The 72089-nt window shown below is 39.4% G+C and overlaps 5 protein-coding genes across 5 annotated transcripts in view; 4 read left to right on the top strand and 1 right to left on the bottom strand.

Annotated features, from left to right (window-relative positions):
- LOC127350463 (disks large homolog 1-like) overlaps nucleotides 1-33734 on the top strand; it is a 105363-nt gene extending 71629 nt beyond the window's left edge. Inside the window, 13 exon segments of the mRNA XM_051377143.1 lie at nucleotides 1-74; nucleotides 814-916; nucleotides 11988-12102; nucleotides 19652-19834; nucleotides 22034-22097; nucleotides 24130-24145; nucleotides 24934-24975; nucleotides 25449-25499; nucleotides 26192-26293; nucleotides 26905-27077; nucleotides 27161-27270; nucleotides 28368-28459; nucleotides 29499-33734. The exon segment at nucleotides 1-74 is cut by the window's left edge and continues 83 nt beyond it. Coding sequence (XP_051233103.1) covers nucleotides 1-74; nucleotides 814-916; nucleotides 11988-12102; nucleotides 19652-19834; nucleotides 22034-22097; nucleotides 24130-24145; nucleotides 24934-24975; nucleotides 25449-25499; nucleotides 26192-26293; nucleotides 26905-27077; nucleotides 27161-27270; nucleotides 28368-28459; nucleotides 29499-29605 — 1232 coding nt within the window. The 3' untranslated portion in view covers nucleotides 29606-33734.
- Nucleotides 33735-37426: 3692 nt separating this feature from the next.
- On the top strand, nucleotides 37427-50338 carry meltf (melanotransferrin). Its single transcript, XM_051377145.1, has 16 exons — nucleotides 37427-37624; nucleotides 38472-38626; nucleotides 39256-39355; nucleotides 40749-40934; nucleotides 41023-41179; nucleotides 42206-42273; nucleotides 42383-42567; nucleotides 43311-43476; nucleotides 43624-43766; nucleotides 44767-44863; nucleotides 44962-45156; nucleotides 46185-46338; nucleotides 46688-46755; nucleotides 46860-47044; nucleotides 47702-47894; nucleotides 48453-50338. The coding sequence occupies exons 1-16, from the start codon at nucleotides 37576-37578 to the stop codon at nucleotides 48512-48514; spliced, it is 2163 nt and encodes a 720-aa protein (XP_051233105.1). The 5' UTR covers nucleotides 37427-37575; the 3' UTR covers nucleotides 48515-50338.
- Nucleotides 50339-51312: 974 nt separating this feature from the next.
- Nucleotides 51313-53121, bottom strand: ncbp2as2 (NCBP2 antisense 2 (head to head)). The gene is made up of 2 exons (XM_051377160.1): nucleotides 52391-53121; nucleotides 51313-52264 (listed from the first exon to the last, which is right to left on the bottom strand). Exon 2 carries the CDS (start codon nucleotides 52201-52203, stop codon nucleotides 51898-51900), a length of 306 nt encoding a protein of 101 aa, XP_051233120.1. The 5' UTR covers nucleotides 52204-52264; nucleotides 52391-53121; the 3' UTR covers nucleotides 51313-51897.
- A 1013-nt stretch (nucleotides 53122-54134) lies between these two features.
- Nucleotides 54135-56088, top strand: fkbp2 (FKBP prolyl isomerase 2). The gene is made up of 2 exons (XM_051377159.1): nucleotides 54135-54792; nucleotides 55632-56088. Exon 1 carries the CDS (start codon nucleotides 54333-54335, stop codon nucleotides 54747-54749), a length of 417 nt encoding a protein of 138 aa, XP_051233119.1. The 5' UTR covers nucleotides 54135-54332; the 3' UTR covers nucleotides 54750-54792; nucleotides 55632-56088.
- Nucleotides 56089-57019: 931 nt separating this feature from the next.
- On the top strand, nucleotides 57020-60707 carry ncbp2 (nuclear cap binding protein subunit 2). The gene is made up of 5 exons (XM_051377158.1): nucleotides 57020-57176; nucleotides 57788-57874; nucleotides 58107-58201; nucleotides 58340-58478; nucleotides 60129-60707. Exons 1-5 carry the CDS (start codon nucleotides 57102-57104, stop codon nucleotides 60225-60227), a joined length of 495 nt encoding a protein of 164 aa, XP_051233118.1. The 5' UTR covers nucleotides 57020-57101; the 3' UTR covers nucleotides 60228-60707.
- Nucleotides 60708-72089: the final 11382 nt, after the last annotated feature.

Below are 72089 nucleotides of genomic sequence, written 5' to 3'. Positions count from 1 at the left end.
TCATCTCCTTCATTCTTGCTGGAGGTCCAGCTGATCTCTGCGGAGAGCTACGAAAGGGAGACCGCATCCTGTCGGTATGAGCTAAGACCTATTACAAACATTACACACAGATATACAGTATAACACAAGCATTGTCACCATTACTATTATTATATTATTTATAGATTATATATTATATATTATAGGTTTTATAGGCTTATCAAGGGAGTCCTGTCAGTTTATTGCCGGAACCTCGACTTTCTGCGTATTTCTCTTGACTTTGTTGATGTGAAGTCATACAAGTCAGAATAAACAAAGCAGTAATAATATTTTCTGACGCTGAATAGTTTGAACTTGATCTGATTCATACTGAATTTAAGGAGATTTCACTGGTATCGTTTTCTTTGCGTATCACCAGTGAGTCACTTGCCACTTATGGCTGATAGGGGTGTGTGTGTGTGTGTGTGTGTGTGTGTGTGTGTGTGTGTGTGTGTGTTCAAGCTGTATTTTGTGTTCCACTAAAGTGAAATATGGCTTTAATTTTCTACAGACAGAATCCAAACAGGATTTAGTCATCAGACTGTAGAGGCACTGATAATCCCTTCAGACTGGCTGTGACCATATTACGATCAAATACTGCGGGAAATGATTTTATGTATTAAACAAGCCTTCACAAAGTACACACATACTACACATGCACACATACATGTGGCTGGTCACCTGTGACTTATTGACCCACTAAGATGATGTGTTCTTCTCACTATACAGTCATTAATATTGATCCAAGGCATGAGCTCTAATTCTGTGTGTGTGTGTGTGTGTGTCTGTGTGTAGGTGAACGGGGTGGACCTGACCACTGCAACACATGAGCAGGCAGCCGCTGCTCTGAAGAATGCAGGACAGACCGTTACCATAGTAGCACAGTACAGACCTGAGGGTGAGTAAAGCAGATAAACACAGTGCATCTCATGTACAGACTAATGCATAACAATCTGGATGTAATTGGAACAGAACAGAACAGATTTGTGTAATTAAAGAGTAAATTAACACCCCCAGAAAATCTTGTTTCTGCTGCTCTCCAGTGTTTTCACTTCTTACCTTGCTGCCATGATGTACTGGTATACATCAGGACCCTGTGACATCATTGTTGGGTGTGGTTACAGGTATAAAAGAGCACACTTCTGACCAAAGCCAGCTTCACTGATGGCTGGCAAAAACCAAAACAGGCTTGAAACTTTTAACCAGAGAGAGCAGTGAAACACTGCTTTTCAACCCGGTGTTAAGCTATTGTTTAATGATGATGTTCTGGACCTGCCTCCACTTCTTCCTCTTCTTGTCTTTCTTGAAATCTGGCAGTGTATTGTAGACACAGCAATCAGTGTATTGCTGACACATACAGTTACAGGAAAGCCCAAAGACTATCCATGATACACCAGGTTATTGTTAGCTGTTGGTACTCTTATTATTGTGTTACGCTGTGGTTGACCCTACAGAATAATTGCTTAATAGTAATGAATGAAAACAAGGCATTTTGTTTCATCCTTTTGTATACTGAAGTTTGGGAAATTCACTATTTGTCTGCACACTGAGAGACAGAGTGAGGTTTCACAACCAACACCATCCTCAATGTTTGTCTACTGGGAGTGACTAAGAAGGCCGTAACCTAGGAAACCAGGTTATCACTGCTGATTGGCTCAGCTAATGGGATGCTGTCATGGTGGGGGACCAGAGTATAACACTTACACACACACACACACACACACACTCACACACAGTTACGCAGCATCAGGTCCCCTGGTCCCCTGATTCACCTCATAAATGTGTTTACTGGGAGAGGTTGTACGTGTGTGTGTGTGTGTGTGTGTGTGTGTGTGTGTGTGTGTGTGTGTCAGCCATGTATTATTCAGTCAGAGAGGTGGTCCAGGAAGGTAGGACCAGAGTGTGATACACAGGCCTTTAAAAAGGCGGAGGAGAAATTGAAGGGCAAAATACATTAAGACATGGAAGACACTGACAGAACATAATGAAGTTCTCCAGCAGCTACAGTATGCAAATGTATTGGAAGCTTATGGAAGCAGCGTAGGGATATAACCTATACATCATGCTGCAAACCATGATATAGGAATTATGAAGTCTGTGGCTCTGCAGCCTGCGGTGTGTCTGTTAGTCAGTCTGCTTACGATGGAACCAACATTACTTTATGCAAAGATTTGATTGGTTGTATGGAAACAAGTTCTTCATCTACAGAAATGGAGAACTAACAGTATTCTGACGAATTAATGCAAAAATAGGGGGTGCCACCATGAAACCAAAAAAATATATATATAATTCTCTGTTCTATAGTTCAGATTCCTTTCTCACAGGACATGTGATTTGCAGAGCAGATATGTATGTTGTAGCAGATGAAATGTTTTTTGATTATAATTTGATTTAAAAAGATTTGTAGTTTGCTCCCTCACAGAGGTTGCCCACCGTAGTTAACTTGGATTGACAGCAGTTACAACTGTATGAGAAGGAAAGACACAGCTAAAATATGTGTTAAAAGAAAGGTGATCAAAATGTGTAAACCACTCCATCCACTCTTGTAGTGTAACCAGTGTCTCAGCTATTGACCTGTATTGATAAAGAACATACTAAACAGAGTGGAGAAGTGGACTTAGCTACTGAAATGAATTGAAAATAAATGTTTCTATGGACACTTTTCTTGCCACGCCTCTGGATCCCCATTGGAAGCTGCCCTCCTCTTCAAGGGAGCAAACTTTTCAAAGCCACCTTTTAAGCCTACTTTTTACTTACTTTTTACAGATTTTTGGTGATTGTTTATTTAAAAAGTAAAAGAAAACTGTCTTAAGTGTCAAATGGTTTGATGGTGTGTTGGTTTGGCTTGGTCCAGTCCTGTTTTTGGCATTGTTTGGTGTTATATTGGGGATCAAACAGGGAGAACACACAGTAGGTATCAGAGGTGGACCAGCTGGCCTCAGTAAGAGCCGACTGCGCTGTAGCTCGGTTTTAACGTTCAAGGTTTTCCTGCTCAGCATTTAAGAAACTAGGTGTACTTCAGCATTTAGGGGTTTTGCTCACATGCTGGCCCTCAAAAAGGATCGGTTAGTCTAAGATCTTTGTGTGTGTGTGTATGCGGGTGTGTGTCTGTGTCGTGACTCTCATTAGTGACTATTGAATGAACTCTGTATCAAACCTTCTGTCCACGCTGGGCTTTGGTCAGCACTATGCGTGTGTGTGTGTGCGTGTGTGTCCATCTGAGGTCCATGTTTGTCCCGTTCCCGTGGCGATAGCATGTGGTGACCAGCAGTGCTCCCTCTGTTTCACACACACACTTCCTGCCAACAAAAGAGGAACTTATAATGACCTCCACCAGGAGAGGAAAAGTGTCTCTCTCACTGTGTGTTTGCAGGTCTCCTCCTGTTATTTATATTAAATACGGTACCCACTGTAGCCAAACACAACACAGCTCGGCACAGAACTGGACTGCTCACGGTGTGTGTGTGTGTGTGTGTGTGTGTGTGTGTGTGCATGCTTAGGCAGCGACACAGTTCTTTTAAGCTGATGCAGCAGATATGGATTTGTGTTTATTTGAAGTACAGCAGATGGAGCGTGTTTGTCTGTGAAAAGTCTTCATGCTGCGTTAGTGCTGCCGACGTCCCTCATCACGTTTCAGGCTATTTTAAGCCAATTTTGTATATCAAACCTATGGCTCCAAAATGTGTTTGTCCCCAAATTCATATGGCTTTGGCCAGACCAGGCTGTTTGACTGAATTTTCCTCCCAAAATCCCCATCTGTAGGATTTTTTGTGAGATATCATTTGGTAAAAAAATCTCACTTGTGGTGAATCAGGAGGAATTTTGAGAATTTTAGACTTTCTTACCAAATAATAATCAATAAAAATGTCAAAAATCAAAAAATTACTTTTTCTTTGAAATCATCTCCTTATCTTTACAGGTGGCCTTGCCTATTGCTAATATTCAGGGCCATTTGCGAGTTTATGTGATGAATTTACAGTCAGAAGATTTAAAATGTCATGAGGGCAAAGAGGTATGAGTGAAAAGTGAATCATTTTCTCAAACTGTAGTAAGTCGCTGTCCAAATTTCCACTCACTGATTCACATGAAAGTTTTAAGTTTTGCACACTAGCTCTGAACCCACAATTTGGAGATCACAGTATTTGTTACTTTACCCACAAATAATGTTGATGATTTTAATTTGATTTATTTAGCAAACAAAGTGCACCAAACACAGGAAATGGAAAGGAAAGGAAGCAAACTTTAAAACACAAATAGAAAATACTTAAAAGTGTTATTAAAAGTATAACCTATACATCATGCTGCAAACCATGATATATGAATTATGAAGTCTGTGGCTCTGCAGACTGCGGTCTGGCTGTTAGGCTGCTTACGATGGAACACAAACATTACTTTATGCAAACAACAAGTTCTTCATTGACATTAATGGAGAACTAACAGTTTTCTGACAAATGAATGCAAAAATATGGGACTCCACCATGAAACCAAAAAATGTATAGTTCTCAGATTTTTTGTTATGCTACTAGCAGCTAATGTAGCCATGAGCAACTAGCCTCAAGCAGAGATGAGCAGTGGGCTACACTTCTTTCTAACTCCACATGCCCATATATTTTTCATTTTGAGACACATATTGGTGGAGTTTCAATTTAAATTGAGACTATGTAGCTTTTGCTGAACAGAGGCCTCAAGGTCCAATTACAGGATAATGGTTATTTCCAGGGTCAGTTGCTTAAAAGACATCATCATCAGGTGACGTGACAAATGTGAAATGTGTTAAAAGTTGCACTAGTAGAGAAGAAGTTACACAGAAATATCTATCGTTAGGTAACTTTAGCCACCGCAGGCTACTTGTCATACCAGACACAGTGAGGCTGTAACAGTAAAACCCTCACAGTGTATTGAAATGAGATATGTGTTTTTTTGTTAATTAATTCAAATGTTCATTGTAAAAGGAAGATTGTGTCATTTCCTCTTTCAAAAGTTACACACAATCTTACACACAATCACGTATTTAAATGAACAAACTAAATGCACAGTAAATAAAAGAATAACGCATGCATACAGTGTAAGAGGGCGGTTGAGAAAAGCAAGAGAATAACCAGAAAAAAGGATATGTTAAAACCAGTATTAATTTCTCACCCAACAGGGAATCCTAAATAAATGCCATCCAGGTTGGGTTGTAGCTTAAGAGTTCCTGCTTCAATCCCCAGTTCACAAACACGGCTCTCGTCTGTGCTGAGCACAAAAAAATCTGGATATTCATGAAAACACCAAAATGTCGCAGCTTTGACCTTTAAACACAATCTCCTCCTGTGCCATAAGTTTCCTGATGTGGGACTGGTAATGCCTGCAGGTTGACAGCAGTATTAGTCACTGGGATTACACACAACCCTCACAGACACACACGCTGTCACACACGTACTGTACACACACAGAGGCGGCGTCTGTCAGCGGTAATACTGAGGTGATGCAGAGAGGATTATCTTCACTTCTCTTAGCCTGCTTATTACACTTTGTGGGTGTGTGCGTGCAAGTGTGTGTGTGTCGTGCACAGGTTGTTAAGTAGAAGATTAACAGCAACTCTTTCTCTGAGCTCAGACACAAAGTTGTAGGAATATTATCTGCTGAATACATACAGTAGGCTGCTTCCCTTTCTTTTCCTACTTCACTTTATCGCTCTGTTCTTACTCTTTAGCTCAGTTTTATCCCTTTCCTTCCTCAGCTGCTCCTCTCCTCCCTGGTGTTACTGGTGTCTGTGGTAATGGTCTGACTCACCGCCCACAAACTGTGATTTGAGGCGCCACTTGTAACAGAAAGGTGACTGATTTGAGACTTGCAGCGCGTTGCTGCGTCACTGTCACACTGAGGCTTTTATAGGCTGCCAAAGATGAAACACATTTATTGGTTCTGACTTTTAAACTTGAAATTGGTACCTTAATATGAAACATTTCTCTTTTTTTTGGTTTTCTCTTTAGTGATTTCTTTCTCTATCCACTCCTTTCCTCTGCAGTCTGATCAGTTAATCAATACCAATATAGATTACTGTACTGTGTCGTATCAATTATAGATGAGCCTGTTCCAGCACTTCTATTTTTAGATCCAGAGCCTCATATTGATTTTTATACAGTTTGCAACAGATTTATCAGGTTTTTTTTTTTTTTTTAAAACCAACTGATCAGATATAAGCAGATGTGATAACTTGCTTCTTTTAATAGTCTCTTGTAGTGTGAAATGTACATCAGCTAAGTGATTAAAAGTATAGGCCACATAATGCCTTTAAAATGTAGATAACAAACTTTATTTACCCCCTTGGAGGAACTATATTTCCAGCAGCAACAGTAAAAGGATTTTGGACAGGAAAAATCTAAAAATAGAACAAAAACTACTCGAATTAAAGGTGCCCTGCGCTGATTTCTTGTAAACAAAGTTAGTGTTACTCACCAAACCTGTGCTGTGTGTATGTCCTTCAGGCCTGACCATGACGTGTTGAAAGTATTTCCTTGCTCATAAAACATCTACAAACCTTATGTTTTGAATATTTCAAATGATGCGAGATCATCTTCTTCCCTGCCTTTGTTGAGACATGGTTTCTCTGCATGTTATCGCCACCAATTGTCCACATTGTGTGTGATACAGATGCTCATAAAAACATTGCTCCATAGCACTGTCAGTGGTCAAAAACTCAGCCTTTAAGCAATAAGTAGTAAAAATTTTAAAACGATGTTGAAATTGGACGTAGAATCCACACTCCTTCCTCCAGAAAAGCAAATACGCTGAGAAAGTATGGATTATTATTTACAGTAAATACATGTATTCACTGGCAGCAGTTATTGATTATGACTTCCACTCAGGGAAGGTGTATATAAATAGGGCTCTGATTCAATACTAGTAAGGGTGATCTGAAAGGAGAGTGTTGGTGCAATGCACACAACCCTACAGATGAGAACTGACCGTCTCCAGCGGTTTTCTGTTGGATAGCACTGAAACTGCACAATGCAGAGAAGGTCTGCCAGCTGCTGAATGGAGGAACAATGCTCCTCTAGGGAGAGGAGGGGAGAGGAGAGGAGAGGTGAGAAAAGGAGAGGAGAGGAGAGGAGAGGTAAATGAAGGAAGGAGGGAATATGAGCCCCAGAGCCATTAGTCTCTGTCATCACCCTTCCCCCCATCTCTTCCTCTCCTCCTCCTCATCCTCCTCCTCCTCTCTTCTACCCTTTTCCTGTCCCTCTCTCTATTATGTCTTGTTTTCTCCCTCCATCTCACTGTCTATGTATCTCCCTCTTGCTCCTAATCTAATTATGCTGCATTGAGGTGATGTGTGTTGACAGAGGCAGTTAGATGCTGATGTGAAACTTCATATCTGGTGATTTCGATGTGTGTGTTGCTGTATCGCTGCTGGGTTAGGTTTGTCGTCCAGATAAAGAGGCAGAGATAGAAGTGTGTGATGGGATTATAGAAGCCTATAGCACAACCTCCTGACTTTTACATGATAAAAATGTTTGAATTGTTTACATTTTTATATATATGAACAAGGTTTCTTACAAGTGAAGCCCTGGAAGAGAGAAAAACAGATATCAGACATAGAAAAGTCAGAAATCTGGAGAGAGAATGAGAGACAGATGGAGGCTCATACAAACATAAATCATGCAGAGTCGAAAGGGTTTAATTCCTTATACTTATGAAGGCAGACGCCACTGTCTCTCTTCTTATGTTTCTTCTCTCTTTCCATATAAAACTAATGGAAAATCCATTTAATTTAGTTGTTGATTAAGATTCCCAAAAATCAATATTCAAAATGCAGCAAGTGTGTGTGTGTGTGTGTGTGTGTGTGTGTGTGTGTGTGTGTGTGTGTGTGTGTGTGTGTGGCGTGTAGACCGATTCCCTGGGCCAAAGTAGGGCAGGAGAGCCTGGCATCGACTCAGCTTCCTGCATGAGTGACCTGAGGAAACAGTGTGTGTGTCTGTTGCTGAGTCTGTTGGTGAGGGTGTGTGTATGAGCGTGTGTGTGTGTGTGTGTCTCCGCCCTACAGCAGGCTGCTGTCAAAGAGGGGGAGGAGCAAACGAGCGCACCAGCGAACGAGAGATAGAGAAAGAGAGGAGTGTAGTAGAGAGAGAGAGAGTTAGCATCTGTTGTTTCTGTGGCAGCTGAGCGGCACTGGACTGATTTTGCACACACACACACACACACACACACACACACACACATACACACACAAACACACACACATTTCCTCTCTGTGCCACACACTACTGCATACCTACACACACTTCTTTTCACAGACATTTATATCTTTCTGCTCTGGCTTTCTCACACGCTGGTGTTAGATCTTTTCCATCATCTCTCTCTTTCACACACATCTGCTCTCTCTCTCTCTCTCTCTCTCTCTCTTTCTGATTTTTTTTTCCAATCCCATTCACATCCCGGGACTCTAAGCAGCACAAACCCTTCTCCCACACGCACAGACACTTCCGAAAGCCACCGTACCGGCATCCCATCGTGCGGACACTGAGACTGCCTGTCTGCCTGCAGCATGTGAGTACAGCTGAGCGGGAGTTGGGAGAGACAGACCTGAACTGATTTACTTGTTAACATCCTGCCTCAAGTAGCAGTCTGGCATCACTGTTTATGGATAACATTTCAACCCTTAACACTGCTTTAGTTCAGGGACTTTGAGTGTGTTGGGGAATGATGCTAAAGGTAATATTGGACCGAAAAAGACAGACTTTGTGTGGGGAATCCGGGGTGCTCTGACACCGTTATCCCTCTCATGACCAGTGATGCAGCATTAACATGTTTGCTCCTACGCTGTCTTTGGTTTAATGACCCTCACTGTGGTTTAGTATCAACAATCTCACTTCCATTACTGTTGCTTTTTTCTCTTACTGTGGCACTTTTGCTGTATGGCTAGATTTGTTGTTTTTTTTTTAAACTAAGATGATCAAGATTGCAGCTCTGACTTTTCAGCACTGTGCCTGGTCATAAAGCAGAAGATATCAGAGCTGCAGCCTTGGCAGTGCCGGCTTTGTCTTTCTCTTCGGGACTCAATAACAATAATATCTGAGCTGCAACACAGTTTGTTTCTATGGATCACAAAGAGGAGCAACATCTCTCTGTAGCCCTACAGTACCTCTGTCTGTGTCTCTCTCTTTTCAAGACTGTCTGCCATTGATAAACCTTTATTCCTTATCTCACTGTATCAGATGTGAGTTTACTGAAACACATTGAAGCCCACTCAGTTATTAATCTGTTTCCTCTCATTTTCTTTTCTGTCCACCTTCATTCTGTCTTGTATTCTCCCTCCCTCCCTGTCTGCCTCTCTCTCTTCCTCTTAATCCCATAATGCTGCATTGAGATGATGTTCGTTGACAGAGACAGTTAGATGCTGATGATGTGAAAGTTCATACAGTATATGGTGTTTTTCATGTGTGTGACCCCTCCGTGGTGCAGTGAGTCCAGTGAAACCAACTGAAATAGAAGTGTTAATCCACCAATTTTTAATGGATTAGAGCTGAGATTGAAAATGCTGGACCGAGGTCAGCGATGAAAAATATTCAAGGTTGAAGCAAGAAATTAAATTTTCAGCAAAAAGGAATTTTTATCCTCTCATTGGAAAGATTGGAGGGCGTTTTGCCTTGTCAAACCTAGGTCATGCTGTATGAAAATCACATTTAGCATTGAATGTTGCAAGATATATAAATCTATCAAAGTTCTTTTCCCAGAACATCAATGCTGTTTTTTTAACTGAAATAAAAGCATCAAACATTATGTTACCCTGAGTATTTCAGTGATTTCAGATGCGCGTGGCTTTGAGCCGTTTTAGTAGAGTTTAGTTGTTTGTGTCTGTGAGCTTCAGTGTGTCAGATTAATGAACGCCTGGGGAAAATCAGAGCTGAGATCTGGGGGTTGTAGGCTGGTTTTCTGACAGTGTTCAAAAGCTGAGCATTTATGAAAAAAAGGTGATGAAAGAAATAAAAACAGAAGTAGGGAAAAAAGGAGGAAATGTCAGGAGATACTGCAGGTTCCAGATCTTGTGTGTGTGTGTGTGTGTGTGTGTGGGTGGGTGGGTGCGTGACCGTGTGTACCTCGAGTATGATTGAATTACTCAGGGTTAATTAGATTCTGTAGTCCACAGTAATGGTTCACACACACACACACACACACACACACACACACACACACACACACACACACAGGGACATCCTTCAGATAGGCTTTTTCAGGCTTATTGCCAGCGGCGTTGTCATCCGAGTGTTAGTTCAGAGGTTTCTGGGAAGCTGGGTGGTGTTAAGAAGACTAGAGGACAGTCAGTAAGGATTTATTACACACATATCTGTTTGTCGAGCCACTCTGAATGAGAAATATCACACTTTACTCTCATTTTGAGACAGCAATCTGCTGGTTAAAAGTATATGTTTGTACTTTCTCTGCTGGAAGACTATTGTCCTGAAATGCAACTTAGAGATCACATTATGTCATTTGTTTTTCCACTTTGTGCATTTCCATAAATAATGTACATTTATAATTAAAGAGGCACAGTGGCATTTTTATGGCCACTAGAAAAAATGGGTCAGAAACTTAAGGGTTTTTGCAGCATGTAGCAAGAGGATACTAAAGCACAGGGCTGCTATGCTGAGTGTGTCATTGCACTTTGCATTGATTGGCCAACCGGTTGCTCTCTCGCAATTTACTACTTGTCATTCAAGTGAGATGGGGATACAGTTGTTCCTGGCAATTAAAGTGAAAGGGCTGTTTGAAAATTCATTGTTGCATTTGTGCAAACCATTAGCAAATACGTTTGTGAAATTTGGATTTGCACAGGTTTGAGAAAAAAAAATAAGCCTTCACGTTCTTTGGTTGCAGTATTAAAGTTGCTGTGCTAAGTCATTTTTACTTTTGTGTGTTTCCAGTAGGTTAGTTGTGTTCCAGCCAATTAGCAAATATGAGCTAACCAATAACTCCAGGAGAACACTGCACCAGTGATGTCCACTGCTGAACTTTGAGAACTCAGTGTGCATGTATAATGTGGCCGATTTTCCACCTAGAACACAACATGTCGGCAGCTGAAGTCAGATGTGTCTAACATTTCTAGCTGTCCATGTCGGAAACGGTTAAGACTAAAAGACATTGATCGTCCCAGACCTCTGAATCACTGCCCACATGTCAGATTCGTTCAGCAATTCAAACGTTTCTGCTGTAGAGCCCATTGAAGGCTGTTGGTGCTGGTGAGAGAAACAACTAACCAATCAGAGCTTCAGGATTAAGAAAGGGGATGTCATCTTTATAAAGAGCTAGCAAGCTATCGAGCTACCTAGCTACGTACATTTGTGCAAAATATCAGCAGAAAGATTCATGAATGGTGGTTTTGTTCATGGGCATGCACTGTGTGATAAATTCATCTTAATGAATACATTATAATGTCAGTATTTATGTATATATACACATTTTGCATGAAGAGATTTTTAGGAGCTCAAGTGATGTGTCTGAGTCAGTGTGTTAGCGTCAAACTGGCTGCATGTGTGTGGATAATTGTGTAAATGTGTGTCTTCATGATGATATTGACATGGACCGGGTCTGATGTAACAGGAGTTAATATTCAGATCAAACAGACTATTAGATTATGGCTGTAGAGAATCTGTTGACAGCTCAATGCTTGCGTCTGCATGTCCATGAGTGTTTGTGTGTGTAATAGGTCCCTTTGCGCTTGAACATGGAAAATAAACTTCCTGCAACTTTCATCACATCTCAAAATACACGTTGTACTTGTTGTACTACACCGATTTGTAGGAAATGTGGTTGTCACCGTGGAAAAACCTCCACGCCTCTGCTCTTCTCTTTGATCTACGTACTGTCATGTGGTTTCTGAGCTGCTGAGCAATGATGGAAGACATTTAATCGTTTGTATAAGCATTTTTTTTATCACCTGAGGTCTAACCATGTTTGTCTTCTTTGTGTGTCTCTGTGTGTGTGTGTAGAGTACAGTCGTTTCGAGGCGAAGATCCATGACCTGAGGGAACAGATGATGACCAGCAGTGTCAGTTCCAGCTCCACATCGCTCCGCTCCACACAGAAACGCACACTTTACGTCAGGTAACACACACACACACACACACACACACACACACACACACACACACACACACACACAGTAGACAGAGGTGACTGATTGTCTAGTGTCCTTCAGTGTGACACAACTACTATAAGGTCTTATCTCAGCTGTCGTCTAGGTTTTGTGTGTTTGAGAGATGCTGAAAGAGAGGTAATCACATGGAAAATCACAATTAGGTTGTCTGGCAAATACTGTCTAATGCACAAACACGTCCATACCCTGTCCGCTGTCTCGATTTCTGTGTGTGTGTGTGTGTGTGTGTGTGTGTGTGTGTGTGTGTGTGTGTGTGTGTGTGTGTGTGTGTGTGTGTGTGTGTGTGTGTGTGTGTGTGTTCCTGTGTCCTTGTGTCATTCTTGTCCTCGCCTGTCCTGGTTGTTCAGTCTTCTCTGAATCACCCTGTCCATCCTTAGTTTCCTCTGAAGAGCCCAGGAGCACTGTCAGTCCTAGACCACCTACACTTTTAAGATCCTTTCTTCACAAGAATCACAGCATTTGAAATATTGATTAAACGCTAGGTCGCCGGGACCAGATAAGTCACATTGGAGCTCTTGGGAGATCAATACAATGGAAAACAAAGACAGGAAAAGCAGCTCTAATGTCCACACTAATGATTAAATCCACTGGTTAGGCTAGAAGGAGACAAGGAAAGTTTTTAGGTTGTATCAGCCACAGTCTCTGCAAGGATTTGAAGATTTTAAGAAGTCTTTGGCTTTTTGTAGATGTGTGTTTCACTCGAAAACCATGAGCAGTCAAAGACCGAAAAGGCGGGTTGACTTTTTAGATAAGAAAAGGTTCAGGAGGGTTCAAGAACCGTTTTAATTTGTGTGTTCATTTTCAGTCTTCAGACAAAAAAGGAGCAAAATAGATTGTTAAGGAGCTAAAGATTCTAATGAGGTTTATGGTTTTACAATAATATACAATATCTGTCATTATATTATCAATGTAGATAGTAAACAAAATATGTTATAAAGGATTTTAATAAAGCTAAACTAGCTCTTGGTGGACATTGTGACAGACTGGTAACATCACCATAATGGGAAAACATTGTATTGTACTATTTTTTTGTGTTTTGTTTTATTTCTGGGCAAAAATCCCAGTAATACAAAGATCAGAGGAAACTACAGCTGACAAGTACTGTGCATGGAAGGAACATCTGACCTGAACTGTGTGCAAGTGGCCTGGAAGGAAGAGACGGCAGCAGCAGCAGCCGGGTCAGAGTCACCTTGAACTACTCTCTCACAGGCTGACTCACACTCAGAGCAGCTCTGAGGTCAATCTGTACAGGAAGCTAGAGGCCAAAGGTCACATTCAGCCCTGTGGGAGCTGTAGTCCAACAAGTGTCAGAGATTTATCAGACAGACTGCTCATCTGATTTATCCGTCTGACTGAGAAAAAAGCTGACTGACTGACTTAAACCTGCTGTTTTATTGAGTATGTGACTGAAATATGATTCTGCTTTTTATTTCATCTCTTAGAATGTGTTGAAGTCAATGTCAGTGAACCCAGACTGCTTTGTAAAAATGTTACATGACCTACTTGGCATACCCACCATTAAAAAAAAAAAATCCCTTTGTGAAATGTAGATTTAATAGAAAAATATGAGGAGACATGACATTGCAGCTGCTTGCCGTCACCCTTGTTAAATTTTTAAGTAGTCACCCATAGGCGTGATTATCATTAGCATAAATTTAATTTTGCACCCAGTGGTTTTGTTTGGTTTTGGCGAGGAGAAATGCCCTGTCCACTGCTCATTTGATTAAATCAGACGATGCCTGGGTCACGATGTTTATACATTGATTGTTTTTATATGGTGAAAAGCACTTTGAGCTACATTTGAGTTAAATGGTGCAATAATAATCAACTTGAAGTTTATTTAGCTATTATTTAGAAATGTAATTTTCTGCAAAAAGGGAGGATTATATTTATTATATATTTTCAAGAAAACTTACACTACAAACACACATATATATTTGTTTTGGTGCCATGAAAACTATAATCATTCAGAGGGTGATCGGGCTTAGAGGGCAGTTACGACATGGTTGCAGAAAAATATATTACAGAAAAATAAGCAAAATCCAATCAATGTCATGTAGAAAAAAGAATGGTTGTTTTTAGTCATTAGAATCAACACCAAAAACAACAGATTCACAGACCAGAACAAAATGAAAGTCAGCTCGTATTGAGTCTCCAGCATCAAATGTTAAAAGCTCAACAAGCTTTTTCTGCTTTAAAGCATTTTGCAGTGAGTTCCATAGAAAGAAAGCAGAGTACAAGTTCTTCTGCCTTAATTCACACCTGAACAAACAGATAATAATAAGAATAAAAGTCTACAGCTGTGCTAGCAGCTCAATGAGGTTATCTGTAGCACAGTTATGCTTTGAGTTCATACTGGCATGCTGAATGTATACAGTGCCAATGTTAACATGCCTAGGGATAATGCCAGACAAGGTGTCCATTAGCAGGAATTAATGGAAGACGTGGAGGCCAGAACCATCCGAGTATTAGTTTAGCATGTCAGCATGTTAACATTTCCTAATTAACCTTAAACAAAAAACAGATATTGACAGATATGATTCACGATTAGCGTGTGAATCATAATTTTTGCATCACTTAAAGAAACGATTAAAATCATGCGTGAAATGTGAAATTTTTGGGGGTCTATACCAAATAAACATGCTTTCTTAAATCTGGAGGACAAGATTTGTAGGCCAGGGTATCTCTGCAGCACTACAATACTTCATTACAGTGTTTTGTCACATATTTTACCCTCATCAAAACATACATACAGCAGCTCTCATATTGCTTCTATGATTTGCACTTAGCCATATTGCGCTTTCGATAATATTTCGATTAATTGTACAGCCCTAGTGGACACTGAACCACTGAAGTTGAAATTTTTCTGTACATGACTGTATGATGCAGATTCAATAAGGAAATATGCATGTGTCAAATAATTACCATGACACCTCCTTGTAAGTTAATCACTTTACATGCTGAATTTTAATGACCACGTTCCTCAAGTCTTGTCAAAATCAGGCCACGATCATTTCAAGGTTATATAGAATAATTTAGCAACCCCCCAACGGCCCATGTGATAAATCACTGTCATACGTGAAGTTCCTGTATCTGGTTACTGCCCATAAATGACCAATCAGCATCCAATATTGAAAATGGAGCGCTCAGACTGGCAACTGATTGGTCGAGGTGAGGCTGTTGGTGCGTGATAGATTGGGGGTGTGCTCTGGGCTGCTGTGTGTGTTCATGCATGTACATAGAGTATGTATGTGTGTGTGTGTTTGTGTGTGTGTGTGTAGTGGGATGTACTATCTGCATGTGTATAATGGATAAGACACAGACTAACCTTTCCTCAGAGGAAATGTCACTGACACAAGGTGACATATGTACGACTGTCCTTTGTGTGAAAGGTGGGTGTGTGTCCTCCCCTCTTCTTATTTTACACCATTTCCTTTTTTAAGCACACTGTACGGCTCAATAGCTTGGTTTTGTAATTGTAGATTCAATGTGTAAAGATCCACCTGGAAAGGCAGGGTAGCTACAAAATAATGATACAGTCCCATCCCCAAAGTCCCCCATTAAACGTCTTCACATTTGTTTTAGTTTTTTTTTATATACCCGTATCTAGCTGCTAATCTTACATTACAAGATTCATTAAAGAAAGGTTCAAGGGCCTAACAAACCTGATAATCACTCAGTTAGACCCTGCTGGCATCCCTATAGTGTATGAGTATTTGATCAATGGATTTATAACAAAACACTGAAACACTGATTAGGGTTTAAAAGCCGTATGAAGGCTTAGACTCGTCTCTCACTGGGCAGTGAAAACCTCGGCTGTACTGATCTCTGCTGCAGATATCAATTCCATTTTAAGTAAGCAAAATGCTCTGGAACATTTGCTTCTTGTAACTGAATACTGTGGTTTTAAATTGCTTCAGGGCTTTTTGAGAAAGTTGACTGAATGTGGTTTGACTTTTATACTGAGAATACATTATACTTTAATTTACAGTACGGTAACAACAAATGTTAAAGATCCCCTCCAGACTTGTATTAAGATACAAATAGTCTGCTAGGAGCAATAATGTGTGTCTGATATGTTATATCCTAAAAAGTCATCTACTCCTTTTACCTCATTAAAAAATGTCACAAAATTTCGGAATCTATGAATATATAATATAATGTAAGAATAATAATATAATATGTTTTCCTGCTGGACACAAGATGTCTCCTACTTCACTGTAAAGTGCATTCTCCTTGTATGTGCACTGGTGGATCACACTTGTTTAAGTTGCTTACTGGACCAGGTTTTGACTTGATTTTCAATGAGCTCAGACAGACTTTCCACTTTCAGCAAATTAATGTGAAAACAAACTCTGCTCATACATCATTCTGCACAGTGAAGCTCAAACATCCAACTGTAGGAACAAGAAAAAAACAACATATTTTGGAGTGGAGGGAGACTTTAATCAACACAGGATAGATAAAATAACAGTATAAAATTACTTAGTTTTCTATTTGACAGCACTATCATATGGTTGCATTCCAGTGAATTAACCTGCATATTCACCTCCAAATAAAGTGCTTATATGCAGTAATGTTATCTGAGTATTCAGGGAAAAGTTAGACTGCAGTGCAGTATGAGTATAGGTTGCCGGCTGTGCAGAAAACAACATTACCATCATATTTAATGTTGCAAATTTCCACAGCAGGCCAGTGTGTGAAATACGGCTGTTTTTGTTACAACCGGCAGTAATGAACCTGTGTTTCTTCACTCGAGTAATTTGATTTCAGAAGTTCCCACATAGGAATTAAAACGACTCCAACACTGAGAGCTGGTAATTGATTCAGAGTTATATTTATATGTGGCCTTAATAATAATACTATCCATCAGTGTAACCTGCTAGCTAAAAAATAAATTTGGGAAGTGTTGAACTCAAAATATTGCTGCTCTTATTTTTTTACTATTTGTGAAGAGACATTATGAAGGAAAGAAAGGTTATTTATACACCCACATCTGACAGCTGACCTTTATTGTATGTATGCGAGGACCCACTAATGTAAATGCAGCCATGCACCTGATGTTTGCAGTATTTCTTGGAACCCTTTTATTGTGCTATTTTAGAAACATTTCAAATTATTGCAAAAACACCTTTAATCAATATTGAGGGCAAAATTAAATTGCAATACAGTTTTGCTGCTGGCTGTGCAAACACAGCATCAATATAGTACTGTACCACATGTATATTTCCACAGGTTAACACACACTCTGGGATACGGCCAGTGTAAAATATTACACTGCAGTAATTACTGTGTTCTTTCACTCGAGTAATTCGATTTCAGATGTTCCCACACAGGAATTAAACTGGCTGTAATTCTGAGAACAGGTAATTGATTTAGAGTTACATTTACATAGATGCGGCCTTAATTATACGACACACACTATGAATCATTTTAACCTTGTAGCTGTAAAATCATTTGGGATGTGTGGAACTAATGAAATTGCTCCTGTTAGTTTTTTACTCTATGACTGATTTGAAGGAAGGAATGAAAGTAAAGGGCATCTGACAGCTGCTCTGTCATGTATGGACCTCCTAATGTAAATGTAACCCTGCACTTCATATATTCAGGATATCCTGTAACCTTTTACATACTGTCGCCTCCTGTCTGATGTCTATTTTGGAATATTTGAATTTCTTATAAATTCTTATATAATTTCTTAAGAGTAGTTCTTTCAAGGTGGTTTCTCTTCTAGCAAATCAAATAATAAACTCAACACAGCTAACTTAAGTCTCATAACTTTGTCTCTTTTAAAGACTGACCTCCGAGAAGAACGAGAGCGTCAGTTTTCAGCCCAAAACAACATGTGCTTAAAGCCCTCTGTCATCTGTAGTATAAGGGGAGCAAAGGAGGAAGTGCTCCTGTTGTAGAGTGGCAAAATATGTTATGTTGTAACAGTTTTGGAGAGCACCGACAGGTCTTTCAGAAGATGTAATTTGGAGGACTTTTTTTCCTGTAATTAGAACCAAAATAAATCAGTTGTTCCAGCAAACTGTTGAGAAATGATTATGAAATAAAATACCTGTAAAATAAACTGCTAACAAACATTTATGTAAACTCAATTTGATGTTTTCTGCGATTACATGCTAACACATCAGTTAGAAGTTTCATTTGATGGAATGATCACACAGTACAGTTTGATGTTTACAGTGAAGAAGTTTAACTACAGCAGTTTTGAAAGGTCGGGTACCACCTCAGTGAAATCCCAACTGAACTGTCGACCTTTTGGTCATAACATCACATTTCTATTACTGTCTAGTCTTGAGTCCAGCCTGATGGAGAGTCATATTTTAGCAGCTAAATATATAATGCCCACCTGTGTGGAAGTCGTTCCTTTCTCATTTTTAATCAAACATCAATAAAACATGAGCAGGTGGTTTTTGTTCTGACGTCGGGCTCTCTGCGTCTACCTCTGTCTGATTTTCTCTCTTGGTTTCTCCTTCTCTGTCTATGTTCTGTTTTATTGATGAAGGCAGTAGGGACTTTAGGGGATGCCAGTTATTTCAGCTCTACTTCCTTTGCACACACTCACACACACACACACACACACACACACACACACACACACACACAGACACACACACACACTCACACACACAAACACACACACATATTGCTGGCCTACTTTCCCGGGTCTTTTCCCTCTGGATGGGTTTGAAACTCTGTGAAACACAAATGCACACAAACAGACCGACATGTACGCAGACACATGTGTACAGTCGCACACACACACACACACACACACACACACACACACACACACACACACACACACACACACAGAGGCATGTACACACAGACAAGGTCATAAATTAATTGTGTAGGAAAGAGGTCCTCAGCTGTTTTCACTCGTATTTACTACAACCGATCTTTATTTTGAAGCATTTACTACACATGTAAAGCCGTTGTCAGTAGTTGTTGTGAGAAATGTAAATGGCATCCTGACAAAGGTTTTTTGTATTTTTTCTAAATTGATTGATTGCATATGAAATGTATCATGAATAGCATTAACAATAACATTTCTTACTGTAAAATCGGTATGGTGGTTTCATACTCATACAACAACCAGAATCAGAAATATTTGATATTTGCCTAGCAAGAGAAACGTTCAAAACAAGTAAATATGTTTTATAATAAAGTAAATATGTAAAATGTAAAATGTGCAATTGGGAACCGTTGGGTCTCTGTAAATAATTTTAAAAGGAGTACAGTCTAGACCTACTCTATTTGAAAAGTGTCCAGAGATAACTTCTGTTATGAATTGGCACTGTACAAATAAAACTGAATTGAATTGAATTGAATTGTTCACATCAAGAAGAAACTGTGCAATTTGCAAAAATAATAGCTCAAGATATGCAAAATGTCTGTCTCTCCCCCCTCCAGCAGACAGGACTGTCTCACCATCATTGTGTTTTTGACTAAATGTGTGTAATATGAAATTTCTCCATCTGCCTGCAGAGCGTTGTTTGACTACGACGGAAGTGCGTCAGATCTGACCACGCCCAATCAGGCCCTGCCGTTTCACTTCGGGGATATCCTCCATGTAAGCAGCGCTGGCGAAGAGGAGTGGTGGCCCGCCCGTCACCTCAGCCCCCCGCCTCCAAACTGCCCTGAAGTTGGAGTCATCCCCAGCCGCAGGAGGTCAGAGTTCAAAGGGTTTTTAGGGTGTAACAGTTAAGGCTTGTAACAGAATATTTTTACGGTGTGCTATTAGTACTTGAGTAAAGGCTCTGAATACTTCCTCCACCACCATTGATAACACTGCAGACATCATCATTATGTAGAATCTGCAGAATATAGGTGGTGATGGAAACTGAGCAATACCCCCCCCTTGTTTCCCAGTGGAGGAGGTGACAGACAGATGTTGATAGGTTTTTGAGGTGGGAGGGAGGAGACCATTTGAAACAAGTCTTGTTACCGTCCGTGACACTGAGAGGTGATGAGGACGGAGGGAGGGAGGGATGTGGAAAGTGATGGAGTGGAAGGAAAGAAAGTGAGAGAGTGTTAAAATGTGAATAAGAGGGATCGGAGGCAACAAGATGAGTGGGAGTGAGCGATGGCGGATGGGAATGGAACATGGGAGGGTTGGATGTAGAGATTGTCACACAGGGGTTTAGCCGGTGGGGTATTAATAGACTGAGGTGTTAGAATAGAGGCTCTGTGAGAGAACTTGGGGTGTTACAGACTGACGCATTTGGGGTAATAGAATAACTGTGTTAGGGTAAAAGACTAATTGAACTAATTATCACAAGCCGAGGTTTCCATATATGAAGTTATTAAAGAAGATATTAGAATAGCGCCATTTTTATTGGCCGTTTTACTGCCCTCTAATATCACATGTTATGTCTGGCCCCCCTCTCCCCCACTTCTCCACCGTCTCCTCTCCTCTTCTCCTCCTCCTCTTCCTCCTCTTCTGCTTCTGTTCTGCTCTCCTTTTCCTTCTACTCCTCCTCTGTCTGCTCTCCTCTCCTCCTTCTCTCTTCCCTCTTCTTTTCCTCTTCGCCTCACCTGGTCCTCATCCTCTCTTCTCCCCTCTCCTCTCGTCCCCTTCCCTCCTCCTTTCCCACACCTCTCCACCTTTCTCCTCCTGCGCCCTTCTCCTCCCCCTCCCCTCTTCCTCTTCCTCTTCAGTAAAATAACCACTGCTTTTTGCTTTGAAATTGTATTCATGTTATTTGGCATGAAGAAAAAAGAAGAGAAAGAGGAGGTGACTATAGAAACTCAGGAGTGAAAGGAAAGGAGAAACAATTTATTTGCCAATGTAGTGTGGTAAACATGAAGGTATTGTTGTGTTTTAAAGCCTTCCATCAGGGATTAAAACCAAACAATTGCCTGCCGTCGAACATCGTTACATTAGTTATTGCTGTAATTTCTGCTGTGGACCTCGAGGCTGCTGGTCTGTTTGCAGTGACTGTTGTTTGGCCGTTTACAGACATTTGGAGGCTAAAAGCTACATAATGCATAATGACTTTGTCTAAAAGCGCATCTGGCTTGTCAGCCTAAATTATAAAATGGGGCTCCAGCAGAGAAACAGGTCCCTGAACTGTGACACTGGAGATTCACCTTATTTGAAATTCTGGTGTTGAATATGATCACCAGCAGGAAATGGCCCTGCACAGGAAGTGACAAATCTAAATTTAAACTTAGCAGACAAAACTGTCTCCTTAGCAGGAGCAAGCAGAGAGAATGTCTTTTCTACCATATGGCAGAAGTATTTTGGTCCTGTCTCACTCTCTCAACCCTTTGCATCTGTTATAAAGTAAGAACAACCCATTCGGATTAGTGGATATTTACGAGCTATCTGTTCTTTACTGTTGAGTTACATCATATCTGGATATTAGAGACCTCGTAGTGCTCCTTATAGACAGATCCAAATGTAGTAAGCTGCAAAATTACCTTTTAAATATGAAAAGATCTGACACACTGACTGTGAGATCAAAGTAGTTCTGCAGTTTAAACGTTGCCAAATGTTTTAAGATCATTATTCTGTGATTGGTCTTCCAGCTATAAGAGGAGATCCGAAGGAAAAATCTCTCTGCAAATAGGGTTCACATTCGCCTGGTTACACCCCTATTGTTTACTGTTGTGTTTCACAGGCCTAGAGCACAGTAATCTGACTAATGAAACTAACAATGAATGCAATGAAGCAATAAATAATGTCTGATGTGCCTGACAAACCGACACATAAACACAGATTCAAACAGAGGGGATAGGGAGTAAATTCAGCCAGCTACATTTCTTTGTATTTGCTTCTATCTATACTCAGTTGTTTGTGTTGTTTCTGTCCTCTCTCAGTGCTTCTCTTCATGTATTTTTTTTTCCTGTCCTTACATCTCACAGGGCAGAGAAGAAGGAGAGGTCGCGGTTAAAGACAGTCAGAGTGACGAGGTCTCAGGACAGATCGGTGAGTAGCAACCTGGTTTTTAAACCTTAAAATTAGGTCCAAGTTTTCCTTTTTCATCCATGACATTAAGACTAAAGGTTGTTGGTGACAGATTAAACAGATTACATCTTTTTTAAGAGTGTGCTCTTATTCCCTCATTCACACATTCTTGAAAAACAGGTGTTTATAAGTAAATATTGGCAAATTAATATCAAATAATTAAAGTGGTGAACCGTTAAAATAGCCACGGGGTGAGTACTGTTCTCTTGCAGTAAAACATTATGCGTTGTCTCAAAACACACCCTCAAGACACTTCTAACAACATAAAACATGAACGCCATATGCAACCCTTAATAATAGATCCCCAGCTCACAGGTGACAACTGGAATGAGAATGTGTTGAGGTGCTGTTAAAACAGGCGCAGAAGGAGGTTTGACTTTGTGTCGTGCTGAAGAAAGTGTTTTTCACCTGTCAAGTAATGATATATAACCGTGATGTTAACAAAGTAGCAGAAACAATACTTCCACACAGATTTATTAATAGGGGTCATTTCTCATCTAAACTGTCTTTTAATATGAGAGCATGACAACTAAATATGTGGGAAATTAATTCAGAAGATAAAGTGTATTTGATTAGTTTGGTAAAGGCAAGGCAACGTTGCTTGTAAAGCACATTTCATATGTAGATTACTGTTTTATGTAAGCCACTAACAGAATAAGATAGCATAGTGTAAAGTAAAGAACATAAAATATATAGTGCAGATCTAAAAGCAGCTCTTAAAGTAAATTAAGACCAATGGCAGAGATGTGTTTTTATCACTTATCTTAAAGTTTTAAATGTTGAGTTAAGTCTCTCGGAAGTTTGCTTCAGATACATCCCGTTCAGCGCAGTAGCTAAATCACCTTTATCATGTTCCCGGAACAATAAGCTGAGTCGGCAGAACTGAGATGTCTATTGTACAATGTCAACCTGGATCAAATGCTGTAGCTGTACAGAGGGGCATTACAGACTGGAGGTATAGTGGAGGTACAATGACACTTTTGAAGTTTTTAAATTATATAATATTTTATTATGCCAGTGTAGTGACCTTAACTTGAGCATCAGAAGTCTGAACGAGCTAATATAGAGAGACCTAGAGATAAAGGTAAATAACTGTTAGTGTCGTACTGATTCTGGTTATTGCTCTCTCTTATTACATTAGTCACTTTGTTGACTATGAAATAATACGATTAAAAATTATTATATATAAAAATATTCAGAAATATGCTTTGGTCTTAAATTAGCTCTAGATTTTCTAGATAAAATACCATTCTGTTTGTCAGCTTTCATCTACAGAGCAACAGGAACTCTGAAGAAACAATTTGACTGCTTTGGAGTTAAATCAACAAATTTACAAGTAGAAGAGCTCATATGACAATAAGTTAAGTAACTCGCAGCCACGCCTCGTGTTGCTAGGAAAAAGTTTATGCAGATTCACTATTAATTAAAGACTAATTAAAAGTACATAAACTAGCTTTTTGTTCCTTTGATATTTGTGACTCAGAAAGGTGCAGTCTGAGTTCACAGGCGAGGCGAGGACGTGACTTCAATCACACTTCACACAGCGTGGTGATGTGAGCTGACACGCAAGTCTAACACAGGCTATTGATATCACTGTGTTGTCGGCTCGCTCTCTGTTTTCCTCACACTATGTGAATCAGCAACTCCGCAATCAGCAACTCTGCACGGTGAAGAGCTGATAATTAAAAATTATCACGCACACACACACACACACACACACACACACACACACACACACACACGCACACACACACACACACACACACACACTCTATATCCCTTGGCTCCGTGCTTTGAGAAAGACTGCAAATTAGTCTTGCTCACTCAAACTGTGTGTGTGTGTGTGTGTGTGTGTGTGTGTGTGTGTGTGTGTGTGTGTGTGTGGAGAACCCAAGTGGTTTCAAATAGGGCTTCTGCTGATAACAGTCAAGATACTGTTATGATCATCTACAGTATGATGATTAATGCTCTCTCTCTCCCTGTCTCTCTGCAGGATCAGGATGATAAAGGTAGGTGTTCTCTCCATCAGTGACACCTGCTGGTCAGTATATGTAACGTCAGCTCCTTAGCAAACTGGACTCACACTACTGCACCGTTCACCTCCAGCCTTATCTTACCTCTAAGATCGTCCTTCACCATGGAGGAGGAGGAGGAGGAGGAGGAGGAGGAGGATGTATGGTGAAGGACTGAAAAGTTTGAATTCATACAGTTTGAATCCAGCAACCAGAAGCTGTGTTAATATTCAAAGTGGTAACTTTCAGAAAAACTCTATAATAGAATACAAAAAACTAATTTATTTATGTAAAAGCAGCAATAGCACAGCTCAGTTCAAGTAAAATGACATATTATATCAACTTTTTGGAGGTGCAATACTAAAACGCTTAAGTCTTTCCACTTTATGTACACAAGGAAAATAGAATATTTCAAAGCCAGTTTGTCAGATGAAACCTCTGGACTTTGTTGTGTCTTTCCTAATGTAATAAAGTAGACATTTTAAAGGAAGCAGTTAATTATTTTGTCTTTTGGAGGCTGTAGTGATCAGGTGTCCACATCCCTCTGACTGTGTCCTGTAGGTTTTGTAGGTATTGTATGATGCATGCTGGCTGAGATAGAATGGGATAAGTGAATATAGAAAATGGATGAGATGTTACTGCGTGGCTGATGGTTTCTGTTATAAATATGAATGTTTGTCATTGGGCGAGCGACATACAAAGGATGTAAGTCTGTGTATGTTTGTCTGTTTTTATGTGTTTGTATGTGTGTGTGTTGCTGACTCTGACCTGTCTTGTCCTTCCAGAGCTGGTAACCTCTGGCACCAGCGATAGTGAAAGTTGTTCCTGTAAGTCTAGACCCTCCTCTCTCTCTTTCTCTTTCTCTCTCTCTCTCTCTCTCTCTCTCTCTCTCTCTCTCTCTCTCCCTTCTTTGCTTGTTCTTATTCAGTTTATATTTTATTTTGAAACCTCAGCCACTTTATGTTGCTGCTGGTTTGTCTGTGTGTTTCTCTGTGTGCGCTTGTAGGTTTGTCATGCATACATGCACATGTCTATTTCTGTGTTGTGATTATTGTGTTCTTATGTGCATGTGAGTGTTTGTGTGTGTGTGTGTGTGTGTGTGTGTGTGTGTGTGTGTGTGTGTGTGTTTGTCTTTGTGTGTGTGTGCGTGTGTGTGTGTGGGCAAGATACCTTTATCTTCTTCCAGAGCTGTTGAAGAAGTTTAGTCCAGAAGTAGAAAAGGGTTAGAGTGTGTTTTGTTGTCAATAATCCCATCCACTGCGCATCTAAATGTGTCCATCATTTCTGTTTGTCCAATCAGCTGGCCAGGAGGAGACCCTCCTCACATACCAACCTGTCATGCAGCAGGAAGGTTAGTGCTCAACTTCACAGCATCCTTTTATTTTATTTTATCAAGGTTCATTTGTTTTCTTTTTATATTATTCAGTCTTGGGAAGTTTGATTACTGAAGTCAGTCAACAGCATATACACAAAATACCTCTTTTTCATGTATAAAGTAAAACTCTTCAGTTCATTTGTGCAAATGTACCTTCAGTTTTTATACAGAAAACTAACCAGTTTAGAAGTTAAAGCCCACTGAAGAAGAATCGGGTCAAGCTGATAAAGAATATATAAAATAATCTCAGACTGTTGGATTATTTTTCACAACCTTGAACCTGCATTATTTGATGTTTTGGCCACTTGGGGGCAACAGAAACCAGCTCTAAACACAACACTGACATATTATCACCTTATACAATTTTTAAGGATAACATGTAAGCAACCACATGTCAGTTTACACATCTGGCAGACATGAAGCAATATTAACATTTATTTGAAGTTGTGTTTCCGTCCACCTGATGAATTGTTTGAATATTAACTCCTTATAGTTTGATTGTCTTTTATTCTGGGTCATTTGACTTTTGGTTAATATATACAAAAATACAAGGAGAAATGTTTAAGGCTTAATTAGTTTTTATTTTCACATTTTGGCTTTTGCTTAACTCAACTTACTGTGTGTCTTTGTGTGCGTTTATCAACCTGGTTCTCTTTGTCATATTCCAGTTAATTACACACGGCCAGTCATCGTGCTCGGACCAATGAAAGATCGGGTCAACGATGATCTCATCTCCGAGTTCCCTGACAAGTTTTGCTCCTGCGTCCCACGTGAGTGTCTTAACTTTGTGATGAACTTCAGCGACCCCTAAAATAATACTAAAGTTTGCAGACACATTATAAAAAACTAAAATATCTCACAGGAGGTTGATGTTTAGCATCTTTAGCTTTTCAGCTAAGCACCAACATATTAACTGGAGATGAACAGCTTCTGTACTTTTACCCTTTCTCACTGTTCTTAGACAGTTTGAAAATGAAAGCTATTAAAACAGGAACCAGAAAGAAAGTAAAAGATAAAATCAATGAATAAATTAAATCAGTCTATCATGTTTTATAGTTTCTTTCAAGTTTAAATCCTCAAACATATTTTGCCTTAAAAGTTTCTTTTACCCAATCTTCTAAGAAGTCAGATGTCAGACTACCATCTTGATTTAATCATATCGACTATTAGTTTGTTTTTTTTCTGCAGTATATTTGTAGTAAATAAATAAGATGTACTTGGATATAGAGTGAGACATAGGATACAAGTATATAGCATCTACTAAATACCATAACATTTAAAGCCTAAGCTAGTTTTAGAAACATTCACGCATTATAAAACAGCACATGAAAAATGAGCAATACAGTGAAAATTAATCTGTGTAAAAATCTATGATCCTCAGATACAACGCGGCCACGACGAGACTACGAGGTGGACGGCAGAGATTATCACTTCATGTCCTCCAGAGAGCTCATGGAGCGAGAGATCCAGGAACACAAGTTCATAGAGGCTGGACAGTATAACAACCATCTGTATGGAACCAGCATACAGTCTGTCAAAGAAGTCGCTGACAAGGTAAGTTCATAGAGAGAGAATGAGACTACAAGGATGAATACAAGGAGACAGGAAGCAGAAACAACTCTCTGTCTCTCTCCCAGGGTAAACACTGTATACTGGATGTATCAGGAAACGCGATAAAGCGTCTCCACATGGCAGGCCTACATCCTATCGCTATCTTCATTAGACCACGCAATGTCGACAACATCCTGTAAGTAAATATTAATAGCACCATCATAACATATAAATCTCTTCTTAAAACTTTTCTTTTTGTGCAAGCTTTTGAGAATATCTTATTGAGATAGATTTTTATTTGTAATGTTTTTATTCTTATTTATTTGTTCTTATTCACGCTATAGCCTAGTTCTATTAATTCAATACTCATGTTCCTTATTGTCATTTTATCTACCTTGCTTTGTTTTAATGTTCTTCCTTTGTACAGCGCTCTGTAATAGTGTTAAGAAAAATGCTATTTAAATAAGGTTTATTATTATTATCAAAACATTGTGTATTTGAGCTAAACAATCCCAGTGTTTTTTCCTGCTTCCCGTTATGTACCTATGAAATTCTCTTATTATCTTCCAATATAGTACAACAATAGTTGGAGTCAAGAGTTATAATAATACTAATAATTATAATAACTGTACTTATATTAGGGCTGCAGGATTATGGCCAAAATGATAATCACAATTATTTTGATCAATATTTCACACAATCACACAATAAAAGTATCCAGGCTGCAGCTGCAGGGTGTGCGTGCAGCAACTGGACAGCTCCCCAACAGTGAAACTGTAACATCTCGATCCCCCGTGGTGGCTGGCTGTTAGTTTAAGAAGTTTGATTTGATATGCAGTAGAGTTTTCTGAAACTGAATTGAGCACACATTTTAAACGCAATGTCGTAGACGATCACATTCATTTAATTTTGGTAAGCCAAAAAATCGTGATCGCGATTAATATCCGATTAATTGTGCAGCCCTAATTTATATAGCACCTTTAAAAACAGAGTTTATAAAGTGTTAGACAAACAAAGCAAAAAACAGGATAACAAGAAGACAATATAACAACCTGGCACTAAGGCCAATCAAAGGCAAGACAGAAAAAAGAACTAGAAGATAAAAACATGGTAGAGGGAAGACGATGATGATGAACGATAAAGACCACAGTGTGTTGGTGTAATAAAAGTAAATTATCATCACGCATTTGACTGCTGTCCAGAGAGGTTGCTGAGGGTTTAGTGTCATGAAAATGAGGTTTTACATTCTTGTTCTGTACCTTGATATATTGAATCTCTTGTCTGCCTCTGCAGAGAGATGAACAAGCGTTTCACCGAGGAGCAGGCGAGGAAGACCTTCGACCGAGCCGTCAAACTGGAGCAGGAGTTCACTGAGTACTTTACCGGTTAGTTACTGCCACACAGACACACATAAACACGAGCTGCTGTTTCCTTCCCACATGCGTCCGAACTCATTAATGATCTGTGAATTTTCTGTGACGACTTCACATTGGAACAGGAGTCACAGTCAGTTTTCCATGATAGACAGTCTGGGAATTTAACAGCTCAGCACCAAGAAAGAGTCAGAGAGAATAGGCCACCAAATACTAAAGAAATGGTTTGACATCTTGGGAAGTGAGCTTTCTTTCTTTCCTTCTTTCCAAGAGTGAGATAAGATTGATACCACTCTTATGCATATGCTTTTTTTAAAAAATTGAAAAAAGAAAAAATTAACCCCCCCTATATAGGATAAATACTGAAAGCAGGGGGACACAGTTAGCCTGGCTGTCTCAAAAATCCTTTTTTTTTTAAACTTTCATCAGATTTTTTGGATAACTTCTTCTAAAACTTTACAAAACATTTTACATTATTTTGTCTACCGAGTAAGCAAACATGATGTCACGTGTTAATTAGTGAGTTTTTGAGGTGTCGGTAGGCATGTGATTAACCCACCTCCCTGCTGTAGCTCACAGACATTCGAGTAGTATCGATCCTCTCACCTAACTGTGGGCAAGAAAGAATAATTGTAGTTCCCAAAATGCTGAAACATTCCTTTAACAAAAGCATTAAAACAAAGATTGCAATGTCCCTACGTGTAACTGTTTTATGTAAAGTGAACAACAAGTCGTCCACAAAAAAAAGTGGTACATTACATCCTCACACACAAGACTTTATGTTTGGTTTAAACATGGCTGTACTCCATGTAGTAGGCCATGTGTTAAATCCAAATGAACACACTCAAATACACGGACGTTGACCTTTAAAGGTTACTCCTCCTTTAATGGAGATTTTAATTATAGTTCCTGTTTGCACACACACACACACACACTGGTAATATGTTTTAGTAAATGCTCTTTGGTGGAAATCTTTTGGATATCAATCTCTCTCTTTCTGTCTGTCTGTCTGTCTGTCTGTCTGTCTGTCTGTCTGTCTGTCTGTCTGCAGCTATAGTCCAGGGCTCGTCTCTAGAGGAAGTGTATTCGCAGGTGAAGCAGGTCATTGAGGAGCAGTCTGGTCCTTACATCTGGGTGCCCACCAAGGAGCGACTCTGAATAAACACACACATACTACATGATCACACACATCACTCTTTCAACACTTCATACTTCTCTCAATTTTCTATTATCAGCCTGCTTCCTTTCTCTCTCTCTTTCTTACACACACACACACACACCACTACAGTATACACACACACCCACACACACGCACACACATTTACACAAGCACATACAGTCGGATGAGGCTGGGACTATCTGGGACTGCTACTTCCCGAAGTGGGAGGAGCTAAAGTCTGTCCAGCAGCCTATTGGTGGATCTTCCTACAGCTCGGTTCCTTAATGTTTAAGGAGGTGGTTCAAATCAAGGCGACATGTACCATTATCTGATTTGATTTCATTATTGTTCTTCTTATTGTTGTTGTCGTTGTTGTTTTCATATTAACGAAGGGTAATGCATTCATGTATGGGTTTGTAATGATAATATTGTCACCAAGAGGCAGACTTTTGCACGCTGTAGCTTTAAAAGCATGTTTTTGGGACAAAATCTTGATCTCCTTCCCTGTCTGTCTGTCTGTCTATCTGTCTGTCTTTCCTCATGGCACTGCTCCTGTTTAGAGCTTTTCCCCCTTCCTGTCTTTTTTCTGTCTTTCTCTCATATCCCATCGCTTCCTCCTCTTTTTCCTCTTCAGACTGTCTACAAACTTTGAATATGAGGTGAAAACTTTTATAATGCGCCCCAGCATTTTGGTGTCAAGGGCCAAAATGGAACTATAGTACAATTACTGTTTAGAGATGTAGCAAGAAAATAATCCTAAGCATAAGACACTTGATATTAACAACCAGAAATTCAAAGGTTAAATAGCAAATTTAATTAAAGATTGCTTTAAAATAGATAAAGTATGGGGTACTCTGGGCCAAAAATAAATTGAGTAAATAGCCCTCATAATTGTTTTAGAGCCCATTTGAAAGCCTGGGTCCATATTTGTCAAATTTCTGACAATTATTAAGAACAACCTCAGTAGCCAAAAAAAGAATTGCTTAGGACGCATTTATCAACCGTGTCACTCCTGCTTACATCAAACTTTAAGAGCAGCTTTCAAGTGATCACATCATGATTAATGACACGTATGCTCAGAGTAGGAGCAGCCAATCAGAGGCAAGGCTTCGCTGAACATTGTTTTAAAAAATGCTTACGTTTCACTCAGCAATATTTTGCTCTGTAAAAACATCAAACGTCATTTTAATTTTTAAAAAGTTCATTTTATTAGTATGAAATCCTCCAGAAGAAATCTGATATATTTATGATATATAAATATACAGATAAAAACCAAACTGGAGCAGGAAAGAAATGCTGCTGTTGGTTGATAACTTACACCAGAGATAACAGGTACTATGTGCAGATAATGAAGATGTATGGAAAGTGAGTGCAAACAAAACCAACGACAGCTTCACTGTTGTTGTTTGCACCCTGATCAACACACAAAGAAGAAAAGGTGGTATAAAATCCTATTAAATCTTCTACTAACATACAAATAACCTGTTTTGAATTTAACATATTGCTTCAGCTATGACCCAATATGTTCCTCTAAAACATTAAAATTTGAAGTATTTGATCAATAGCTTTCATTTTTAAGGCTAGTCTGAGTAAAAGTGAAGGATTTTTGCTTACAATTTGGTAAATACAGGCCCAGATCCTCAAATTTAAAAAGATTAATACCCATCTCCATCCCACAAGGGCTTCTCTGCCTCCCCTTCCTCCTCCCCCTCTCTGTCTCATGCCTTTATCTCTCTCCTCCTCCCCTTCTCCACATTCACAGTGTGACATTGGTTGAGCACTCCAGCATTAAACTGTGTATCATCTTCTTCATCAACAGTATCATCACGATCATAATCATCAGCATCATCGTTATAACTTTCCTTCTTACTGTAGTTGCACTAATGACGGCTGGTTTCTTAAAAGCATCTTAGCGTGACAGGAATGATACCATCCCAGTGTTTCCGGTATTTGGATGTGTGATACACTCACTTTTCTTTCTGCTGTCGGTGGTGACTATGCTGGTTTGAAAGAGATAAAGAGGTCAGGGAACACTTTTTGGTTTTTGCAGTTTTCTCATTTGCTGTACGTCTTGCTATTGTTGCGTAGTTAAAGACATCAGTCTGTCAGCACTAACTAGTCAACTGCATTAGCTCTTCTGGCAGCAGGTGTCTGCAGTTATAGGTTTGAGCTTTCAGTCCCAGTGTGCATAAATAACACCTGAAACTATAGCACCATTTGTGACCTCTGCACTCCATAGGTTACTCCATGATACGGGCACACGGTGGACAATCAAAGTGTTACATTTTTACCTGTTATCCAGCAATGGGTTGTATCTTCAAGGGTATTTAAATCATCCCATAGATGTCAACACTCTGCCCAGAAAGATAAAATGTTTAACCAACGTCTAAATCCACCACTGCCGTGGCCTCCACAGTGGACTTGACCACAGACTTTAAAACAGTGAATTTCCATAACAATATTTTATTCTGAAGCACTGTTTCCAGTTCTATAGGTGCTACAACAGGCAACTTTAATGTACAAGTAGCCTTTTGATGCTGGCTTTGTCAGTCGTGTGACCCTCTCTTTGCACATCTGTTCTCTGCAGCGGTTTTTCCAGAGTCTCTGCTGCTCGTAATGTGGCAGAGACTAAGGAGAAGCTAACTCTCTTAACAACAAGTGAACACACGTCACAAAATATATTAAACTTTACTCCTACTGAACACATAAAAGAAAATAGATAAAATGCTCACTATGTTGTATGGTGTAGAGCACAGACAGAGGTTGAAACCTAGCTTGAAAACAACTTTTCTTCTGGCACTGCAGCTGTTTCACTGTTTTTATCAGGCCAATTTACATGTTGTGTTAAATAGTTTTAGTAGCTTTAATCGTGCTATGGAGCAATGTTTTATTTATAGTGCATGAGCATGAGGGCATCCACGGGCAGCATTATTCACATCTTGCCATTGGTTTCACACTACGCCGCTGAAAGGCAGTTTTGGCAAGAACAGCAGTGAATGTAACTTTTGATTGTTTACAAAGACATCCGTCACAGTCTGTGGAAATAAACCATTTTAATGTTGGTTTAGCATCGGGCAAACATTTTATAGTCGACATCTGTGAGATCACAAAAATATATTTGGTGACACAACCCTCTGCTGGGGTAGGAGGTAAAAAATAACGATTTGGCTTGTCCCTTAAAGCAACTATAATCAATATTTTTATAATAGTAACGTGTCAAATGACAATGTGAAAACAATGTGACAATGTGAAAGGGGTTGCTCTTAGTGATGAATTTACAGAGAATAATCATCTGAATCTGCAGCTCCCCTCAGAGCTTCACAGCGAGTTTCAGTTCATTGTTTATCTGTCTGGCTGCAGCGTTACTGTTCTGGGTCACTCTCACTGCTCTCATAGCATCGTTTCTGTAAAAAAAAGCTCTAAAACCCCACTGTACATGACCTGCTTAGCTGCAAATGGCAGACAGACACAGTTAGAGACTCCCTGGTGAACATAGTTGAGCGTTTAGCAGCTAAAGAGCCAGATATTTCCCTCAGGAGATGGACACCAAAAACAGAGCTATAAAAGAGAGTGAAGTCACAAATGGGGCTAACCCGAAACATGACAATAATCTCTGTTGTGAAGCAGAACACTTGAAATACCAAGATGCTTTTGGTAACACAGCCCCTATATGGACCTTGTCAGCCATCCACTTCCCATCTCCACCTTCAACCCCCGAGGCGACTCCTCCATGCTGACTGGAGACCAGAGACATGCAGAATGGCCGTTCTGTCAACAGAGTAGCTCTTAAAACCCAAATAATAAGTAGTTTTGACCACATGTGTTTTGAAAGCTTTAATATTTCCTCACAGAATGTTCAGATAAATTATTACTTTCCGTCTGTAATCCTCTATGAATCCAGTGAACCCGTGGTGTCGTCAGTTGACAGAACTGGACTCTCTGTAAGACTCTGGCTGTGTGTTTTAGCCAGGGGACCATGCCACTGTCTGTTAGAGTAAAGCACCGATGCAAAGAATCTATTACAGAGATGGATCTATATCTAACATATTATAATATTTATCCCTGCTCTAACTGCCTATTTTGGTACAAAAAAAAATAAAAGTCTTTATTGAGATTTACTGAAACTGACTGATGACCGGCAATGATTATTCTTTTTTTGTGTTGTGGGAATGTGTATGAATGTGAATATGATATAATAACATTTAAATATGAATATTATTTACTTTACTGCAGGTTTTTCTCTATTGATCTGTCTAATGTGGTTTTTCAGAGACACACAGCTTCTTGTCTGGGATGGTGAAGCATCTGCTGACCCTAATGACTAAAAAGATTCCACTTTATGAACCAAAATAAAGACATAATCAGTAAACACAATCATAGTTCTAAACCACAGCGGTTACAAATACAGTAGAAGCACAAGCGCAGTCAACCACATTTCATTTGAAGGATGAACAACAGTCAACAACAACAACAACAGCAGCCCTAGTGACTCGGAGGCTGTGAGCTAAATGCTTATCATATATCAATATCTTCCCAGTGTGAGATTTTAAATGTAAAGTTGATTTGAATGCATTGAATACACATTTTATACCAGATTATGGGTCTACATGCTAAACCAGGATACAATGCTAACAAGTTTAAAAGTACTCAGTGATGTTTCCATACATAGAGTGTTATTTGCTCCATTACAAACCTAAAAACTTTTAACAACTGATGCTGCAAATACAATGGAACTACAATCATAGTAAAGCGTAAAGAAATCATTGAAGTTAAGTTTTAATTCTAAGAATGATCTGCCAGTTTGATGTTTGAATATAGTTTATGAAACTTCTCAGCTACTAAATAGAGGTCAGCAACATTTCAGAAAGTACACCTGTATAACATATCCCAAACAGAGATTGCAGACAGCTGACTAAAGTACATAATAGCAAATTAAAAGCATATTTACACTGAGGATTACCTTCATTACCAGTGTCTTATATAGCAAGTTTGTGAAACCCTGTTAGCAGCACCTAGAGGGTGCTGTGTTCCTTGTATACTATGTCTTTTCCTGCATAAACGACGTCATCAGTGTGAACAAGTGTCATATTTCACACACATTAACACACTCGTCCCCCTGTTTTACAGACATAGTGTTTCTCTTCCACACAAACAGCATCTTTCTGTTTCTCTCACTCCCTCTCACAGTTGCTCTAGTTAATCAGTCACAGTGTGCTGCAGCAGAGCCAACGGGTTGTTGGTAAGTTTATGTGAGGTCACACCTGGCTGTAGTAACATAAAATACTAAATGCTAGTAGAAGTAGTTTTTTTGTTTTCAACTTTAGAGTTATTAACCTTTTCTCATTTATGACCAAAACATACCACCTATTCAGGTCATGTGTCTGATTCCTAGGTTTCTTGGAGCTTCCTGGAAAGAATTAGAAGACCAAGTGTACCAAGTGAAAACTTTCTCTATTTTTCCTCTAATTAGTACCAAATTAAATGGTTATTTCCAGGAAACTTTGTCAAAATGTAGGTAATTATTCAGAAATTAAAGATCCATAAATGTAAATGAATGCAAAAGTTATTCCAGCCTTACAAATTAAAGTGGTAAAAAAGGAAGTATTAAAAAAAGTAGTTGTCTGATTTCAAGATTTTTTAGTTTCTTGAGCTTTAAATTCTTAATTCTCCAGAATCTGAATCTCTGAGGTCAGTTCTCCAATAAATCAATCCAGTCATCTTCACTGATCCTACTTTCAGCTTCTGTCTCACCTCATTTGAATGTCTAATTTCCAAAGATCCCAGTGTCGATGTCCTTGAGTTCAACCGGTCCTCCGGTTCAAGTAGCCATAATCTGATAAATACCCTGCAGTAAACAACAGGACATAATAAATTACAGCTCATTAAAATTTTGCAAGAAGTCAACCTCAGGATGTGAAGAGAACAAAACACCTACATTGTTATATGATCTGTAAAGATCTTATAAAATGTCTTTATATGTACCTGGGTTGTACACAGAGCCTGCTGTACGTGACAATAAGAACAGCTCAGTGGGGTTGACAGACGATCCCACAGTGATATTTTTCCATTGTGAAACGTGAGGCACAGCAAGATCTACGTTTATTATTTTATAAAAAGTCATAAGGTCAGCTGATGTGAGGTGGTGACTGCTCCTGTAAATGAAAATAGCAGCATTCTGACACATCAGTCTGGCTGTCACCTCCATGTCATCCTCACCCCGTCACATTGTGTCTTGTGAATGTTGCGGCAGCATAAACGTAAAGTCAATTTCTGCAGGCAAATGTGCTGCCTTACAACTGCTGTTACATTCTCTACATTCCACCCTGTGTCATGTTGTAACATTGCATTGTCTGTTTGATTTAGTTCCTGTTTAATTAGGTATTTGTTGACATTGCTGCCCTCTTCATTCATTATGCAACATTCTTAAAGCTTTATTATTCTTATCACCCATGCTTGTCGTGTACCAGGGGACCATGAACACGGAGGTACAGTAACTGATCTTTTATGATTAGACTCCCTTCCTGTGTTTCACCAGATGTCTGCAGAAATCTTTTACCATCATAATCATGCATCCTCATATCCTGCAGCAGTGGGCAACTGCATTGTCTAATCAAACAAAAATAGAGGAATTAAAATTCAGTGGCAAAATGCCTTTAAGCTTCTTTGTCTCTATTAATACACATTTTGTTTGACTGAAATTGATTTGATATGAAACAGCTACTTTATGCTACAACACTGTGAGGCTAAATTATTCTGAGTCATACATTTAGTTTTGATCTATGACACAACTACTCATGAGCCTGGAAGAAAAGTACATTTTGGGGATTTAATGTGAGTCAGTCAGTTAGCGATGCATATCTAAAAAACATACTACAAGAAATATGAGACCCTTTTGGCAAAGAGGAACTATATAGAAATGTCTGACTAATTAGAAAGTATTCAGATCTTTTACTGAAATAAAAGTAGCACATGTAAAATGACTCTATTAAAAGTAAAAGATGCATTAAAGATAAAAGTAGCAGTATTAGCAAATGTAGTAGAAATATCAAAAATAAAAGTACTCAATAATACCAGTCATATATTATGACTGATATTATTAGATTCATAGATGTCAAGGTGGAGCTACTTCATTAATTATTTTACTGCCAAGTAGTTAACTAACCAGAACACATGTGAGGTCAAAGCCCCAATTCAAATCCAGAACATTAGCAGCAGAGGGCATGAACCAGAACATCCACTTCACCTCACTTTACTGCAATGACCAAACAACCAGAGTGAGTAGAGTTTGCCTTTGGTTATTAAGTTCAGTTCACAGTGTCTGCAAGTGGGAATAACTTTATCAATCTCCATGTTCTGTACAGGACAAACTTCCAAAAAGTCAGATATATGGTCAAAGTTAGCAACTAAAGCAGGTAAACAGACTCTTTGTGTGTGTGTGTGTGTGTGTGTGTGTGTGTGTGTGTGTGTGTGTGTGTGTGTGTGTGTGTGTTGTTGTTGTTGCAGCCAGAGCAGTAAGTCAGTGACCAACAGCCTCACTGTGTTGGCCTGAATCCCTTCTTTCCTTTTGGCCCATCAGTGGAAAAGCACCACACGAGTGGAAGAGAGGAGTGAGAGGAAAGCAGAGGTGGGGTTCTCTGACTGTAAAAGACCTCTCTGTCCGGGCTTTGGCCTGCAGCCAGGCAGCGGCAGCAGAGACGTGTCAGACCAGGTACACCAGAGAGGAGCTCTTCATAAACTCCACAGTTAGCCTCAAATACTCGAGCTGGGAGTCTTGTGATTCCTGAATGACATGTTGTTAGATGACTGAGTTGTAAATCGCTAATACAGCCTCTTCTGAGCTTCAACCGAGGACTTTAAGCCGAGTCTTGAAGATAGAAGTTGGACTTTGACTCGAGACTCGTCATATAAAGTAGAGGAGAGGGGAAAAGAAGGCAATTTCACCCAACAGAGAGAGGAAGAGACAACAGCCATGACCATGTGGAGGACAGCCGGAGCTCTACTGCTAATACTACATACTGGTAAGAGCTGATTTTTTAAAAACTAAATACACTGGAAAATAACACAAAATGTCACAGTGTTTGTTTCATTGTTGGATATAATTTTTTTTTATGTATTAAAGACTTTGTGTCCTATTCTGTGGCTTCCTGTGTGGTCATGTAAAACCAACTGTCTTAAAGGTTGACTAAATGAATTTAACTCTAAAGACTAGTGTTATTTATAAATTAATCGTCATCAGAACAGCAGTTTGAACATATTAACCAAAGTATTTTTCCCTTTTCACCTCAATTTATTTGTGGATCTTTAAGGTGGTGGTTCTCAGACCAGGGTCCAGGTTTCACACTCTTCACTGTTAATCTGCAAATCTACGGTATAGCTAGTTAACTAAATCTTATCAGATGGGGGATCCCTAAGACTAAATCTTATCAAATATGGGTGTGCAACCTAATGTGTCAATTTGGGGGGTCCTTGACACCAAAAAGGTTGAGAACCACTGCTTTAAAGCATCCACTCATAACCCCACATCACATGTTGCATGTGAGTTGTTAACCAAAGAGAGTGATGTTCCCTTCTCAGTTTGCTCAGTTTGGATAGTTTTTAGAGGGCTGAAGAGGCAAAACTCTCCAATATGTCCCACAACAAAACCCCAAAATGTGAGAATCATCATATTTAAAACTTTTGTTATTCATCTTGTGATCCCTCAGAATACCTTATGATCCCTTGAGGGGTCGCAATCCCCAGGTTGGCAAATACTGTTAGACAGAAAGCATCATGGCAGAAACAGTCGTGGTCGTTGGATACAAGGTGTTTTCATGAATCACTTGGTGCAGTACAGTAATAAGTGGTTTCTGTGTGTCTCTATGTTAGTGTTTGGCCAAAGCAGCATCAGATGGTGCACCATCTCAAATGAAGAGCAGAAGAAATGTCACGCCATGTCGCAGGCTTTCTCCCAAGTCTCCATCCGTCCGTCCCTCACCTGTGTCAAAGGAATGGCAGTCGAGGCCTGCGTTCAGAAACTACAGGTCGGATTTTTACAACAGGAACTTTAAACCTTGCTGAACTCAACACGTTTGAATAACTTGTGACTAAAGTAGTTTCTTTTTTATGCAACTTTATCTCCTGCATTGTAAAATATCTTATTAATTACTCTATTTATTTGTATCAGTCAGGACACCAGAGGGCTCGTTAAAGCTAATAAAATGGTGGCAGAACACATCATCAGGCATAAGATAACAAGGTAGAAAGTCTGTCGCAATAAACTTGGTAATAGGTGATACAGTTATCAGGGAGCACAAAGCACACTGGGTCTTTAATGACGACCAACAGGACGTCCTAGTAACCAGAAGCTGAACTAGGAGCACAAGCATAAACGTGTTTTATTAGGTGATAAGGAAATACTTGATGTGCTCAAAAAGCTGTAATGTATTCCTTGTTCCAAAATGTTTTTTACTTACACAAACTTTTAAAAATCATCACATCATCATTGGAGTACAGAAACTCCAAATGTTTGTTCATACAATGTTCTATATATTAATTAGCTGCCCATATGTCTTTTAAACATTGTGGTTCTTAATATTGAAGGTACTGTTGTAGCTCCCTGTTGTGTTACTGAGTAGCATCATTAATCGGTTCGTTTGCTGTGTCTCTGCAGAAGAAAGAAGCAGACGCCTTGTCCATGTTCAGCACCGACATCTACAACCTGGGGAAGACAGCTTCCTTCAAGATGGCTGCCAGCGAATCAAAGGCTGATCGTAAGATTCAAGATTTCAGATCTTTTCAAGAATCAGCAGCAGTAAAGACTAACACCTCAGTAACCAGCTTGAGCAACCCAGTACTGTCACAAGTTACAGGAGTCAAATTACAGAAACTATTAATGTTATAGTCCTACAGGAAGGGTCTATGATAGGATTTTTTCTTCCAGTATTATAGAAGCATATTTTAACTTACTTTTAAGTAATGTCTTATCTTTATTCATCCTATCTTATCTAGGAAATCATAAATACTCAATCCAGCTTCCAAGCTTATCAACTTTTATGTCTGTTACCTAACAACCAACACTACTTTTCTCATCACGTCAAGCTAAACAGCTTTGTAACCAAGTGTGTTGACATTTAATTGGTTGTGTAAAAGCAATAAAAGAAAAGGCAAACAGAAATTACGGTTATCCTAAAGTTATTTTAAGATTTTGGGGGTTACGATGTTTTCAATTCAATTCAATTCAATTCAATTGAATTCAATTCAATTTTATTTGTATAGCGCCAATTCATAACAGAAGTTATCTCAGGACACTTTTCAAATAGAGTAGGTCTAGACCGAACTCTTTAAAACATTAAACATAACATGTTTGCGTTATATACATTTATAACCTTAAATTATGAACATTGACCTAGGAACTGTTCATCTGTAGTGGATTTTTTCCTAAATCAGGTCCTACCTCTAATCACCATGGTTACCAAACAGTTAAGATAAGTTCTTCAAGTTAAGAAGTTTCTGTAATATGGCCCCAGAACCGTCACTTAAATACATTTAAATTTTTCTTTCTGGAAGAGAGAGATAAACAGGTGTTAAAAGTGGGGTGAAATAGAGAGAAATGTGATTTATTAATCATTTAATATGTACAAAAAACATAATACAAAAACATCAGTTTGTAGTTTTATGGAAAGTTATACGCTGAACTATCTCTTGGACAGAGCCCAGCTCGCTCATTCTCCCTGTTTCAAGTCTTTGTGCTAAGCTAACCAGACACTGGCTGTAGCTTCATATTGCTCAGACATGAGAGTGGTTTCTTCCAAACCAAGACCAAACAATCTGTAGTCCCAGTGATACAAATCTGAAAGAATATAATAAAAACTCATATTTAACTGTCACTGTCTTATTGTGTAAGACTGTAATTAACTCACTACTGTTGCCAGATGCATGGTGAATACCTGTGTTTACTCTCCTCTCATGATTAGCTCAAGTTAATTCTGGTCTTTATCATGGGTAATATGGAATAATACAGGCAGGGTCCTGAGTTATCATACCTGTTACCCTGATTACCCTCAGTACTGCATGTGGATTATTTCAAAACAGGAGTGGTAGGCTGTACTTTGATCTTCTAGATCTTATTTCTTTGTGTTAACGCCTGTGCTGTTGTTGCTTCAGGTAGCGGTACTTCCTACTATGCAGTTGCTGTGGTGAAGAAAGCAAATTCTGGCATCAACATCAACAACCTGGCAGGAAAAAAGAGCTGTCACACTGGGAAAGGCCGAACAGCCGGCTGGAATATGCCTTTGGGATACCTCATAGACCAGGGCTACATGTCTGTGATGGGCTGCGACTTCTCACAGGGTAGGAAACATATATATACACACATATATATATATACATAGACTGCACATACAGAAAGCTGGAGAGACGTGTGTGTTTGTGTGATCAGGGGTGGCAGAATTCTTCAATGCGAGCTGTATCCCCGGAGCAAACCAGGCTGGTGATCCTAAGTCTTTGTGTCAGCTGTGCAAAGGAGATAATGCCGGAAATCACAAATGTGAAATGAGCGTCCAAGAGAGATACTTCAGCTATGAAGGAGCTTTCAGGTAACACACATTCATACTCTGGTTACAGTTCTTCAGCATTGTGCTGTATGTGAACAAGAGAGTGGATGTCAGGTCAGCTGACAGGGAGATGGAGCAGGGACCCCCTAAGTAGGCTATAGATTTGTGTTGCATATTAAACTGGGCCTATAATTACACTCAGGGCAGCCATGTATGTAAAAATACCTTGTTATCCTGTGTACAGTAGTAAGCTATTAAAGTAATTATTGTTCACATATTCAGGTTTTATTTTTTCTTTGTTAATTATATGTTGGATTCATGTCAATTCACGTTAATGTATCTTCAGAGATGTTTATGTTGTTGAATAATAGAAAATTCTGAGGACCCTTATGGGTCGCGGACTCCCTGTTGAAGACCTAGAATCTAGATTCCTTCCCTTTCCTCTACCTCTACATTACCAGTATTAGTACAGGTTTTAACTGTGATTCCGTCTTATTAAGTATATATATATATATATAACAAATTTTATCTTCAGGATATTAATCAAGCAATAAGAACATATTATTAAATGATCAATAATAAGAAGAAAACACCAATACTAATTGCTTTCTTTATGTGAATTAACAACAAATATTATCATTACACATAATTATATATGGATAAAAAAGCAGAGAATATTACAGGTTAACACAAAAAAATGTATCCATTAGAAAAAGTTTACACAAATGAAGATAAAACAAGTTTATGCATAACATTAACCATGTTTAAGGGGATAGTATTCTAACATTGGGGAATTGTCAGGGAAGTTTTTAGGATTCATTGTCAGAGATCGGGTGGTCGCCATGGGGCGCAGCTCTCTGGATGTTTGATGTAACACTACCCGAAGTTTGAATACAACATGAAAAAGGATTCATTATTTTGGAACCATGAATGGAAAACATGTAATGGGAATCTCTCTAATGGTTGTTGAGATATTTCATTCTGTAAAAAAGTGGCCAAAAACACTTTATTTTGATTTACTTGCACCTTTAATTCTCAACATATTTTTTTTGCTTTTGGCCTCTGTAGATGTCTGGTTGAAGATGCAGGAGAAGTGGCCTTCATCAAACACACAACTGTTGAGGAGAACACTGGTGGTAATGTCTTAGTTAGCTAGATATCCAGTAATTAGTAATCATTAGTTCAGCCACTTTGTCAGTTAGCTTGTCAACATGTTTGTTAGCTCACCAGCTGTTTTTTCACCAGGTCGTGGACCAGAATGGGCAAAACCACTGCTGTCATCGGACTATGAGCTGTTGTGTCGTGACGGCAGCAGAGCTCCCGTCTCTCAGTGGAACAGATGCCATCTAGTCCGCGTCCCATTTCGTGGGATTGCGGTCGGCAATCACATCACTCCCTCTGTGGTGTTTACCATGCTGAAGGAGGGCCTGGTACGTCCACATAGCTCACTGTGGTAACACCCACAAACACAAGTTCTGCTCATATAGCGCCTCAGTGTTTTTGCACATTGTAGTCATGGAGACGCGATGTCAAACATTACACAATGTCAGTTTGTTAGAGCCTCTATCATTTTCCACCTGTCCCCTCAGTAGTCAAAATTAGATCTAAATCTTTAAATTGTATTAAAACTATCCCACCACATGGTCCATCCTGCAGCTGTCAAATAGCATTGATTCTATTGTGCAAGTCTGCTTGTGTGCTGCTGTCTGTTTTCTGGATAGGAACAGAATACATAAACCACCGTTGGGGTGAGCCTTTATTCTTGGCTCCAAAGTATTAGAAAATACAATTAGTTTGTCATGTCAAACATCTTTTACAGTCTTGATAAGTGCTTAAATAAAACCCATCATTATTAGTATTGATATCTTAAAGGTCCAATCTCTCGGCAGAAATGGTTTTATGTTCATAGGTATGTTTTCAATAGCGTATAATCACCCTTTGAGCCAGCGTGTCTCTAAAGCAGCCCAGAACAGACAAACCAAACACTAGCTCTAGATAGGGCATTTTGCATTACACTGCCACCATAATTTCTCCCTTGCACTTGGAAGGGGAGGGTTAAGCTAGAGGCCAACTAGATCCTACACATTAGTCCTTAAAAGCAGAGTGAAGCAATCAGACATTTAAGCAGAGATTCTATTTGTGAGATTAATTGAGTGTAACTTGCTGTCTGCAGGAAAAGTCAAACTTCAACATGTTTTCCTCTGCGGAATATGGAGGAGGAACCGTTCTCTTCTCTGAGTCAACCACCATGTTTCAGGAGGTGGAGTCAGAAGACCCCCAGAAGTGGATGGGTCACTACTATTACAATGCTCTGAGAGCTATGGACTGTAAAGCTGAAGGTGAAACACCTGATCATAATGTTAAATTATGTACTGATTAAAACCAATGTAACATGCCAAACAATATTGTATTTTTGGTTAACTGGGCTATATGCTTACCTTTATTTCTTCCCTTCTGTACCACCCACCTTTCTATAAATATCCCAGACGCCCTGCGGTGGTGTGTGTTGACAGGCCGTGAGCAGGAGAAGTGCGCTGACATGGGCGCAGCCTTTCAAAGTAAAGGTTTGACTCCAGCTGTCAGGTGTGTCCATGGGGACTCTGTGACTAACTGCATGGACAAAATCAAGGTAACGTGTTTCTTACTGCAGGTTCCCAAAGAACAGCTAATGGTCATACATTTTGATTTGCAATGACTTATTAACTTGACAAAAAAAAAAAAAATAATAATAAAAACTTGCAACCCGATTATGCTGGCATTAAATTTCATAAAAGAGACATAGTTACTTGTTCACAAGTCAAAACACAAAGTTGGACTTAACTTGGGTCTTGTTGGTATCCGCTTTGAGATACTTCTGACTCTCTTGTGACTGTAAAAATGATGACTCTGTCCCACATCTGCCACAAACATTTCAATCAGGAGAGACAATTGAATGAAGTAAAGGTAACTGTTTATTAGAACAGATGATATGTGATAATTAAGTCTTGACTCTACAGGGAGATTTCTGTATTCGAGTTCAGCAGCAAAATAAATCCCCCCCATGGAGTACAGACACTGTCTGTTTGAACAGATCATTGCTGTACAATGACCAAAACAGAGTCTGTAGGATTTATTGGCAGAAATTGAATATAATATTCATAGTTATGTTTTTATTGGTGTATAATCACCTGAAAATAAGTGTTTTTGTTACTTTAGAATAAGCCGTTTTTATCTACACAGGGAGCGGGTCCTCTTTCATGGAGGCTGCCTTGCTGAACCGCTGTGTCTCTACAGTAGCGCAGAAGGACCAAGTCAAACACTGGCTCAATATAGGGCCCTTTGCATTGCATCTTTCACGCCCACCGTAATTTCTGCTATACACTTCATAGTCCGTTCTGATTGTCAGGTCGTCAAATACTGACCCGAGCAGTGTTCAGTTAGTGGTCTGCAACTTCACTGCTAGATGCCACTAAATCCTACACACTGGTCCTTTGCTGTACTTGTCTTTTTTGATTTTGTCAGAATGTGTCTAAAGTCCCGAGTCCACACCTCTGCATACTGATACATTTACATAAAGAAGACCAAACAATGGCTTTTTTCTAACAGTTTTGGCATTTCAATCTTTGCTCTTCTTTTTTGTATTTGTGTAGAACAAGGAGGCTGATGCTATCACTCTGGATGGAGGTTACATCTACACTGCAGGCAAAGAGTACGGCTTGGTCCCTGCTACTGCCGAGAGCTACACAGGTAAAAACACAAAAACAGGGACTCCCACAAACAAACATACTGTCACACATTGCTTCAAAGAAGACGGATACAGGATGTTGTTGTTTTTTTCTCTCCAGACGACCGTGATGGCTCCATATACTATGCAGTTGCGGTGGTAAAAAAGAGTAGCCAAGACATCCGTAACCTTGACGACCTGAGAGGCCGGCGCTCCTGTCACACCGGATATGGCCGCACGGCTGGCTGGAACATTCCCGTAGCAACGCTGATGGAGAGAGGCCTGATCAACCCTCAGCAATGTCAGATACCCCAAGGTCAGTGAGATGTTGGGTGTGTGTGTGTGTGTGTGTGTGTGTGTGTGTGTGTCTAGCAGAGGTGTGAGCTGGAGTAGTCAGAACTCGTAAGAATCCAGGGGTCAGATGCTGAAAATCGTAAAACAGTGAAAAATCTGTTTATTTAAAACACAGTCAAGCCTTAAATCCTCACATCAAATGTAAAAAGCAGGAACAAGAGAGTGTTTTAACATTTAAACTTGAATAATGACTTAGATGATTAATGAATTATTAAAATGGTTGATTAATCTTCTGTTGATTCGCTGATTGATTAATCAACAAATTGTTTGAGCAGTTGTTTTCATTTTCCTACTCCAGATGTGTTGTATATGTGATATGTTTTGTTTTTTGTCAGTGTGCTCAAGGATTTGTGGTATACTGTTGCTGACAATACATTAAATTTTCATCAGTTTTCAGAAGTAGACATGGTTTTGTTTTTACAGTTACATGTTAAGCTTTGTTAATTATGTAATCAGTAAAATAATAACACAATTTACAACAACAACTTGGGAATTTGGGCACATGTGGATATTTGTCACCCACTTGCCCCTCGGGGGTCTTGCAAGAGGCAGAATACAAAGAAGGTCATAATGCAGCTCAACAGCATAATTTGTTTTGCTGCATTTATATTTCAGAGTTTCACACTGTGTAAGTGCCACATCCAAATCATAATAATGGCGAAGAAACTTTTCTAACTCTTCATCTGTGTATTCGACTCTGCACTTAATAAACAAGAAGTACCTGAAAACCTAGCATGATGCCTCACTCTGCAGTCACACAACCATCTTGAGTTGTCTGATGACATGTTCAAGCCCAACATCAGTTTCTAATGCTCCTCCACAGAAAACATTGTTGTCACAATCTGAGCAGTACTCACTGTGCAACTGAACTAAACTTCACGTGTAACCGATGGACTGACCCTTTAAAGTATTTCTTGTATTTTGGATACAGCAGGTTATAACATGTATCCGGTATTTGACTTTCTATTTCCTGTTTCCCACGATTCTTAGCAATGGGAGAGTTCTTCCAGCAGAGTTGTGTACCAGGTGCCAACCAGCCCGGTTTTCCCAGCAGCCTGTGTGGTCTGTGTGTGGGAGACAGCAAAGGACAGAACAAGTGTGACAAGGGAAAAGACCTGTATGACGGATACAATGGTGCCTTCAGGTACTAAAAACGGCAACATCCCAAACCACTGCATCTCATCAGTATTACATGTTTCATTCTATACTCCCATTTCAGATATTTCTTTAATGATATAGGATTTTGTTAAGCTCTATGACTGGATGCTTCTTGCTAATATGCACCCTGGGAGTTGTAGTAAACTTCTCCCCCAAAGTTTTTATTTACACAGGCTTAAATTTTTTTTTCACAGAATCATATATTTTCTAATGCAGCTGTTCATTTTTCATACTGACTATTCAACTGGGATGCCAGTCGTGTGCCAACTGTCTCCATCGCCTTCAATACTTATTTAAGCCAAACGTTACATGTGTCTGTCCATCTGTCCATTCAGGTGTCTGGCGAGGGGAGATGGAGATGTTGCTTTCGTCAAGCATTCTACTGTCTTCCAAAACACAGATGGTAAGACAAGATATCCCCAAGATAAAGAAGTGTTCTCCTTTTATGGGTATCATACTTTTCAGGGATCCAATTAATTAACCCCGTAACTTTGTGCGTTTGTTCAGGTAGCGGTGAATCGTGGGCAACGGATCTACGGTCTACAGATTTCCAGCTGCTGTGTTCTCATGGCACTAAAGCCGAGGTCTCACAGTACAGACACTGTCACCTGGCCAGAGTCCCTTCCCACGCCGTGATGGTGCGGCCCGACACCAACATCCACGCTGTCTATGGACTCCTGGACCATGCACAGGTAACAGTGTTCGTACAGTCTGTAAAGTCTGTGAGTGAGTCAGAGGGCGTAAACCAACAAAGTGCAGAGACCTGAAACTGGATTAAGATAGGTCATCTTCCCAGTCAAGGACTCATTGACCATTTTGTCAAATTCATTCAACATCATATGAGATTTGAGATTCTTGGTGATGCATTTAAGGATGCTCTGCCATCTGAGAATTAATAGTTGGCTGCTAAAAAGTATCGCAGTGATAGCTGTTGGTCATTAAACGAACAACATTTTGATTGTTGTTTGCATGTTGGTAGATATATAAGCAAGTTAAGAAATCATGAGTTATGTGTGCGATTCTGCGTTGTATTGCACGGTGGATATTACTTGTTGAACTAATATTCATAACAAAAAGAGGATTTAAAGTCATCAGAAGTGCAACATACACAGTTAATAAAATAAAACAAGTGCTATTTTCCTGTTAAAACAAAGAACATTCTTTATCTTTATCTTTAAAATTGCATTTGAGCCGCCAACACTCAGATGCTGATGTATCCTTAATCACGTCATTAAGGTGTTTTCAAATAAGAGGTACACTCTATGAAATTAGATCACTAAAGGCTCAAATAATTGATTTTATTTGTCAGTTGTAGTTTTCCATTTCTATTTATCTCTGTTTCCCTGTAGAAATATTTTGGCAGCGATACAAATCCTGGTTTCCGGATGTTTGACTCGGAGGCCTACGGTGAAGCAGATCTCATCTTCAAAGACTCCACTGTTCGCCTCGTGAGTGTCGGTGACAAAAAGACCTATCAGGAGTGGCTGGGCCAGGGCTACATGGACTCACTGGTCGACCTTGACTGTAACTCATCAGTTACAGGTAAAAATGCTAAATTGCACAACACGTTACTTACAATCCAACACCAACCTAAGTGATTGCTGTTTTTAATGTTTGCACAATGTTTTAACTAAAGTTGAACTGAAAAAGAATCCAAATTGTTGTTATGTAATATGAATCATTTAATACACAGACATTAATAAATTACAGCAACTTTACAGCAAGTGACAGATGTTCTGAGGTTAACTTAAAGGGACATGAGAAGACTGATGACTGTAAACTGAATATGAAGCTACAGTCAGCAACAGTTTAGCTTAGCTTGCATAAAGATTGGAAACAGGGGGAAACAGGTAGCCTGCCTCTGTCCAGATTAAACAAACAAGATGTGTGTAAATTATTGAGCTTTAGAGATGCTGGTAGGTGGATTATATTACCTTGGACAGAGGATAGCTGTTTGCCCCTCTTGCAGGACTGTAACAGAGTATTTTTACACGTTTAGGGCAGCTGCTACTGATTTCCATTGTATAAAATGGCCACTTTATCAGATTATTTCTAATGGACGACCTTTCTAATATATCCCATTTTCTGTTTCTCTTATAGTCATGTCATCCGTATGGCTGCTGCTGATGGCCCTGTTCAGCTTCATGCTGACCCACCTCTGAATGTAAAGATATAACATGAGACAGGCGAACATTTTCTCTATACTTATTCCCTTCCTCCTCTCTTTAATTGTCCTCCTTCTATCCTTGAATCTGTGTTTCTGTCCTAAAATTGCATCTTTTCTACCTGATTGTGTGTTATTTTAATATATGAGAGGATGGCATGTTGGAACTGCCTCTGGATTGAAATGTTTCTAGTGTTGAAGCAAAAGAAGCACAATTGTTTGTGTGGCAGAGAAGAGACTTTTGGTGCCCTCAGCCAGTGTGAATCAGACATGTCGAGAGAAGGTGTTGCTGCCACTTTGTTTACTGAAGGTGAGCTGCCATATCAGTGTGTATGCTGCCACCTGTTACATTGCTTTAGTGCGTAGTGCATCCCTGTCTCTCCAAAGCTAGTTTTACAGAACAGACAGATCTGATTTTTAACCTCATATGAGCTGCAGATAATGTTTTGTGGTGTCACATCAAACAATTACATTTAAAAAAATAAAAATTTCTTCCCAGAAACGCTGGATAATTCACTACGTTTTTTGTAATCTAGGTGAACTGACACTTTAAGAAGCACTAGCAGCAGTAACATGGATAGGAAGTTTACTTTTGAACTCCTTAATATTAAAATCAACTCGTTCAGTCAGCCTGAATATCCTGTTTCTTGCTCAAAAACCACACAACCACACTAAAAAAAAAACTTTTAATTGTAACTGACCCCAGATCAGCTCCCCTATTTTTAACAGCTTCATGTGAGTATAGAAGTCAGATTGCTGTTCTGCTCTGCTGCCACTTGCTCTTCGAGTACAAACGAACACGGCCTTCCTTTAGTTTGGGCTGTGTTTCTCCAATAAGCTAATGCCATATCAGAGAATATGCACTAGTGTTGCCTCCACACAGAACTGTGCTGGGGATGGTGTGATGATGAGTGTCTGAGTGTTTGTCCATAGGCTGTCTACTTCGTGTATTCTCCTCAAATGTCTAAAAATCAAGAAGTGAAATGCTTTAATATAATTCATGTTGAGCCTGCTTGCAGCTGCACATAGAAATTGTTGTATTATTGTTACTAATCTGATGCTTTTGGATGGGAAATGCTTTAGCAGCAGATAGTCAGCAGCCCTTCCACCTACAGCCATTTTTTCCCACACCTTTTTAGCATTTCAATTTACATATTTAGACACAAATGGAGTGAGTAACTCTGGTCAGGTTTTGTCAGATTTGGGGAGAACATAAAGAAAACATCCTGTGTTTTGTGCTGGAGAGTGAATGAGGTTTGTTTGTCTGGATGGTTTAAGTCAAAGAGAAAGACAACAGGCTTTAATGTATTAATGTGATTCCAACTTTTACTTTGACTTACAGAAAGACATTTTACTCCATTTGGGTTTGGGAAGGGATTTAGCTTAATGCTGTTAGTCATGGAAGAGTGTCAAAGGAATAAAACGCCATTAAAAGAATAATAATAATGGACTTAAGATCTGCTCTCATGTCCTCTAACTCAAACTAACCAGTTCTTGTCATATCTACTGTATCTCCTGCTGCCTGATGCTGTTTCCTGTTTTAAAATGTTGATTTGGATGTGTATTTTCCTATGTTGAGAGATTTATTTTTATATGAAGTTCAGATGCCATATCAGTGTATATGTACTGACTCATGCTGTCAGAAACCAATGCCTTCTCTTCCTCCTGATAGAGATTTATTTCTATGTGAAATGATGTAACATGTAACTAATATTTAGTTGCCAGGCCAGTGCGTCTGCACAAGTATTGCTACATAAAGCTGCCGACTTGAGCTGTTTTCTGTGCTTGTTCAAATGAAATAAAGCTACGTACTGCAATAATGCATTTCTGTTGAGCTTTTCTTTATGAGAATGTTTTGTTATTGTGGATTTTCTGCAGTTTATCTCCTCTGATCAGCTGTCACATGAGGACCCTTCACAGCTACAATAACTTTTTCCATTTCATTCGGAATACGTATGTTAAGGCTGCTTTTCCTCAGACACATAGGTTTTAAGTTTTAGCCTCTTTGTAGCAGAAATCAAGTCTCCTCTCGCACCTTTTATACGTAAACACGCAAGGAAATTTGCTTTGGCCAAAAATCAAATAGTAAGATCAGCAGTAAAATTTGTTCTTATTTTGGCGACTAATTGATTAATCTATAGAACATCAGAAAACAGTAGAAAAATAGAGCCTAAGGTGACATGTATTGTTCTGTCCGACCAACAACCAAAACTTTTAAGATATTACATTTTCTAAGACACTAACACAAGAAAATTCTCACATTTAAAAAGCCAAAAACATCTAATGTTTGCCTGAAAAATGACTTAAACAATTCATGAATCAAAATAGTTGCAGAGTAATTTTCATCCACCTATTGATTCATCATTGCAGCTGTAAGTGACAGTACAATAATGCAGTAATTGGGTCGGGCCCAAAGGACGGATTGAACTTACTGGGAGACATGTACATGCCCTTTTGCCACCAAATGTGAGGGAGCAATAAAAAGTAATCTTATCTCTTTTCTTTCCACTGTTATATCTCATATCTCTGTCACTGAGAAACCAAATGGACTATGAATTACAACTAGAAAGCAGTGAACTGTGAACTTCACTCCCTTCTTGACTGTGCAAATCTGATAATACTTCTCTTACAGTAAGTTCATAACTTTAGTCCACACCTAAACAAACAAAAAATAGTTTTTTAAAGATCTAATTTAACCATCTAAACTTGGAAAAAGTCTTTTTTTTTTTAATTTAAAGTTGCTTTATGTCCTGAAACTTAACCTACCAATGGTAAATAACAGACACTGTCAGGCAGTTATAAATAATAATCTTTATTTATACAATCAGAACACTGATACACCCGACATCTCCCTTCATATATATGTACACTGCAGACTAATAGAAGTATTTAGACAACTTTGTGTACAGATCTACAGAAGCTTTTTGGCAGGATTTGGTGTCATAAGTGCACGATTGCACATCGGCGGAGTAAAATGGGAACCAACAAACAAACAACACTTATCAGGTCATCATTAGTTGAACTACCTGTGTATTGCTCTGTATCATAGATTAATGTGAAGAGAACAATAAAAAGGCAGCTCCAGTAGTGTGTTGTTTTTTTTTTTTAAAAAAGGTCTTTAATTTAAATTACTAGAGCAAAAAATCCACTTAAAATGTTCCCACCTTTCTGAAGGACTCAATATTTGTGTGTGTCCTCAGAAATGTGACAGTACAGTGAATGTATATATATATATATTATATGATTAACCACCGTGTGATCAGTGTCCAGCTCTGTCTGATGGTGATGGTGACCACCGACACTGCTGAGGCAGACTGTCCATCACTTAGTAATCCCTGAAGTGTCTCAATAACCAGCACCACAGTTAGATCCCCAGTCTCTTTATTTCTTTATCTTTCTGGAGCCGTCCTTCCATCCCTCCTTCACTTCATTCACAAAAGTCTCTCGGACTCTCCGGAGGCGGCCGCCAATCTCCCCGAGGTCACCGGGCACTCTGCCGGCCTCCTCCCGGACCTGCCGCAGCGTCTGGGACCGCAGGACCCGCTCCGAAGCGTCCCGACCGGCTATCTGAGCCTTGGTAATGGTGTAGGCGGTGATCTGGGCCGCCCTGCGAATCGGACGGGATTCTGCCAACTTCTCCACGATATGGAGGTTGTTGATGAGGCTGAATAACAACCGAGAGAGCATCTTTGAACCGGAGTGTTTACGTAGCTTAGCTTAGCTCGTTAAACTCTCGTGTATTTCCGTCCTGTAACGACAGCAACGTTTAACACTAAGTTAGCTGGAGGTGTCACATTATCCCACAGAAGCTGTGTGCTGTCTCATATGTTGCTGTAAACTTTAATGGTTACACGTAATAACAAAGTTGACTTACTTCAGCTGAACGAGGTGACCGCAGTGGGTGAGTGCGGAGCGAGGCGGAAGTTGGTTTCTGATTCGACGTTGAGGGGTAATAGGGGTAATAATTATTGACTGTATATAATGTTTATGTTTGTTTTTATGGGGCTTTAAAGCATCTCTGGTGACTTAGTGTATCACCTTATTGTCACTAATACTGAATAATGTTTAAGGGTGTCAGCATATTAACATTATCAGTACTCACTGCTACTATATTTGTATTTCTCATTATTATATTTTTACTATTTTTATTTTATATGCATATACCGAAGAGATATAGTGTTAGATACTGTAATATGATTATTATTTGTATTCTTTAATGTTGTGTGAGCACCTTGAGCAGCTGTTACGAACAAAATTCCCCCCAAGGGATCAATAAAGTATTTCTGATTCTGATTCTCATACAAGTAGGGGTGGGGCAATATACAGTATTATCACGATACTGATAAACACAATATTGTGATAATTGTGAATCGGGATATTTGTGAATAAATGCGAACAATACAGCGGCTTTCAGGGGAACTACTGTGTTAATGTTCTGATATTTTCTGATCTGAAGTAGATGATATTGGGCTTTCACACTTCAGCGGTGATGGCAAGAATAGCAGTATCATTTTTAAAGTGAATTAGTGCACACATCATATATCAATAGTACGTTTACACATAAACCAAAAATAGTAATGCATGACAGAAATAACACATTGCAGGGCCCTCCAGGAACTTGTGCTCGCAACAGTTAACACCAGTTCAACCAATCCCTGTCTCAGTGGAACAAGTTCTCGTCAGGTTTTTATGATTTTTTTCACTTTCTCCTGCAATTTCAATGCAAAAAAATCATCTGGACATCTCATAATATTGTCAGTATTTTAGAGACCCCCACAAAATTTCACAAATCCTGCTTTCAGGGGAGCTCATGTCATATTAAGAGGAGCCCAGCTCCCCCTGACTACCCTGTAGTTCACACCCTGCAGTCCTATATTAATTTTGTGATTTATCTTGAACAAGGGGACAAGGGAACGTCTTTCCAGTCATTCCACAATCTTAAGTCTGTCACCTTGGCTGAAGGATCGACTTGGCATTGTTGCATTGATGTGTGGAAATAGAAAATAAAGAACAGGGAGATGACGTGTCTATCTGTAATGCAGTAAATGTGTTCTTAACAAGATGCTACATATGTGCAAAATGTGAGGGGTCTGTATATTTTACCATTTCACGACACTTCTACTCCAACACATTTCAGAGGGAACTAAAACATAAGAAAGTTCTCACACATTCCAGGTTCGTAGATCTCGGATTGAGATGTTTTGATCAATCAACCTTTTCCAAGGTCAAGGAATAAATACTGGAATCAAAGTTTCACAGATCTTAAAAGGGGTTACATTTATTTAATTTTTTTATTTAACTTTCATTTTACTAGACAAGACAATTTATTATTTACAGTGCCAGAACACACTTGTAATTAAATCATCAAATCAAACCACATTAAAACATTTACAAATATAATTATGTTAAAATAAAACAAGTACACCCTTTTAAACTGTGTAAACTCTGTTGTTTTACACATTTAAGGGGCGTAACAATTCAAATAAACTGAGAAATGATTTAATTTTTAATTAATCTGTCTTATTCTGTCGAACCTGAAGCGAACTTCAAGTTTTTTGGGGCCCCAGACAGTTTTCCGGACTCTTTTGCTGGTAACACCAAGAGCAGAACTACTACCGGGGTCTTATCGTTCGTACATCCGCTTTCGGTAACAGATTTCCAGACTCATTTCCCTGATTCATCCCCCCCCTCTCCATAATTTGCACGCTGGGCGTTGAGCTCAGTCTTGTCCAAACTAAACCCCCCCTTTATCAGCCGTGTACCCCGCTGTAAACCCGCTGTAAACCCGCTGTGAACCCGCGGTACAACCTGCAGCCATGCGGGTGTTGGTGCTGTTCGCGGTGGCCGTGCTCTCCCTGAGCCCGGCGCCAGTGAGCGGAGCCGAGAAAAAGAAGCTGCAGATCGGCATCAAGAAGCGGGTGGACAACTGCCCCATCAAGTCCCGCAAAGGAGACGTGCTCAACATGCACTACACGGGCAAGCTGGAGGACGGCACCGAGTTTGACAGCAGCATCCCCCGCGACAGGCCCTTCACCTTCACCCTGGGCACCGGCCAGGTGATCAAAGGCTGGGATCAGGGCCTGCTGGGAATGTGCGAGGGCGAGAAGAGGAAGCTGGTCATCCCCTCCGAGCTCGGCTACGGAGACCGGGGAGCTCCTCCGAAGATCCCCGGTGGAGCGACGCTCATCTTCGAGGTGGAGCTGCTCAGCATCGAGAGGAGATCCGACCTTTGATGGAGAAAGAGAGAGGGGAAAAGGGAAGGCAACTTTCAAAAACGTGAGTTATTACAGATGTTTTGTCAGCTGGCCTCGGAATAAGCTTTAATATTAAAGATTAATCTGTTTAGGGTCAATTTGAACCCCCACAATCCCTCTTTTCTTTATTCCTGGAATAAAACATGCACCATGTAAACTCAATGATAGCTGAGAAAGTAAAACTACATTTGTGGGGGAATTGGGTAATAAAGCATGGCCCACATTAAAGGCCCACTTTAAGATTTTCATGAAATCATTTTTTATTCTTTATTCATGTGATGTGAGTCATTAAATGTGTTTACTTTCTGTAATTAGCTCTCTATGTAACTGTTTGTGTTGTTGGTGGCGGACCCCGCCGTTGCCCCACATTTGAAGAATTCATATATCTTTACTCTCCAGCTTTATCTTTTTATTTTATTATTTTAACTCATTGATTTCAGCCTCTGTGTTTATTGTTGTTCAACTTGCAGAGCACAGGTTATCTTTTATTGTGACGCCACCATAAGAAAACTGTATTTAGTATTTATTTTTATTATAAAACAGGACATTTATTTGTGGCATTGCTTTTGACAGCTGATTAGTTTTGTCAGCCAGTAATTGAACCAGAAGGAACGGCCACAGTGAGCTGAACAGCTGCAGGCGACAGGAAATGAAAAAGGTCTGCTTTGTATTGGTGCTGAAACTAGCATCGTATCAGTATCGATATTCAAAAGACACCCAGCTGTTAGTAGACGTAGCATCAACAGGTCTTATTATTAAATATTGGACAACAAAACAAAAATTTAAAATGAATTTTAAGGTTAAAATTTAAAGGTTATTTTGTAATTACATGAATGTTTAATGTTTGTAATTGTCTTTCAGGTTCCAGGAGCATAAAGTAGAGATCCTCTGACCTCTGATGAAGACAACATGGCAAATCTGGGAGTAGAGTTGGCAACCCCCCCCGCGGCAGAGCCACTTATAGTTATGCTCCGTTTTTTTATTGAACTGATGTTATTATGATACAAGAACTGACTGTATGTCTCTGTTAAACATTAGTAGAATCGACAGTGAGCAGCTAAGACCAGTATTTGACCGTGGGCTGATGATAACGTTGTGTCCTGCCGTTTCATCTCACTTTTGTTTTTCATTTTCTGTGATTTATAAGCCGGTTCATTTATATCTTTATAGTCTTTACACACACACACACACAGATAAAAAAAAAATAAATGTAGGTTGTTATTAAGTCAGAAGTCAGACGGGGGACAGATTAGGATAAATGTTTTTGTTTACTTTGAATATTTGAATTATGATAATAAAATGTTGACCTTACTAGAAATTGATGTGATTTTGTTGGAACAGAAAACACAAGTTTTTTTGCTTCACTCATGTATTTTAAAGATCTTACTTTACAATTTATAATAAGTCTGATACGTCTGTATGTGTCATTGATGGTGTAGATCTATAGTTGGGTAGTACAATCTATAAAGCACTATATTGACATTTAAAAGGTATCCATGAAGCCTTATTTATGCACTGAAATATTCTGGTAATTGCACCCAATAAATGTACTGTAACATTTAATCATAAAGGTTTCTCAAACGTTTTAGCTGTTAGGGGCAAATAATGTGCGAATAAGGACATTTTGGTTAATGGTGTTGACAAGAGTCAGACACAAGTGTATTCAAAGCAGTTAAATCAGAAGAAAATCATATTAAAATATCTTTTAAATTATTAGCAAAATATCCCCCCCAAAAAGAATCAGGTAAATAAATGAATGAGTAAAATTCAAAGTATCCAACAAATGTTGTTACGTCTTAAGAAATATCAGTAAAACTATCCGATCAGTATATAAAAGGAACAAAAGAGCCACGGGATAAAAAAAGGCAAATCAAACCAGAGGACCAGTCTAAGCAGCCATTCAGCCAGTGACAGCAGGCAGCAACCAATAGTGTGGCACCACATCTCACAGTTGACCTCCCAGCTTCAAGAGTCATGTGACTTTGGGCACTTTAACATGGCAAGCTTACAGAAACTGGATTTAGTGTATTGGCTATAACTTTCACAAGGACAATAAAAATAAATATAAATATAAATATAAATATAAATAAATACATTTCTTTTATTTTACAGAAAAGAAAATCAAAAAATATCACACCATCCTCTTGTTTTTGTGTTTGTTTACATCAAATAAAAAGTAATAAACAGACTTTACCAACAGGCGGCGCTGATCAGCTGACCCTGATCACTTCCAACGACGCACGCACGTAAAACCGGAACCAACGTCATCGCGTTTCCGTAATGCTAACAGTCGAATAGCAGCAGGCCGCCGACCCCGCGACTTCTTTCACAATGTCCGCGAAATTAAACGCATTAAACAGTGATTCTTACATCGATGTCAGCCAGTACAGAGACCAGCACTTTAAGGTGAGTGCGGGGATTTCTCCTAACGGGTATTTAACGGGGCTCGGTGTCGGTGTGACGGTGTATATCGTTGGCTCACAGCCGGCTACCGTAGCAACAGAGCGGGCTGCTCGTACTTTGAATGGATCCGGTTGTTTCAATCTGTGAAAGCTTCATTTAATAAAAGCTCCTCAGAGGCTCTGTGGGATAAATAGAGTGAGAAAAACAACATCCTCCATCCGAAAGGCTCGTTTGTTGACTGATATGGTTCCACACACACACACACACACACACACACACTATGGATTCATTATTATAATGTACTTAATTTAACTTCTTAAAACACATTTTTATAGACTTGTTTTCTTTATATGACATCTCTATTTGTGTCTTTTTTACTTTGTTATATCTATTTTATTTATTAAGGCTTCTATTCTGCTCTTATTGTTGTTTTTTATTCTTTATTTTTAACCTTTTTGTCTGTCAAAACCCTTTTTTTTGTTTTTTAAAGGTGCTCTAAAAAAATAAAGTTATTCATTTACACATCTGCTTCTCCATTTTTCCATCAGCGGCTATGCATCCTGTGAGCTGTAAATTGTGCTTACTCATGTTTTCCTTGTTGCTTGTGTTTTCAGGGTAACCGCTATGAGCAGGAGAAGCTGCTGAAGCAGAGCAACACGTTGTACGTTGGGAATCTCTCCTTCTACACCACAGAGGAGCAGGTAGGACACACGGCCATTATTACTGAGTACATCCTCAGTTTAAGACCTGCACCAACTTTATATTCTTTTTTTTTTATAAGAAAATGAGAAATGTTGTCTGTAACTCCTAGTGGATTATATTTAAATTATGAGAGGATCTCCAGGATAGTCTTCTAACATTTAACAGATATTTCTTATAATCTCTTTACACTATTCTCACTTTTCTCTGTTGTTTTTGCCGCTGATGAAACAGGTACACGAGCTGTTTTCCAAAAGTGGAGACGTCAAGCGCATCGTCATTGGTCTGGATAAAGTCAAGAAGACGGCCTGCGGATTCTGCTTCGTAGAGTATCCTTTTTAAATATGTGACCCAGTTTTTTTTTTAAAAGTCCTTGTTTAAAGAATACTTGCATTACTAACCTAAGCACTACACTCTGGTATGAGATAAAAAAAAAGAATTAGGAGCCTTAACCCCCGCTGTACCAGGTACTACGTACGTTCAGGTGCAGAGAATGCCATGCGCTTCATTAATGGCACACGGCTGGATGATCGTATCATCAGGACAGACTGGGACGCCGGCTTCAAGGAGGGACGGCAGTACGGCCGCGGTAAATCAGGAGGACAGGTGAGGACACAATAAATAAACGTGTAGTTATTCTACTGTGGATGCTGACAGGATTTCATACTTAAGAATTAATGTGGAAAGCTTTATTCTTCTCCCAATTTACTGTCACTCCTTTGCTGCTCGTATCAAAAATAGGCCTTTTAATATATATTGGCAAATGTAATCTAAACATTAATTCATTAAGAATGTTGCCTCACATATTTGAATATGGTAGAGGCACATTTAAAAATACACTAATGAACAAATCTCGCAGCACTTTTAGTGAGTCGTTAAGTCCTTAAGGAGCCCCTGAGTTAAGGTTGAGTCTGGGTCCCGGCCAGCTGGATGGACACGCTGCGATTAGATGAACCACATTAACCGTCTAAAGAAAGCTTAAGTAGACCAATGAATCAGCCATGCGGGTATATCACCCAGTATTATCTTAAGGAAGATGCATTACTGTTGGTGTGCAGCCAGTAAGTAATGTAGGAATTGCAGTACAGAAGTACCACTCGGTTTGAGGTCATTTAGAAACCGTTACACCATTACATAGTTTTTCCACAAGAGAGCACCGAAGAGTTCAGTTTCCAACTGCACACTCCTGCTTTTTACTATCCTGGTCACAGTTCCTTCATAAACAAATAGAAATGTAAGCAGTCTGTATTATTTGTATTGTTTAGGTTATGTGTTTATGTGAAAAACTATATTGTTATTGGAATTTTTAAATATTGATGATAATAAACACAGAATTGGTTGGGCTACAATTCACAAACATATTAAGGAATATATTGTCTTTGTTATTATGCTGTATATCAGTTCAGAGTTTTGATGTCCCATGGGCTTAATACACTCTTCCTTTCAGTCAAAGACACATTTCAATGGGAATTGAAGTGAATGCTTATTTTGGCATAAAAATGAAATCATATTCAAACAGATCGCATATCAGCAGCTTCGATCCAAAAAAGGTTATTGTGCACTTTTAAAAATCCATATCAGTTAAACTCCAGTTTAGATTAAAAGCAACTCAGACACATCCTGTTGGACAGAATAAAATGTAGAGTTCAGGAGGCCAGGAACCAACAGGGGGTCCAGGTTGACCAGTAAAATAGGGAACAAATAACTAGTGATTGATTCTAAGTCACTGCGGACCCTGGGTGTGTCACCATGGTGTTCTGGGTCTCTTACCTTTTCAGTCCTTCACATGAAAACGTTTAGACTTTTCCGCAATACAGCATATTAAAAAAAAAAACAATATAAAACACAGCTTAATATGGCCTTTGAAAAATGACACACTGAAATGGCTTTTAAAAAAATCAATACTGTATATCATGACATTTTAATACATCAGTATGATATTTAGAAAATGATATAACTTCTAAAATAAATTATGCATGATTAACCATGGCCTTTGAGGAGACAGCATTACTATAGCGTGGCATTTACCAAATACAACATACATAATCATGTCCAATTTTGTTGTAGTGGTAAAAACAATGAGCTTTCTGTGGGAACACAAATATATGACTGAAGAACTGGCTTTTTGTGTAGAAAATGCATACAAGTTTGTTTTTTTCTTATTATCAGAATGTAACTTTAGGCCTAAAATAATGAGCGATGTGTCTGTGCCTTCTGGCTGCGTTGGCTGTGTGGGTTTTTTTGTTTGTCGTGTAGGTGAGAGATGAGTACAGGCAGGACTACGACCCAGCCAGAGGCGGCTACGGTAAGCTGGCTCAGCAGCATCGACCCACAGAGGCACGGAATACTTTTTAAAACGGCACCACAGCAGTCTGCTTGGACTACACAGAGCCCCACCCTCAGTCCTGGACCAGATCCATCCTCCAACAACGCCACAACATGCCATCACAGATTGTTTGTCCAAATGTTACCATGAAACACTCTACAGTCGGGTCTGCATGGACCCTGGTATTTATTTCTTTTGGTAGTTTGTTTTCTGTTCGGACTGCCGCTTCCATACCTACTATCAGTCAACATGGCTGGACTGGCCAAACCCCAAATTTACTGTGTGACATTTACTGACGTTTTCATTATCCTGCCCGGCTCTGATAGCATGTACTGACTGCGGGTTGATGATGTATCAAATATCAAGACATATTGATCTTGTTCAGTCTCCATGTCAGCATACAATGATGAAATAATGAAGATTCTGTATCATCTTACTGATTTCTGTGACTGAAACCTTGAGTTCCAAATTGTGTATACTTTTTTTTTTAAATAAAAATTTTTTCAACATTTTTGAAAAAGTGATATTTTCTCCTAATTATGTCTGAGGTCTTATAATCCAGAGGGTCTTTTCCATGTCTTCAACTTAAGCTTTTTTTATGGGAGAATAAATACACACTACACAGCAGACACGGAGCAATGTTATCTTCCTTTTGGAGTTGTAGCTCTGTATCGGTCTTCACAAATGCTCTTTCACCTCTAAATGCTCCACTGTTCACCAGGGTCACATGATAATTAGAGTTCGGCATTATAAGTGATTCCTTTTATACTTCCATGTACTCATTTCATTTTATGTTGACAGAAAATACATTGATTATAGCAGCTTTAAGAGTTAAGTTGGACACTAAATTAAATGGGATCTGGAGTAGTTTTGTGTGCTGAGATTACCCCGACATCGGTGTCTTTTCTGGCTACATTTATGCATTTTTGATGCTCTTTGGAGGATATTGGCAGTAGGGATATTGATTCATTCATAAACATTCTTCTCTTCTAAAAGGCTCACTTTGCTAGCAGGACATTTACTGATCAATCAAGAGCATGCTGTATCTGTCTAAGCAATTCACTGCCAGTTCTGTAGCCGATGTGGTTGTTCCAGAAGAGGAACAGCTCCTTTGTGATAAACACGCTAGAGATTATTAGGTTTAGTGGTAATCTGTGATTTACAGACGCATATCGAACACTTAACAAAGGTAGCATTATCATAGTTGTATATTTGGCTTAAAGTGGATATTGAGACTCAATGCCATCAAATTGTGGGTTTGTCTAGGATTTGAACCCGTGACCTCTCGCCCCTGAAGTGAGACCCTAGACCAACAAGCCCCACGAAGCAGGTGCTAGGATCAATCGGGTGAATTTGCAGGCTTGTGTAACAGTTTTGACATGAATTAAGATACAATTTTACCCCATAAAGCGCTCATCTACCTCTTGCTATGAAAACTTTGCTGGTTTATTTGTAGGTCAAAATGTTTGCATCAATAAAAACTTTTGGGAGCTGGCAAAGTTCATTGTGCGGCCAACCTCTCCTTTTTCTTTGCAGGCCAAGTAATTACACTGTTCCTATTAAAGAATACTGGTGATCATTTTGCTGAGCAGTTGGTCAGGGCCTCATTTCCTAGACAATCCTCATTACACTTGTAATAAAGAACATGGTATCTTGGCAGTTTTTAAGCAGTCAGCTGGTCTCTTATCACAAAGTGAGCTGTAGTAGTGAAGTGAGGAGCAAAGCAGAATACTAAGCAGTTGAAATTGGCTCGGCTTCAGACATATTTTTGCATTATATCACCACCACTAATTCCTGCCATCAGCAACTGCACTTTATTCTTAATCACATCCTCTCAAGGAAATTTTAAAAATGAACACAAGATGGCAGAAGAGGAGGTGGAGTTCCTTAGAATAATTAGGGACAGAGGGGTGTGACAGTGAACCAACAGTTTTGCACTTTACATGTGGGATCAATGCTCTCACTGTGATGAGAGAAAAGCCTTTACTTCCATTTGGAGCCTGTTTGAACCTTTATTGGCACCAGAAGCATTAACACAAAAACTAGAAGAGAAAGAAGTCATCCAGTTGCAAGATTTATATGCAAAGATATGAAGCCCATTGGTGTTCCCCTAATAGTCGAGTAAACTGTTAAACGACGAGAAGAGTCATAGTTGATGCACTTTTCATTAGTCGAATATTCACAGAAAAACAAAAACAGTGTCAAACTGGGACACTAAATGACAAAAGTATCAGGGGATTGTTGCAACACAGACCTTTTCTCTTGTAACACAGCATGTGCTACCTGCTCATGAGCTGCTGCGACTAGCTAGTTACCTATTCCCTGACTGTACCCAGATTGCGAGCTCGAAGTACGGGGAGGAGGTACACCACCGGAATGAGCATCATAACCAGAGCCAGGTGACCGGGTAACAGAGCCGGGCTCAGCAGCCTCCCAGGGACCACAGGCGGGACCGAACACAGCCTCCGACACCATTGGAGGCCTTTTACAGCGACTTTGACCAGTACTAGGTTCAGGCAGGGATAGTAAAGGCGTGAAGAGGGAGAGGAGCAAGTTTGTAGCAATTTGATTTGTAAGTAACGTTATACAACTTCTATGGTATCAATAAATCTGCAAGTTTTTGTTAAGTTGGAAGTTATTTATTCCGTGTGTGAGATGTGTGATGTTACACTGTTTAAATAAATTAACCAACACATTGTTCTCATAAATATGTTTTTATTGGAGATGTAAGTACACATACAGTATCCACAGATAAGAAATATCTCCTTATTTTCATATTTAAGGAAACAGAACAGAAAAAATGTGAACACATTGTTCAGACACACAAGGATTTATGACCACTTCTATCTTTATCATTTAACATGTGTCATATATATTTAAATAATTAAATTATTATAATAAATGTCCAATGACTAGTTGACTATTGGATTGAATTAACAACTACAAGTCCTAGTTTTGAGATTATTTTCATTAGATTAGTTCATTCAAAGGATTTATGTGCCACCAGTTTTGGAAAAGTGACTGTTCTTGTCTTCCCTTCAATTTAACCCACTTCTCTTTAACTTCTCAAATCAAAATATGCTGAACAAAATGTTTACGAGGGCCAAAAATAACAATCCCATGATTTACATCATCCAATAATGGCTCGACAAAGTGATGTATCCCTTCTATGTTTGTGTCATTCACAAGTTATTTTCAGGAACAACATTATTATTAGCTTGTAGTTCAGCAGAGGTCTATCCTCATTAATTCCAAAGCTTTCATCAACTTAAAATCCAGTGTGTGAGTAACAATATCAGTGTGCCACAACTGCAAAAGACTGCAACCTCCATGGTTATTCCACTGGTTTCTCAATTCTTGGACTGATCTTTGAACACGTAGTAAGTAAACGTGATATAACAAAATAAAGTTCAGGAAGGGAGATGGGTAGGCCTTATTCTTCCATGAAGTTGAACTAATCACTGTAGTGGTATTCCACAACCCCATTTAGCTCTGCCCACAAAGTTGAGGAGTATTGCCACGCCGGCACTGAGAGCCAATTCTCTGATTGTGTGTACTGCGACCAGTGATGATGCTCCTCTTTTGTTCAGCATAAATTTGGCAACATTTTCCATGCCATGGTCACTCCTTACTTTAGATGGCAACCCAAAGTCCTGCAGGAAGAGACACACTACACTGGACTCTCTATTGTTATCGAAACATTATGTATTATGCTTGTAGTATTATGCGTGAATCTGTTTCTTGGATGCCGCTGCGGAGTGGGTGATCTTTGTTGGGAAATCCGCCATTTCACCTGGACTCGACAGACCCCCTATGACCCTTCAGAGGGTAAGAAATAAGAGATATAAAATGGGTGGGGGGCGTAGAATACGAGAGCGAAAGGGTAGGAGAGGGTTAAGAGGGTATCTATGGTAATGTAAGAAGAGACATAATTGAGATGTGGTCCTGCTCCTGAAACTCTGCTATCTCCTGCAGTGGTGAATTTGTTCAGATGGTATTATATTTTAGGCAACTAGGAAGGACATTAGGGCACATTGTTGGTACCGGGGAGAGACAAGTTTCCTCGTCTTTCACGGCATAGAAATTGACTTAATATTTGATATAAACATTTATAGAGAGAGACTCTAAAATTACAAGTCTCCGCAGCCTCACACCCACGTTCCGAGTGCTACGAGCGGCAGACAGGATTGAACCAAGGGCTCAGGTGTAATCATCCAACAATCTGAAATTTCCTTCAAGGCTACCTGTATCATTCTCTGTGCTTTCGATACATCTTAGTAAACTTTGGGAAAAAAATAAATTGCCATTTAAAAGATCTACTTGGAAGCTCATCAAAACAAGGGAAACAAATTACATGCACATTCTTCTCTTTAGTGCCTGTCTGCACCCTGTGGAGTAGTCAGAAATAATCACTCCCATACACTCATATACATACAAACTCACACTCATATACCCGTCTGGCAATTGCATTTATGCTTTAAACATAATTTAAGTGGGGTTAATTTGTGAACGAAACATGCCAGCATCATAAACTTTTGTTTGCCACGGAGCTTATTTTCTGCAATAATCCAAAATCCAATGGAAATGTCCCGTTTACGTTTTATAGCGACAACTATGGCGATGCTAACCTCTGGTTGGCCTACTCAGCTATGTCATCCCTGCAGCACTGTACTGCAAAAGGGTTTAATGCAGCCCGCAAAGAACCTGTCAATAATCCATAAAATCTCTGTAGCCCACATCCAAATGATGTGTATTTGCCATTTTATGTAGCCTGGAGATGTATTTCCATGCTTCTGCAGCAGAAGAGATGAAGCTCACTGAGGTTCCAAGTGTGCCCCACATTATACGGTTCTTGCAGATTTACAACATTAGCTGTTATCATAGTCAAGTTCAAGAAGTCAAGTTCAAATGGGGTCAAGTGAGAATTAGACAGTGCCAAGGCCAAAACCAGAATTAATGAGACATTATGCTAATGAGAGGGCTGTTTGGAAATATGGAAAGAAATACCAAAATCCCCTGCTTTGTCTCACTGAGAAACTCATTACTAAGGCGGCCTGTCATTGGCTGGTTACAGATGATGCAGTTAGATAATGATCCACCATTACAATAAATAACAGCTCTCAGTGCCAGCGTGGCAATACTCCCCAACTTAGTCATTAATTCATAATAAAGGGTGCTTCATGGATAAACAGAAGCCTGAACTCACTCATATCAAGTTCTTCAATCTCCTCTCACCCCCATCCACATACTTTCACATACTTTTACTTTGAGGCATTTTATCCAGGTTTGTGGTAGGCCTCTTTTTATTTAAAGGGAATCTTAATGTACAGCAGATAATGATATTTCAGAGAACAGTGTGCTTCCAATTTTGTGGCAACAGCTTTGGGAAGTTAATTTTCAGTTTAAATGTGACAATGCCGCAGTGCAAAAAGCCCACGTCTATAAAGAAAGGCTTTTTTCTGAGTTTGGTTTTGTTTAACTGGCCTGCACAGAGCCCTGAACTCAACCCCATTCATCAGATTTAAGATGAACTGGAACACTGACTGTGAGCCAGGTCTTATTGCCCCAAATCACTGTTGGACCTCACTAATGCTCTTATGCCTGAATGGGAGAAAATCCCTGCAGCCAGATTCCAAAATCTTGTGGAAAGCCTTTACACAAGCGTGGAAGCTGTAAAAGCGATATATACCTAAGACTTTCATAATTTACCAACGGGTGTATTCACAGGACTTTGCAAGAATTTGGCATCAGGGAACAGTTGGCAGGGGGGAAAAAATGGCACATTTGCCGAAGTGGGCGGTACAATTGTCATGAGCCTCCACCTTGTGTAAGAAGGTGAGTCTGAACAGCTAGTTGAAGATCATGTTGTCTGACATACGCAGTCCTCAAAAAACTGTTTACTTATTTCACAGTTTCTGGGCTGGTAGGCACTCCAGATACCCGAATATGTGCAAAAGCACTAAAAAACCTTTTTCTTTTATAGTATTATGTGAAGTATCTCATAGTTTTGACGTACCGTGAGTATTTCTATTGACATTTTATCCATTGTAACATACTGTTCATCTTGTGATGGGAGATGGGAGATAGAAACATAGTTGAAGAAGAAAAATGAAGTTTAATATAATTTAAACAATAAAAGTAAAATAAAACAAAGTTAATGCACCTAAAACAACACGGTCGTTAGACATTACAGTTTGTGATCACTCATAGACAAATACATCATCACCATTGTACGGTGTCAGGAAAAATATTAACCTCCTCCATATTTTATTTCCTCCTGGAGAATATCAGCTGGCGCCATTTAAAAAACATCCAATCCAACTAAACATGCAGATTTCCTGTTATTGAGGAGGATTTCATTACAGCAAAGTAATTCACTCCTCTGATGGCTAGTTTGGAAACACATGTAGACTGAAGAGCTGCAGCGTGCCCATCAAGGAGCTAAATTAGCAAATGGTAGCTTGACTTTTTCCGGCCACAGGGGAAGTATTTGTGGGAAATGAGGTGCTTTATCTCATGGCATGCCTCACATTCAGCCAAAATGTGTGAGCATTAGTGTCGGTCTGGATTGCGACTGAGCAGTGTTTTGTGATTAAGGCTGAAGAGGAATCACTGAAAAGGATTTGACAGGTGGAAGCTTGGTGTCAAGCCTTAAAAAGCCTGTCCTTCCACAGTGTTGTACAGTGTTTCATCATCTGTGGTTTCATTTAATCTGTTTCATCTGTCATCCCATACACCATGAAGGGGTAATGCTGGGAACATGACACGAGTTTCATGTCAGTGAAAATAATGGCAAGACTTTGAGTCAACACTATAAAATCAACGTCAGGGAACAGGAAAAAAAGAGTTATGATTGATGAAATATCTTCCCCGCTTTGGACTGGGGAAACAGCTTTTATTTGGTTGTCAAGGAAATTTTGACAACCAAATAAACACGTGACCTTTGAATGGACAAATGTTCTGTTGTATTACCACTTAAGGTATGTTTACCTGCACTCTGTCTTTCAGTGGGTTTGTGTGGTAGGTAAGCCCTGCATCTGTCAGCAGGTGATTGATGTCCACTGTAACAGACAGGTGCTGTGTGGAGAAAATAGCACGTATGGGAGGGTGGGTAAGAGAAGAGAGAGGACAGACAAGGAGAACATTTTTTTTTCTGAGGAGAAAACCTCATTTGACTTCCGGAATATAGCCTGGGGCAATGTTAAATTAATTAAGAGCAAGTGAATAGCAAGCAGTTATGTTATTAGTGAGGGAAATAACATTAGAAATTACTAATTGTCAAAACTGCACAGAATTAATTTCCTTTAGTAGGTTACTGAAACGGCAGCAAGTTACTTCTCAGTTGCCTGCATTGTTGCTAGGCCTCGAGCTTTCCATTCTCGCTAATATGCGGTTTAAAACAAAGGCAGAATTTGTAGTAATTTCTGAAACAATAGGTAATTGATTTCCAATAGAGATAAACAAAAGCAGGCTTCTCATTTCGAGGTGACAACCATCAAAGTTTGTATCGTCACCAGTTAATGATCCATGTAGAAGACATGAAAATTTGAAGCGGCTTTGCATTTTGCATGTGAATTTTAGCACTAGTTAGTCCTAGTATTACATAGAACATGTAAAAAGCAGAGCTGCAAATTTAACTGACAAATTTTCTGACAGAAATTGTGCTGATAATAAAAATTGTTGGAGGTGATCAATTCAAGATCAAGATTTATTAGGCACAATAAGTACTTTTCAGTCTGTGAAAACAGTTGTATAATGGCTTCTGTAACCCTAAAAGAAGCTTTATAAAGTCTGGGAAAATAACCTTTTTGCGATTTGACGAAGTAATCTCAACTCAAGGTCTACTTACTACATTTTTCCAGAGCTTTCAGCTGCATCTCAGACTACACACAGAAACCTATTTTAGGATCAGGGGGCATGCAGTGGGGTTATTTACCAGTTACCCAGAATTACTGCAACAGTTCCCCTTACATCCATAGTAAAATGTCTGCAGGCACATCTAGTACTTTCATCCAGTGTGGAAGACTGAGCCATTGAGTGTAAATCCTAAATCCAGAAGACTTTCATATGAATATTATTCATAATAAAAAGGGGTGTCTGTTCGGACAGGAGCTCTAACTCTCCACCATCCCTTTCTATGTATTTTTCCGTCTGAGAGACCCTGTCTGTCATAGCTGGTGGACTGGTGGTGCTCGCAGGTCGTTATGGCTCGTAGACCTCTTGGTGGGAAGCGCTGGCCCTAATATCACGCTCCACAACACTCTCAATACCCCGCAGCTTTCTGGAGTGCTTCACCTCATCCTCAGTGCTCAAACAGTGCAGCAATACATGTGTTCCTCTTGCTCACTCACTAAAGATCAATGTCAGTTGAGGGAAACACTTACCAGAGTGAAATTTGAATACTCAGACCTTGCTGTCAAGCTGAAGGCACAAAATTTCTGCCCCTGGTTTTTTTCCTCTGATACCTAGGTGTCTTAAACGAGCGGTTCTATGTGTAATCTGTGTGCAGAAACAACTGTCACGCTTGAGCTCACCTTGCTTGAACCACAGTGTACTTGAGGTCCCTTCAGCAATCATGTTAAGGCTAATTGAACACAGTTATAATTATAGGAGATTTTTTTCAGTCTGTTTCAATTTAGAACAGTCCATTTCCTGCCTCTGATCGATCCAGTTTCTTCCCCCCGGTGGTACTGATGACTGTCTTTGAAAACCAAACGCACACAGTAGCTCACGGATTCAAAAAGCAGATACTGGGCGCCCGGTGAGCTCGGTCGTTAGAGCTGGCGACCCGTATACGCAGTGGCCCGGGTTCGGGTCTGGCCTGCGGCCCTTTAATGCATGTTGTCCCCTCTCCCTGCCCCCCTTTCCTGTCTTTCTCTAGCCATCTCTGTCAATAAAGGCATAAAAGGCCAAAAAAATAATACTTAAAAAAATAAAAAAATACTGCTTTATGACCCCCCTTTCTAGCTTTCTCTCCCTCCCCTCAGAGTAAACAACAGCGAACCATCCATCAGTTAAGGATAGAGAGATCTTTTCTTTGGCAGAAATGGGATTTTACAGTAAATCTCATTCGAAATCCTTTGGAGGAACAGGAGGATGGTGCAGTATGTCAAGGTAGCTTCAATTTCACTTACAACCACTTTCTCCTTAAAACTGAGGAAAACATTTTATACACTGGTGTCTACTGTACATTATGATAAGTTAAGATCTGTGTTGCGTACATATAACCTTGCCTCTACTGTACCTTTGATTTTATCTGCCAAGGTTTAGAGATACACATCCCTGAGATTTTGGCCTCTACCCCAAAAACATTTGCACTCTAAGCTTTGGCAGCTATTGTACATTTTAGCTCAACTATTACATCCAGAGCCAAGGCTATTTCCACACAACCTTCTCCTTGTAAGTTCTGTTGTGGTGATGAGATATTAAACAAGCATTCATTGTGTTGGTATAATTCCACAAGCTTGGTTGGTGACACTTCTCGATCAGCTTGCTCTCGTTGGCTATTGCTGCTTTCTGCACAATATTCCACTCCTTTGAAACTACGGGATTTCATTTGGTATTTTCACTGGTGGGAAATGTTTGTGGTCACAGGATGTGACAAATTAAAAGAAACCACTCCATCCAGAGACCACTGTGCTCACCACCACCAACAGCGCCTCTTTATCATCTCCTCCCTGAAACACTTATTTGTTCCCCAATCTTCTGCTCATCCATGGAGAAGATTAGATAAGACTGGAGCTGTTGGTGGCATGTTGCTCAGCGGTAGCCACCTCTCAGCGGCCTGGGGTCCTCCTTATCGTCCCCTCAGGTTAGCCGGTGATGTCCAGGCCCAGGCTGCAGCTGACAAATGAGCAGAATCCTGCAGAGCCAATGTCATCTGTGGGTTCATGTCAAACCCTGTCAGACTCCATCTGCTCAGGATGCGAGACCTATATTTATCCTCTCTTGAAATGTCTCTCTGGGCATATGTCTTTCTGTCAGCTTATGTGGGTGTTTGTGTATCCACCTGAAACTCTGACAGCCTTTTCTCTGCTTGCTTACAATATATTGTACCACCTGAGGCCAGTTCTTCCATTACACCCTTATTTTGAGGGCTGAGAGCAAGTTCGAGCTTTTTGAGTTAAAGCTAGGGTAAGTAATGTATTTCAGTAATAAGCCTACCTGCGTGCGCTCTTCCCATTCTATCACTGTGCATAACTGAAGTCTTCCACAAGGCTAGGCAGATGCCAAAGCTACTGAGCTAGTCATGCAAGAACATTTCTAGTTCCACCTGTACCTGCAAGAAGAGTAAGACTGGAGTAGAAAAAGCTATGACCAAAAAGAGGTAGGATAAAGCAAGAGGTCAAAACAGAATGGTGTGGCTTTTGAACTACAGCAAGGACTGAGGGACTTGAAGGGCCTGAAAAGTGATGTCAAGTGGATTTATTTCTGCTGAACAGGTAGTTTTCTGACCTGAACTGTGTATCATGTAGAACTATGCATGAATGAGACATAAGGTAGTCAGATGCAGTATGTGATGACAATGCACAATGTTGGGTAGACACTGATTACATGTATTTAGGATTATGTAAGCAGATTATAAAAAACAACTATAACCAGAATGGTTTGTCCATTGTGGGCTACTGTAGAAACCATGTGGTTCAAGAGGACCTGCTCTCTCTGTAGATATAAACAGCTCATTCTAGATAAAAAAAAATTTTGTGATAATATGCTATGAATATATTCTAAATGTTGCATGTGGACCTTTAAGTCAATTAAGGTAGACATGAACGTCAAACAATTCTTATTTTCAGGTGATAATGACACAATCGGTCTCTATCTATCTATCTATCTATCTATCTATCTATCTATCTATCTATCTATCTATCTATCTATCTATCTATCTATCTATCTATCTATCTATCTATCTATCTATCTATCTATCTATCTATCTATCTATCTATCTATCTATCGTCTACCAGTAAAGCTACAGCATGCCCCAAGTGCTGATGATTCTAAGCTAAGCTTAAAGTTGAAGATTAGGTGATAAGCGGGTTCCATGAATCCAAAGAAAGAATAAAAGAAATCGATTTTCTGTCATTTTTTTTGGCTTGACTAGTCTGTACTTTTCTACAGATCGGATCTGCATGCTGGTAGAAGAAACCATGACATCAACAGTTAATTAGGCTACTGTGTGTATGTATGTGTGAGATGTGGAATTGTTCTTCTCTTCATCATCATCATGTTCCTTCTTCTTGGACTCTGATGAATTTCTTTTAAACAATCTCTTAATTAAGTAGGTGAAATGAAAGGCTATTTTTGGACATAATGAGAAACATTTTCCCTTTGGATTATTAATGCATTACAAAAAAGACTAAATGTAATATTCAACCAGAGTGAAAGCTAGAAAGCCAGATCAATGAAGCACCTGTGAAGATATCATCTTGCTGTGGATAAATGGATAGTATGCCTCTCTGATTCCACAGAGACAGCTTGCATACAGTTATTACTGTAGTGTAAGGCAGCCACTTAAATATGTAATTAATACAAGCTAAATGGAAGGAAAACTGTGGGAATCCCTAAAGACCTGAATCCCTAACATCACTGCCATTAACTGTCTCTGGAGTAAAAGATTTCAGATTTAACTGTCCATCTGATACACTCACTTCACCGCATCAGAGCATTATAATGTTTGTGATCATATTAGTCAGAGATGATGTCAGTTGTGAATCAAACCAAAAATGTTTCTGTCAGGCAGCCTCAGGAGGCTTGTTGCCTGATCCAAAACAGTGAGCTTTACTTAAAGATTAAAGATAATTAATCCAGAAGAAATAGTAAATAAATCAAAAATAAATCAGGCTGAGCAGCAGTTTAGAAGAAGCCTGTGTTTTCCTGGAAGATGAACAAAT

Source organism: Dicentrarchus labrax, unplaced genomic scaffold (assembly GCF_905237075.1).
Source record: "Dicentrarchus labrax unplaced genomic scaffold, dlabrax2021, whole genome shotgun sequence".
NCBI lineage: Eukaryota > Metazoa > Chordata > Actinopteri > Moronidae > Dicentrarchus > Dicentrarchus labrax.
This window is presented reverse-complemented; position numbering and strand designations above follow the sequence as displayed.

Coding starts and splice junctions, on each gene's coding strand:
- meltf (XM_051377145.1), top strand. CDS start 37,576: ATGACCATGTGGAGGACAGCCGGAGCTCTACTGCTAATACTACATACT. Junction 39,356..40,748: donor CAGCGAATCAAAGGCTGATC/GTAAGATTCAAG, acceptor TTGTTGCTTCAG/GTAGCGGTACTTCCTACTAT. Junction 40,935..41,022: donor GGGCTGCGACTTCTCACAGG/GTAGGAAACATA, acceptor TTGTGTGATCAG/GGGTGGCAGAATTCTTCAAT.
- ncbp2as2 (XM_051377160.1), bottom strand. CDS start 52,203: ATGCTCTCTCGGTTGTTATTCAGCCTCATCAACAACCTCCATATCGTG.
- fkbp2 (XM_051377159.1), top strand. CDS start 54,333: ATGCGGGTGTTGGTGCTGTTCGCGGTGGCCGTGCTCTCCCTGAGCCCG.
- ncbp2 (XM_051377158.1), top strand. CDS start 57,102: ATGTCCGCGAAATTAAACGCATTAAACAGTGATTCTTACATCGATGTC. Junction 57,177..57,787: donor ACAGAGACCAGCACTTTAAG/GTGAGTGCGGGG, acceptor TTGTGTTTTCAG/GGTAACCGCTATGAGCAGGA. Junction 57,875..58,106: donor TCTACACCACAGAGGAGCAG/GTAGGACACACG, acceptor CTGATGAAACAG/GTACACGAGCTGTTTTCCAA.